This window comes from Streptopelia decaocto (assembly GCF_964273445.1).
Source record: "Streptopelia decaocto genome assembly, chromosome: 1".
Lineage (NCBI taxonomy): Eukaryota > Metazoa > Chordata > Aves > Columbiformes > Columbidae > Streptopelia > Streptopelia decaocto.
In genome coordinates, this window is record NC_138663.1 from 15,136,715 (window position 1) to 15,187,759 (window position 51,045).

Sequence of the window (51,045 nt, forward strand, 5' to 3'; positions counted from 1 at the left end):
TTGGGTGCCCTTCTGTAGAAGTAAATGTTTTTTAAACAGAAGTCTGAATATAGTGTTGACTAATTAACAGCTCATTTTGGTGAAAAACTTTATTAGAGTTTAAATTCAGAGGTTATCTGGACACTAAAAATCATATTGGAATTCCTCTTTCAACATTTTAAACCTCGTGTAGTAACTCCAAGGACTGCATGACTATCTGGTAGCAGAAATAAGAAATTAACATTGTAATTTATCGCTTGGTTCAGGGCTTTTTCATATTTCTTTCACCCCTACTATTCATCAGCAATATTGGCAAGTGTCTGACACAAGACCAGAATCAAGCAAACCACTGTATCCGATCACTATACAGCCTCCACCATGTCCCACAGCCAAGCATAGACTCAAAGCAGAATTCTCCCTAACATTGCACTTGTTTCATAATTATAAGGTAATTTTGTACACTGAAAAATACAATGAAGGTGAATTGCTCTTGGGACACGCTCCATGTTCCCAGCTGACCAGCAAGCAGGTACCTGGCCAGGTTCCCCAAAAGGTGCGTTCTAAGTTTGCCACTGAGCCAGGCTCCTGACCTCCTTACAGACCTTCCAGCTGCCTGTAAATAATTCCCCTGACAGAAAAATGTTGTCAGGCAGGTCACTAAGCTCAATGATTAAACATTGGCAAGTACCTCTCACTCCATATAACAGACAGACTTTGCTGGGATATTTTCAGGATTCTGGTCCTCAACCTCAGCTGCACAGGAGAGGTTATCTGTGTGCTCCCAGTACCTATGCACCAGCCCAGTGAATGTCCAGTTTATCGAGCTGGAGTGAAATTATGCTATGATATAATATGTTCCTATTACCTATTTCCTATTTGAAATTGTACCTGTTTAGACAGCCTGAAGTCAGTCGTGCTCCTTTTGTCAAGTAGGCAGGAGGACCCAGGGATTACTTTTGCCAATGCTATCCAGTTTGGACAAATCCATAAGTGAATGAAGGATCAATAGTATCTCCGGGCAGCAGGAAAGAGAAGGGTGACAGAAAGGTGGAGGATTTGCTGTATTCTGGATTTTAACATCCACAAATTACATGAAGAACTAGTCACCAAATTGTTTAGGTTGAAAAAGACAGAATCATAGAATCACAGAATGGCTGGGGTTGGAAGGGACCTCTGGAGATCATCTAGTCCAACCCACCTGCTAAAGCAGGTTCACCAGAGCAGATCACACAGGAATGTGTCCAGGCGGGTTTGAATGTCTCCAGGGAAGGAGACTCCACAGCCTCTCTGTGCAGCCTGTTCCAGGGCTCTGGCACCCTCAAAGTAAAGAAGTTTCTCCTCATGTTCAGATGGAACCTCCTGTGCTTCAGTCTGTGCCCATTGCCCCTCATCCTGTCATTGGGCACCACTGAAAGGAGTCTGGTCCCATCCTCTTGACACCCACCCTTGAGATATTTATAGACACTGATGAGATCTCCTCTCAGCCTTCTCTTCTCCAGGCTGAACAGACCCAGCTTTCTCAGTCTCTCCTCAATAAGAAAGATGCTCCAGCCCCTCATCATCTTTGTAGCCCACTGCTGGACTCCCTCCTGTAATTCTTGTCCTTCTTAACCTGGGGAGCCCAAAACTGGACACAGAACTCCAGATGTGGCCTCACCAGGGCAAAATAGAGGGGGAAGGAGAACCTCCCTCAACCTGCTGGTCACACTTTTCCTAATGCACCCCAGGTATCATTTGCCTTCTTGGCCACAAGGTCACATTGCTGGCTTATGGTCAACCTGTTGTCCTTTAAGATCATTCAGTCTAACCATTAACCTCCTTTTGTTGCTAATGTAGTTGTAGTTATAGAAACATTTTAACTTGTTTTTTACAGCAGTAACCAGACTAAGTTCTAGTTGCGCTTTGGCCCCTCTAATTTTTTCCTTGCATAACCTGACGACATCCTTGTAGTTCTCACGAGTTGCCTGCTCATAAAATCTGCTTTTTTTCTTGAGTTCCAGCCAAAGCTCTCTGTTCAGCCAGGCTGGTCTTCTTCCCCACCAGCTCGTCTTTGGGGACATGGGGACAGCCTGCTCCTGTGCTGTGAAGATTTCCTTCGTGAAGAACAACCAGCCTTCCTGGACTCCTTTGCCCTTCAGAGCTGCCCAACAAGGGACTCTGTCAACCCGGCTCCTAAAGAGGCCAAAGTCTGCCCTCTGGAACTCCAAGGAGGCAGTTCTGCTGACGTAGGCGTGTAAAGAGGGAACACTACAATGTGGCTACAGCCTAGAAGTTAGTCCAACACAGGTATTAGGATTTTCTCTATGGATTGTGAGATTTTAAAGTAACTCACAGCTGTGAGTAAAAAAACCCGCTATAGGTATTGCCATAATCTATTTTAGTTTAATGTCTTTCAATCTTTGACAAGAATGCTGGGACTTCTAAGGTGTTTTTCAGTGACCAGATCCAGTCATACTGAGGACAACAGGCATTTTACCAGAAGCTTAACAGGGCACAAAATTTCACATCAATAACAGTGATCTTCTCCTCTTCCCATGACCAAACACACAGAAAAGTCTTTCAGCCCTTGAAGGTGAAAGGCCTTCTGGGATAATTGCAGGTGGGGGCAGAAATATATATTATTCCCCCAGCTCAGATTCCTATTTCTTGTAATATTTGCTCTTTGCTGTCTTTGCAAAAATTCCACACTGCCACTCAAAGACACTTGATCTGTGGGCGATAACATCCTCTTTTGTCTACACGCTGCAAAGCTTTACAACATCCCCGAATCAAACTTCTAACAGTGAAACAAAGGTACAAAAAAGAACATGTATTTCACAGTTAACTCCCAATTCTATGGTTAAGATTTTATTTAATCTTCTACAGTCAGATACATTCTTAACTTAAAATTACTCCGTACAGCACAGTGACTGAGGATTTGTTTACAGCTACCTTTATATCATTAATTTTTTTAGAGAGGAACAAACTTGGTCAAAAAAAACCCCAGTCCTGTCTGCCTAAAATTCTCATTGTCTGTCTAGATAAGATGCTTTTCCACCTTTCTGCTATTGCAGACTAATTGACCAAGGGATTTGGAGAGATTAATTTGAAAAATAAGCAGCTTTTCATTTTAGAAAAGGGATGGGGGAAGGGAAAGCGGGAAGAATCAACTTAAAGGTTATGGCCTATTAGAGCACTATCAGCCTTGATAATTTGTGTTCTCTGAAAACCATATTTGTCATTATTTTGGAAACCTGTATGATTCTTTTTGGACTGTTTTCAACATACTTCAAAGAAGCTTCTCACTGAAATTACTTACCTTGTGCATCTGAAGAAAAATAATGTTTTTTCACAATACTGTACTTTTAGATTTTGCATGGTAATGAATTATCACCTCCACTTTTCACTTCATGCAAGGCTTCAAACTAAGCATTAGAAATGCAAACAACCTACATATGAAAAATACATTAGGCCTTTAATAGTTTTTCTTTTAATTCTCTGTGGTGCTGTTAGCGACAGGTAAAAATCAGACCAAGTTAAGTGCAGCTGGTGCAAAGAGGTGTAAAATTGCAACTTATCTCCCTGATTGTCTGTGCCCCTGGGAGGCATAAAACTGAAGACGAGTGAGTGCAGTTATTGCTGTTCTGTTTTATTAGTTTTTTCTGTGGAGTGGGAACAGTTCAACCTTGTACCTTTGGGTTTTCGAGGAGCATCTTTGGAGGAGACTGACTTAACATGCTTCTCCCTTGTGCTCTCTTCCTAGCCAGATTTATGTTCCCATCTGCCAATGTGTGTGATCCTGATTTCCCCTCCTGGGGAGTCTGAGAGCAGGAAGACATTATAAACTTTTACAGGCCATAACTATGCTCAGTCATAATTTTTTTTTTCCCACAAAACAAACTTCCTTTAGGTTGCATTAAATAAAGTTTCTGTGGGAACATACTGATATTCACATCTCTGTTGAGATTAAAATAATACTTTAATCATACCACCTGATGGGTATATTAGACCATTTATAATAGAGTATTTTCAATTGTTAAATCAACTAGAGGAGAAAGTCAAGCTGAAGTTGCAGCCATATCATTATTTTCTTATTGTAATTTACACTGTACTTCTGTACATACAAGAGTACTTGAGTAATAGAAAGTGATGATGACCATGTGCCTTTTGCCAGCCCGCACATGGAAACCATGTTAGGGATAGACTGTAACAGAAGGGGACTGAACATGCCATCTTCTAAGTACTGATGGTCTCTGCATGCCAGAACAGCTCAGTTTTATCTTAGAGGCAGAACTAGCAAATCCTTCCTTCCAGCCTCTGAACCATAGGACAGATGGTCTCTAGGATTTTGTCTGTAGATTCTCAGACACAAGCAAATAGTTCTTTAATTGCCAGAGATTGCTTACTGATATTGAGAAAGGAGTAATAAACTTTGCTGAATAATTAGAAAACTTGAGAACTGCATAGTAATGATATTATTAGCTATTTACCTTGTGGTAGCACCTGCAGGCCCTTCAAAATGCTGGTTCTTCGCTATATGAGGCACTTCATACCACTCCAAATTCTATCTGAGATGATGGTAATGGATGATAGATGAACATAGTCAACAGGGAGAACTAGCAGTAGGGTAATTATCATAGCAAGCACAGGTTATAACATACAAGCTACTTAATTACTGACAAGGATTTTGTAGACAGGGAGGTACTTAATGTACAATAGGAATTTGGAGGAAGAAAAACGAGAATGTTGCACAACATAAAAGAAGCAAAAAGTTACATGAGAAGAAGAGTTGGATCAATACATGGTAGAAGTCTTGCCAGATATTTTCAGCCAGATAATGCTGTCTTTGCCTGGGAGAGGTGAAGGAACTGCCTTTGAACATCTACATACCGCAGCTACAGCAATTGGTCAGATGACAGCAATATTCAAACGATGCATAGCTCTTACTGCATTTCCCTCCCACCGAGACAGCCTGGGAGCTGGACAGCAGCCGTCCCAGCTCTGCATTCCTCCGTGATGCTACAGTCTTCAGAAACACCATCCTCTGTCTTGTTGATTGCTGATGTCTGTCACTGTTCCCAGTCCGTGTTGTCCTGTTCACAGGAGCACATGAAACCCATTCCTCATAGCGCTACTGGTTTCTAGCAGGTTATTTAAATTCCAAGTGTGAAGGGTGGACAGGGGGTAAATTAAAGCTCTGTGATAAAGACACAGCTTTAATCCCCTCACACTTGATAAAATAAATCTGTATGGATCCCCTTCTACCTAGAACTAAGGATAGCCACAGATCTTTGCTCCTTCCCTTCTAACTGCAATGTGCATTTCCTTTTATAAGTTAGCCATAAAGCAAGGCACGCATACTTGTGATTTTAAATCCAAACCAAGGCAGTCCATTGTGTTACCTTCCCTCTTGGAGCAGAATGACAAAGCGAGTGCAAGGGATGAGAAAATGAGTCACCCATCTGTGCATAGCAGTTGTAAGTCTCCTCACATATGAGTGTGATGAGTAGAATACAACTAGAGAAGTAGGAGAAACTACAGTGGCATTAATAGCCTGTCAAAGAGGAAGTCTAAGGATTAAGATATGACACAAAGGGTCTTAAAAGTAAAGACAAATCATACGTGTTGAAGATAATGCAAAGACATTCTTCGCACCACTGCTTAAAATACAAAGGAGGGTAGAAGATGACATTCTAACAATGTCAGAAAAGACTTAAAGGACTGGTTTTATTTAGTTTTAAAATGGTAGCATGATTTGCATAGATATGGTGTAAATTGTGAAATGGTACTCGAACATGCCGGTGTCCTGGGACTAATATTCAATTAGCACAATCTGTTTCAAACATTAGGGGAGCTCAGGAAGGCCACTGCCTTGTAGCCATGACTCCCTGCTTTAGCGATGGCTGTATTTTGGAAATTAAACTTTTTCTGTAGAGTTGCTGTTCTTTTGTAAATTTTTGTCTCCTTCCCCTAGATGCTTCAAACTGTTTTCTACCGTCAAAGGAAGCTTCTGCACGCCAGACCTGACGGAAGCGAGCTCAGGACCAGCCCCTCGATGGGCACCCCCTCCTTGCCCCCCATTGCTGTCGCTGGGGGCAGCCGGGACGGCCGGTCCCCGCCCGCGGGGCTGCTGCGGCCTGGAAACTCTAAATTAGACGCGATCTCGCTGTTGCGAGGCGCCGTGTTACTGGCACCTCCCTCCCTCCCTCCGCGTTGGGACCCAACCCGGCGCCCAGTGCCGGGGGTTATTCGCCGCTGTCCCTGCGGGAGGCGCGACCAGCCCGGCACCGCAAAGCGGCAGCGTTGTGCTGGGCGCTGAGGCGCTGCCGGGAAATGGCTGCGGCGGGCGGGCAGGAGCGCTCCCCGCCGGTCGGGCCGGGCCGGGCCGTGCCGCTACGGCGCCAGGGCGGCCGGGGGCGGGCGCAGGCAGGAGGCCGCCTCCGCACACGCGGAGCCGGGGCGGGCCCGCGCCGCTCGCTCCCGCTGCCGCCGCCGCCCCCTCGCTCCCCGCGGCGCTGGCGGCCGGCCCGCCCGTCCTCCCGTGCCGCCGTGCGGTAAGTGGCACCCGCTCCCCGGCTCCTGCCCGGCGCGGGCGGAGGCGCGCCCGACCCCGGCAGCCGCCCAGGGCTCCTCGGCGGGCGGGAGCCGCGGCCTCTGCGGCGGGGCCGGCTCCTGGCTCCCAGCTCCCGCTCCCAGCCCAGGCGCGGGGCCGGTGGGAGCTCGGCCTCGGGGCAACTTTCCGCCCGCTTTGCCGGGCGCTCCCCGGCCCGCTCCAGGGCTCCCGCGGCGGGCGGCCGAGCGGCAGCCGCGCGGTGCCGGGATCCCAGCGGCAGCGCTTTTCTCCGGGCGCCGCCTCCCCGTCCTCCCGCCTGCCCCAGCCCCTCCGCTTGCCCTCGGGCCGCGGGACCTGCCGCTGCTGTTCCGGCCTGGCCCTCCCGGAGCGCTGCCCGCTGCGGCTGCACCCGCTCCCCTGCGCCGTGTCCCCGCCGGTGCCGGGCCGTGCTGGCTTCCCCCGCATGGCGGGCGGCAGGCGCTGCTCGCAGCCGGGCGGGTGTCCCTCTGCGCCGCCTGGAAGGGCTGCTGCGGGCGGGGCTGGGTCGTGCTCTCTCATCAGTCGGCTTTTAATCCGATCCGCCTCGTACCCAGCGCTGGCGCGCTCCTACTAGTATTTATTCTCTCAAGTGGGCAGTGCCCCGTGGCCCCCAGCAGCCTGTGTGTCTGCCTGGCAGGAGCCGCGCCACAAGTAAGCACTCGACGTTACTTGCTGGGGAGAATCAGGCGCATTATTCATAGTAGTAAATTCCGTCTCTGCTGAAACATGGTCTGTGTTGAAATTGCTGTGGATGTTTATGCAGATTCTGGCTTTTATGCAGACACCTGTTTGCTGGAAGGACCAAGACGGTTGAGCAGCTGTCAGAAAATAATAGGTGCTTCTCACTAGCAGTCTGCCCGAGTGAGACAGTTTGTGCCCCACTCACTTCAACTTGCTGCTTCAAATAATTAACCTCCAAAAATTTTCCCAGATGGCAGCCACCCATTGGCACAGGGCAGTACTTTGTTGTATGTGAGTCAGTCCTTTGCTGTGAGAAGAAGTTGTATCTGACAACTTTAGAGTATTTGTGGCCAATGTTGAATTCTTCTAGCAGTTTGTACCATTCAGTAAGTAGGAACTACAATTTTTACAAAATTTATCTTGTTACCACCTTTGGCAGGTGTCTCAGAGGATTTCACTGTGCCGAGTTGTGTTTTGTGTGCCACGCAAAGACCTTCACAAGCCATCTAGAAGCCTTTTCCACATCCGTGCTTTATAACCTGGGCTCTGTAAGTTTGGTACATAGGAGAAGAATCTGGAAATGATGGTGAATTGTTTATCTTGGCTATGAATTTCTTTTTTTTTTAATTTTTAAATAAGGTTTTCATGACTTTCACTTTTATTTCAGGACAAACTGAAATTGGTGCTTTCTGATTGAAGGTACAGTGATTTGCTAAGAGTTCTGCTTCTGTGTGTTTTGTCACTCTTCAGGCTGTACGTATACTTTTATAAGTTCTTATTTCCTTTTCGTCCATTCTTTTTTTCTAGCGTGCATTTTCAGTTCTTCATTCGAGCAAAATGTTTCTGGTGTTTCTAAAACAGTTGTTGCTGCCTCTTCACCCTAAGTTTGTGACCTCTGCAGCAAAAAGTCCAGGCAGTGAAACCAGCAGTGGCCAACAGCTAACTGGCAACAGTTAGTTACCAACCTACCACATGGTGGTTCTTAACTTAGTAATGAGTCTTCCTTTAAAATGAAATAGAATATGCTATTTGGTGGCTGGAGAATTAATATAGGATGATGTGTATAGCTCGAAAATACTGCTCTGTGCTTAGATTAGTTTCTTAGTAACTGTTACATCCTATGAATTTAGAAACTTGCCTGTTGTCGTGGGCAAAACTGTCTTGACTTGGAGACTTACTGACAGTTAACATAAACTTTTAATTACTGATTTGGCTGGTGAGATACAAAGAGGAAAAACAGTTAAACACTTGAGGAGAACTCCTTTCCTTCCCCTTCCTTAGCCTCAACTTCAGTTACCTCTCCTCCCCTGCTTTCCTCATCTTCCCTCCCCACAGGTTACACTCCATCCCTTGGGCGAGGTAGCGGGGATGCAGGAGGTTGGGATTATTGCATGGAGGTTTCTTTCTGCTGCTCCTTCTTTCTCATTTCTTCTGCTCCTATGTGGGCCCCTCAAGGATGTCCCTGTGCTGGCATGGACACCTCCACAGCTGCGGTCCCCTCAGGGGTGTCCCTGCTCTGGTGCAGAGAGCCTCTTTCCAGGAGTGCCCCTCCAGCCATGTCCTCAGCAATGTCCCCTTCCCCATGCCTCCCCCCCGTGTCTTCTTTAGTGCACTGTCACACTTCTCCTGCCACCAGCAGCTCCAGCCTTTCTTAAATAAGCTGGAACAGGGGCAGCATGCACTTATGTGATGAGCTGGAGTTTTGGCAGGCACTGGGTTTGGTCCGTTGTAGGCCCAGCTGGAGGTGGCCATGACCAGCACGGGACAGTTGATGGCCTCCTCCCATGCAGCCCCCTGGTACCAGAAGCTGTGGTTTATCCCCAGCACACCAATGTGCCAGCTGGGTGATGCTGAGAGACAGGAACTCCGGTCTCCTTTCAGAAACATAGAAATACAACCAAGCTTCTGTGCTGTATCTTGCTAAATAGCATTATTGTGTTATGTCACTATGTTGGTAACGCTTCTACAACTTTATTTGTTATTAACTTGTCCATCTGAGTAGCTGTGTCTGCTCGTACACAACTGTTTATACCTGGGTTCAGAGGTGGCTGACATGTTTTCATAGTTGGGTTTTTTGGCCTGTTTTCTCAAAGAGTTAATTTTCCTCTGGTTTTCAGATCCAAAGGTGCTAGTTCTGCTGACAGAAAGGTGGCAGCTCAAATTGCCCGGGAAGAGTCAGAACTCTGCTCCACCAGTGTCAGTAGTCATGTTCGTCTCGGAGATCATTTCACTTGCTTGTTGTTTTGTTCAGCCCACTCATTCAATGATTTTGTTACCTCATCCCTATTATCTTTTGGTCTGAATCCCTGCCACCTGGAGTTCTGTGTGGGACTGTGTGTGTTAGGGAGATGAACATAGAAAAGGAAGAGATGAGATTTCAGGTTTGGGGGAATGGGGCCATCCTCTCTCAATCCCTCAAGATGGAGTCTTGGTGGAACAAGGAATAATGGAGAGTAGTCATGTTTAACAGACGGCTTGGGAGCAGAACGTTTCCTACGCACTAAATTGCTGTCAACAGTAGAGTCTGTGTGCACAGGGCTGGATGCAGCTGTGGTAAGAGTTGGCAAGAGTGAGGATGGTGGTAAATGGTTTGTGTGGTCTTGAATCCTGCTCTTTAGCAGCTTAACGTGCATGGAGCCTTGGCTCAGTATTACATCCCCTTAACACCTCCCTTCTCTCTTCCCCAGTACATATTGTTTCTAGCTGTACAATGTCTTTACTTGATGTTTAACTTACAAAAGCAGAAAGTTATGTGGTTTTCCTGAACTGTTGCAGGGCCCAGAGTCCTTGGAGTGAAGAGACTATGTATCGATATTGCTCTTAAGCGGACGGGAAATAAGCCATTCTTCTTGCTCCTCAGGGCTTTCTACCCTACACTGTGCCTTAAACATGGAAACTGTAGAAATGAATAGTGTATCCTTGAAACGTCCTCACTCTGAGGATGATCTAGATGAGATTAAGAGGCAGAAGATCTCAGAGAATTCTAAGACAGGGAACGACTCTGGGCAGAGCATTGAGACTGGAACAGAACAACCTGACAAATCTCTGCTTGAGGACACGAAAAATGAAATAATCCCCAACGAGGAAGGTGAAGAGCAGGAAGATGAGGAACTAGAGGACAGTGATGAAGATGGAGATTCAGAGAGCTTTGCGGACATGATGAAGCATGGACTCACAGAAAGTGATGTTGGCATAACTAAATTTGTTAGCTCTCATAAAGGGTTTTCTGGAATCTTAAAAGAAAGGTAACTCTTTGTCTTATGTATGTTAAACAACTGTTGTTTTCAGTTTTCCTTTTCTGACTCGCAGGATGCAACTGGATTATGTGTGGCCACTCAGGAGGCTCATCATGTTGTTTTCCTAATGCTGAGACTGAAAGGTTTAATTTGGGATTTTTCTAGATCAGTGTGTGGGGTTATTGCTTTTTGGTTTTGTTTTATTTGTTTTTTTTTCCTTCTCTCTCCGGTCAAATGGAGCTCTGAAGAAAGAAGCTGTATATAGGCAGAAATACATGATTACACTGAGCTTTGCCGTTTGTCTTGCTCTCTGGCAGCAGCATAAAACCTTATGCAGTGCACTCACCTTTTGCACCACTCTTTAGCGCTGATTAAAGAGGCGCTGGAGAACAGGACTGAAAACATCCCTCTTTGGTGGTTCTTTGCTTTTCCCTGACTCTCTTATGCTAAAGTCTTTAACCATGTATATTGTCAGATGGTCCATTAGGCTTTAAATTATAGTCTGATCAGTTGTAATGTCACTTACAAAACGTAAAAGGGAATTCTATAACTAAAGTGTGGAATTTTACATAAGATATTTAATAAGATGTTTGGGGTTAAGTAGCTTTTTTTTAAATGAAATGTCTAGTTTTAAAAAATTAAATTATATCTTTAAATAAATCTCTTAAATATCTTTAAATAAAACAGAATGCAAATGCAAATATCACTGAAGTGAGAATTATCATTGCCCTGACTTAGCAAAGCAGTTAAGGATGCTTTATTTACACACCAAGAAGTCCCTGTTTTTAAATACTGGCTTCATAGCTACCTCATTTTACATCATAAAGTGATATGTACATATTATGTATGTATTTAATCTGTATATGCAGCAGTAAGCAGCTAGCATAATCCTTCACTGGGAAACACAGTCTGTGCTGAACCTCCTTCTGGGAAATCTGCCAGTTTTGAACAAAGGTGGCCAAACGTAACCAGGTGGTAGAAACTTCCGTGAGCTCATGGTTTTCCTTTGATCCTAGTTTATAACTTCTATCATTAATTTAATCCTGGCATTTTTATGGTAACAGTCACTAGCATGTCTAGACAGCTACAGATAATAAGAGAGGACACATAACACTCCTCAGGAAGGAATTCTACCAATATGATGTATGGCTACACAGGGGAATGGCAAACGGGCGCTCGGGGGAGATACAGTAGAAACATTCCCATGGTGAAGTTTTATTCATCCTTCAACATTCATAGACTGAGAATTTTTTTCTTTTTTTTTTTTTTTTTCCTGTACAAGCAGATGCTACTTAAAAATCATTTAGCAATTGCAACATACTCTCTGCTCTCTTCAGGTCAGAATGTCTTTATTATTGAACATAGTGACATGGTTGCAAATGTCACAGTCAAATTCTTTGTCGCTGTCATAGACTATCAAGATGAGCTGTTTATCTGAAAGATGTTGTCTATAATTGGATATATGTAACAGGCCTGGATTTGTCCTGCTTTCCTTAAAGAGTGGCTAGCAGGTACTTCATTCTGCAGGTTGTTTGAAGTGACAGAGTTAATGCATTTGTGTTCACATTGTAGCAATGCAATAGAATCTTAATTGTTGGTAATGAGTGGGATTGAGGATCTGCATTACTGATCTCTGCAAGCTAGTGAGAAGACGGCTCAGAATAACTACAGTAGGTGTTTGGTTATCTGCAAAGAAGTCTGCTGTGTTTAGATACGCCAGACTTCCGTCTGTGTTCTCATGGTATCCTTCTGAGGGGTGGGAATAGGTACAGCCGTCTCATGGTTGAAGTTTCTTTTACATGAATTGAATTATGTGAATTCAGAATTCTTGAATGAATTCTGCTAACTAACAGCTTCTTGGGAAAAGGACTTTGTGATATGGGATTTCTATGTTTGTTTAAATTACAATTTTAATGTGTTTCTTTTTATCAGATACTCGGACTTTGTTGTCCATGAAATAGGCAAAGATGGGCGCGTGAGCCATTTGGATGACTTTTCAGTTCCAGTGGATGATGAGGTAAATTGTGAGGTAAAGATGTGGTAATGGCTTTGCTGCTTAAGCAAAAACATTAGTAGGCTGAAAGTTGTTCCATGAGGGTTATTGGATGTTTGTTTTTTTCCTCCCCCAAATACATATTAGGATCCATCGGAAGAAACATTTACAGTTTTGTCAGATGACGACAAGCAGCGTTTAGAGGAGCTCCAGCTTCTTAAGAATAAGGAAACTAGTGTTGCCATAGAGGTAAAATTGATAAATGATACCATTTTTGGGAAGGGGAGGATGAGGGAGGGAGTGAGTGGAAGGTACGTGCCTTCTAGTGCATGTCACGTGTAAGAGCAGTTTGAAGATGATGCAGCAGATAATACTGAAATGTTTCCAGTTTAGCGAAATTTGGTAGGTTTTCTTTAAGCATGGAAAATTTAACTCAGAGCATGCACCCCCTTTTGTATTACTTTATTTGGTTTCTGCATGTGTGTATATTAACACAGGTAATTGAAGACACCAAAGAAAAAAGAACTGTTATCCATCAGGCTGTGAAGTCCTTGTTTCCTGGACTGGAGACTAAAACGGAAGATCGAGATGGAAAAAAATACATTATTGCTTATCATGCTGCTGGGAAAAAAGCACTGGCAAGTGAGTTTCTGTATCACAGCAGTTGGGTAAAGTAGATTTAAAATTACCCCCAAAATAAAAATTGTTAGTAAGTACTTTAAATGGAACGTACCTCCTAGTGTAGCCTGGCTTTGCTTTTTTCTCTTTGCAACTGATGTGGTGCATATAAAATGACTAGGAACACTAGGAGTGTCTCAAATTTAAATTTCTACTTGTTTTTCTTTCCAAGCCGTTCATCAAATACAACTGTGTTAGAAGAGTGAGGATCTTTTTGCCTGTTTGCACTGAAATAGCAAATAAAGGCTTTATTTTCAGTATTGTTTGAACTTAGCTTTCATGAACTCACCTGGATGTTTGAGTGTGCATTGTGGAAGTTAAGAGGTTGTAGTTGAAATGCTGACAGTCAGTGTAATCTTGACTGTTGAAAATCCATGGTAAAATTCTTATTGGCTCGAGTAGAGACAGGCACCTGTTTGTCTTCTCAGAGATATAGTTTGATATAAACATATTTACCATGATTTTTAAGGCTACTTCTGCTTCCAAGGCTGATTATATTTGCAGAAAATTGTCTTTGTTTATTATAAATCACAGTTACTATTCTGGAATAATCAAAGTAATGAAGGATTTTCAAAATGAAGTATTATCCACCTTAATCTTGCCAAATACTGTTTTGGTTACTGGGGATAAATTAATGTGTTCTACATCTTTTAATATTATTACAAATTTGTTGCTACTCTAAGTTGAGAGGATTGTCTACATGCAGAATGTTGCACATTTTTAAAAAAGGTCTTAAGGTTTGGTTTGGTTTGGTTTAAACTGATGGCTTTCCTATGTCATTTTCACCTACTACAAATGACAGTATGTAAATATGTAAACCTAGCCCTTTCATTTTAAAGATGGAGATGGAGAAAGGGTAAGAAGATAATTTAAAACTGGAAGTAACACTATCTCCACATTCAATTTAGTTATTATTTTCTAAGACTTGTTCTAAGCAGATATGGGAATGGTTTACTTTTATCGGTACAATTATAATGTGTTTATGTATCTTGTTTGACCATGTTTAGAAAACCTGTATGTCTGCACGCTTTATGCATGGAGTATGTATACTTGCCAGCACAAAATTCTCCTCAGCCACTTTTGTTCTCTGTTGGTTTGTAATGGTTTTACCACCACCTTTTCCTTCTGCTACTTCTATTCTTCAACCGTTGTTACAGTCGAGTGGTTGTTATTAAGCTGACCAGTCTGATTTAAGAGACACTATATAAAAGAGTTCAAGTATTTGAAATACACTGAAAAGAATTTAGTTATGTGTCTATAGGATTAAAACGCTGTCTGGAGCACCATCTTGTGATGCAGAGGAGCATCACCTATTTAAACCTGGATTTCTAAGTTGTGATGCTATAAACACCTGTGTGTGTTTGTAGAAACGTGTGCAGTTTCAGTGACTGTGTGTAAATGCTTATGAATGTAGGATTTAAGAGCACAAGTTTTTAGTCAGGATTATATTTATGTTTATACAGCCGCTAACACATCTTAGTCCTGAGCAGGTTCCCCAGGCAATAAACATTTCAGAAGTGTAGAATATTCAAATATTAGCTGAGACATCTGATTACTTTTGTTGATAATGAGAAAGGTTACCAAACATATTTTCCTAGAATTTAAAATTAGAAGCCGCTTTGTGTCTATAGTAAGTTTACACCCAAAATACTTAAAATACCACCTTACTAAATTGTCAGTAAAGTGCTGTTTCATCATTGTCCACAAATGAAGTTTGTTGCATTTCCAGTTGAAGCTTTCCATATGTTCACTGTTTGCCTCTGCACGATTCCATTGCATAACTGTCTAAATTGCTGTCATCCACCACCTAACTGTTGGATGCTCTCTAAAGCATAAACAATCCCATAACCATAAACCTGCATGTTCACCTCTAAAAACCCTTCAACAGTCTAAAAATTAAATGCTACTCTTTTGTGCTCTTTATGCTATGCATTGGGACAGAGGTCAGAACTGCAACAGGTAAGAGATGTTGACATTTCATGCTAACAAAATGAAATGCCAACTATTATGACCTAATTATCAACAAGACTGGCCAAACTAGTCAAAATTAATTCTTAAAAAAAGCCCAAACTTTAGTAATGCATAAAACTTCCTGAAACAGCCAAGAATTGGGCTTGTGCTACCTCTTTTCCTGGTGCATTATAGGCAGTAGTCATTCAGTGCAGAGAAAAATCTGTCAGTAAAAAGTGGTGTGAATTACCAGTTTTGAAGATACTGTTTGACATCTACGGTAAATTTTCATGGATTTCATTAAGCCCAGCCTTTGCCCTTTAGCCTTATATTTCAAACACTACCAACTGAGTTTATCCCGATATTATAAAAGAGCTTTCAACCCTTCACTTGCAGCAAAAGGTTTGGGAAAAGGGCTAGGAAAGAAAATTTTACTGTCAGAAATGTAACATGACTCTGAAACACAGCAATAAGGACTGCAGACTGTCTCTCTGGTCCATCCACCCAGTTGAATGCTGTGAAGCATTGGGTGTGGAATGGTTAAATACCAGGACTGTAGCTGCAGCCTCCCGGTGCTTAGCATGGCCACAGCAGGGGATAAGGGATGCCCAGAGCATGAGGAGCGCATTGGTATGTATAGTATCTATAGAGTCCTTTCAGTCTAGCCCAGGTTAGGGCTCACTTTTTGAAGACTGTTGAAATGACCATGTGCAAGATGGATTGGTTGAAGAACAGTTCCCGCTGGAGAAGGCTTTCCTTGTGAATCACGCTCTGTCTTCCTCTCTTCCTTTCTAATTACTGAGCTCTTCAAGCTGAATGCAGTGTTTCCCTGGCTGTGTTCAAGAACAGTGGTCGCTCAGAAGGGAGACCAGCAGGAGCACCATGTCTCTTAACAGGCTTTGGACCATACTGCTCAGTGTCAGTCCTAGGAAACTCCGTAGGGGGGGCTTTTCTTAGAAGCTGATGGTACAAGGCAAACATTGCAATAATTTTTAAGTGATTAAAAACAAAGTGCATAAAAATGTATACTGTAGCAAGCGAAAAGGTTTTTGCAGAAGTGTGTGTGTGGATGGCACTTTCTCAAAAAAGGCAAGAAGAATTATGTTTTGCCAGGAAGACAGTCACTGATCTGCATGGGATATAATGAAAACTAACATGAATACAAAGTGCAACATTTCCCAAGAACTTCCTTCCTGTGTTGGTGTTTGTACACTGGAATAGGACTGGCTTGTTCAGTTAGCTTTTGCTGTTATGAAAGATGCTTAAGTCCTTTTTGTACAAAATCAGGAATATCCCCTTGGTGGCTACCAAGAGGTAAGGGACTTATTATTTAAAACAGAACAAATCCTTAGGCTTTTTCTTATAAAACAAAGAATTGATAAACAAAGCACCTTAATTGTTTGCTAAACCAGTGTAGAATCAATTCCCCATCCCAGTAATAACATAAACAGTGGCTAATTGTAAAAGGAAAGTTTTCTCTCTGGAGGCTTTTATGTGCAACAAGAGCTTGACAAATACATTGACAGTTTTCTTCCCTCTGCAGAAAACACCAAATAACTGTACAGAATTGTAAATCAGTTGTTAGTCTGCAGGAGCTGAAGTTCTCTCTCCCTCTGGCGTTCTCTAAACGCTGCACAGTATCTGCCTTGAATTATTTGTTAATGCCTCTGTTGTGCCAGGTTTCTCTCTTCCATAGACTTTAAAAAAAATGCACCTTAAAGTAATTTTTTGTGAGTATACTTTTTTTTTAGGCTTTTCTAGAGATATGACCTGTGCTTTTGCATGACACACACAGAAAAAATCATACAGAAATAAAAATGTTAGTACTACAAATAAAAATTGTAGTGTCTGCACAAACAGGGCTCCAGTGATCCCCACCTATTATAGAAGGCACTAGATGAAATGTAGAGTGACTTTTGTGGCTGAAAGCCAGTGTAATGATAATGGTTTTGAGATTTTTAATCAGGCAATATGGCAGTTAAATGATTAGGGTATATATTTAGATAATTTCATTACAAAGGAACTGTCACCATTTCATTCAGGATTTTCTGGGTGACAGAATTGATCAATAGAAGTTTACAGCCCAGTGAAAGGAGAGAAGGTCTTTTTCAATGTGCTTTGCAGCTTTTGCTGTTAGTAACTCAGGTTGTTGTTTTTTTCAAAGCAGATGGAAATTAGTAGAAATTGACTTCTACATATTTGTTTCAAATGTAGCTGCAATGGCAAAAACAGTAATTTTTTTTTTTTTAAATGACACTTTAAAATTTTAACCTTTTATTTTTTAAGATCCAAGAAAACACTCTTGGCCAAAATCTAGGGGAAGCTACTGCCACTTTGTACTGTACAAGGAGAACAAAGATACTATGGATGCCATTAATGTCCTGTCCAAATTTTTAAGGTAAGGCTGTTTCTGCCAGCCTGACTGGCATGCATCCCTTCCTCTGTATGGTTCATGTTACTGTAAATGTTATGCATCAGAATTATGTAAAAGCAACACAAGTGGTTACTATTGCCTAATTTGTAGCTAGTGTAGTGTTAAAAAACCCCTAAAATTAGAATATCAAAGTTTTGGAAGGAGGTGAGGATGTAACAAAATGACCCCAGGAAATTTAGAAGACTACCCTACTGCTTCAATAGAAAAAGGTCCATAACTGAAGTTGGCTGATCTGAGAAAGGCTCCTGCAGCTCAAAGCCTCAAAGCGTGTAACCCGAATTAAAAGCCATTTTGTTTCCCAGTGTGTGAATATATGCAAGTATGTTATGAACCTGTCAGATATCGTTGTGGTAATATGCTGATCAGTTCCTAAGCAGTTACACTTGATAAACTGTTGTTCCATGTATTAATTTCTCCATGGCAACAGAGTCTTCATTCCTTTCACCCCATCAAGTGCAGCAACAAAAAGATTTGCCAAAGGCATGATGTGAACCCAGTGAATTGCAGAGGAAGGACTATTTTAAAATTGGGTCAATTCAGTGATTTACTCATAGGGAAACTTTCCCACTTCTCCCTTCCTTTTCCCTTTCCCCTTCCTGTCCAAAAATAAATGTTTTTAAGCTAGACTCTGACCAGTACACTACTGGTATTTGTATTTGAGAACAGAGCGGTAGGAGCATAGTTTGGTAGAAAAATGTATGTAATGGCAATCCTGCTACTCCCTGGTGCCTGTAGCTGAAATAACTGGAAATATGCCCTGTGTAACAGCTGTAAAGTACAAAGTGGAAAGGAAATTTTCTTCTCAAGGAAAGAAATAGATCGCATTTTAAATTAACTTTTCATATTCTCACATAACGTGCATGCATGATATTCAAGTATATTATTTGAAGTTTGAGGAAGAAATGGACATGATTTTTTTGTGTGTTTGTGTGAATTAGTGGTGGCTGCACATTTGTGCATTGAGTAGATACATATTAAGTACTTCAAAGATCATATTCTGAAAGAACCCTTGTGGTAAATCTGTCGACATATAACAGAAGTTTCTCTGTTTTTTATGTACTTACAGATGAGATCAGAAAATCTCACACATATTTAGGGGTGTCAAGTTGTAGCCTAGTTCTGGGGAATATATGTATATTTTCTATTTTTAATATATAAGATTAGTAATTGTAGTTAATTATGCTGAAAATTATGTTCTGTCTTTGGCTATTTTAATATATATAACATCTGTACCTGTTGCTTTTAAGAGTGAAGCCAAACATATTTTCCTACATGGGAACTAAAGATAAAAGGGCTATAACAGTTCAAGAGATCGCTGTTCTTAGGTAAGTGAAAATATCCTGGAGTATTTGCACTCCTGTGACAGCTTGAATGTCTCACTGAATACCTTGAAGGCTCAGTGTGCATGTGACACAAATGGTGGATTCAGGTCCTGATCGTGTAAAGCACGTGTATTAATGAAGATGCTCTAATCCCTTTTTATGCCATGGTGATTGCTGGGATTTTCAGTCAGTGCTGCTCTGAGTCATATGCTGGATACCCTTTTTTCCCCAAAAAAGACTTATCCCAAAAATAAGCCCTAGCATGATTTTTCAGGATTTTTGAGGTTGTTCAAAATATAAGCCCTACTCTAAAAATAAGCCCTAGTTACAGTTCATTGAAAAAGTCTACTTAAATAGTGTCCAGGCAGCTGTACCTGTAAAAAAGCAAAATTAATTGGCGATAGAGTCCAGCAGGACAGATAGACCCTTCACTAAGAAAAGCTGATGGATGTTCCAGAATATGATGACATGGCTATATTTGAATAAATGTTGATTTCTTTTTTGTTCAAGAATAAATGTAGATTGTTGTTCATAGGAAAATAAGCCATCCCCTGAAAATAAGCCCTAACGCATCTTTTGCAGCAAAAAATTAATATAAGACCCTGTCTTCTTTTTGGGGAAACAAGGTCCACGTCTTTGGCTGAAGCAATGGGCCAAATTGCCTCTGTGCTCTTATGCTGCATGGCTCCCATGCAACAGCAGAAAACCAGAATGACATGAGGGAAATGATGTCCCATTTCCTTCTGGACTTTGGTTTCCCCCTTCCTCCAGCTGGAATCTTATTTTCTTTCTCACTGAACTCTCTGAACAGCTCCAGAGAAGGCTAACCACTGCCTTCGCTTGTCTGTGAGTAGGCAGAAGGGGCAAAAACTGATGAGGAATTTTTCCTGCCTTAACCTACTTCTATAAATCACCTACTAAGATAAAATAAAATTAATTTTGTTGTATTTCAAGATAATTACATGGTTTCTGGGCAACTGAAATTAGTGTTTCATTCAGAACTGAGAATGATGGATGCCTTGCAGTCATATATTATGAGATCTGTTTAGCCAGCTTGGACACTGCCTGTGCTGCTGTTTACAACTCTTTGAAAACCACATCCTCAAGTGAGGAACTCCAAGGTTTGAGAGCTAGAAATGTTATCAAATCCTTGTTAAAAGTAGGGTATTCACGAATCAGTTGTTCATATTTTTCCTCTCAGTGGTTTGCATGTGCATATGTTTACACATATAAAAGGGATTATTAATTTGTGAATCTTGAGAGGCCCCAGATTCTCATTGCTGTAAGGCAAGTTTGCGAAGTGATGACCATTAACCAAACTTGTGGTGTAGCCATCTCAGGCACCGTTCCATTTACTTTTAATGTGATCACATTTAATGCTGTGTCCAAGAACTTCAGTGTGGTGTGAGCATTGACTTGGGGGGACGTCCTGATTTGTGGTGTCTGCTCAGCAGTGCCACAGAACTCGACTCCTGCACAGCCTTGGAGGAGGGTGATGTAGGAGAGGAGACCCGACTTTATCAGCCTATGCTGAGGCGAATAGGTTGGCCATGCTAGTTGATACACTTGTCTGCCCTGCTGTAAATTTTAGGGGAAGTGTCAAAGAGCAGCTCAGTGATGCAAAGAACAGCATATGGTTCCAAAAGTATGAGCAACAAAAACGAGAGATATCAGTGACAGATTGGATTTCATACTGCTTCATCGCACTAAGCTTTACACAGTAGCTAATTACTTATCTCTGTGTTTATGACTGTGCTCACTGGAGTGTATTCATGGTGTAGTTACCTGAATAAAGCAGCATGTGGGGTACACTATACATCAAAATTGCAACAGGGTTTTTTGAGTGCATACTGTAACATAGATGTGACAAGACAGTACTAACAGTCTTTGTCACAGTATACCTTTTCTCTTGTATAAGCAGCCTTAAGAATTAGCTGTTCTTTTCTTTTAGATATTTCATTAAAATACTTTGAAAGGCAACAACAGAAAATTGGGAAAGCTGGACTTGCTGCTTTTTGTTTTGAAATGCCGGCATTTCTATATTTATTTAACTATTTGCTTTTCTAACCATAGGTTGGTCACTGTCTGTTTTGTTTTAGAATCACCGCACAAAGGCTTGCTCATTTGAATAAATGTTTGATGAACTTCAAATTAGGAAATTTCAGTTACAAGAACCATCCATTGAAATTAGGAGAACTGCAAGGGAACCATTTCACTGTTGTCCTCAGGTAATATGTTAGCATGTATTTAGACAGTTCTGATCGATTTTTTTTTTTTCCTTTAAATAGGTACATCCTGTGTTACAAAAAAAGAAGAAAAGTCCTTCTGTTGGCAGGGGTCTGAATTTGATAAGTGCTGTATGATGTTGAGCATTAATATTATGTAGATCACAAAATAGTGTTAACCCTTAATAATCTGTCTATAACTTTTTTTTTTTAATGCTAGAAATATAACAGGAACAGATGACCAGATAGAGCAAGCAATGCACTCTCTCAGGGAAATTGGATTCATTAATTACTATGGAATGCAAAGATTTGGAACCACAGCTGTTCCTACATATCAAATTGGCAGGTATGTGTTGTTTTCATCCCTTTATAAAAACCAGCCCTATATAAGTTCTAATGTGTTTTGGGGAATGTTTTTCTAGCATATTGCATGTGCCAGTTTTAATTTCAGATTCAAGAAAGAACTTGTTTCTGAACTTGCTTCAGCAGGTATCTTGTATAATACCACTACTTTTAATATTGCGCAAATCTAAACACTGATATTTCTTTTTTTTTTTGTAAGATGGCTAAATCTCCTTAAAATATATCTAGTCAGTTCTTAATAAACTTTACTGTTTGAATTTTAGAGCTATTCTACAGAACAATTGGAATGAAGTAATGGATTTGATATTAAAACCACGGCCCGGAGGTAAGGACTGAAAAATCATATATCAAGTGTCTCGGTCTCTCCTCCTCCAACAATTGCATGTTCAGGAAAAACATTTTTAGATTTCAGTTCTTTTAATTTGAAAGGACTTTTGTGAGGACAGCTTTGCACATGCTAAACTTCAGCCAGCTTAGCAATGGAGAAGCAACCGTCAGACTCTCTGCCTTTCTGCTCCTCTCTCCTTGCTGCGCAGTTTCTTGCAGTGGGGGTGAGAAGGGACACGAATACTTGAGAGTCTGCTCAGACTCCACATGAAGCCTTCCAGCCTCAACTAGTGGGTGATTCTGTTTATCTGTGTAGTTACTGTGACTGAAACTTTAATTTTTATTCAACCGTTTTAACCAAAGGTGAGATGGATGCTTTTTAGTGTGTAGTTAAAATGTCTTTATTATACATCCTTTTTCTAGCTGAAAAGGGCTACTTAGTAAAATGCAGAGAAGAATGGGCAAAGACTAGAGATCCAGCAGCAGCCCTCAAGAAACTACCCGTAAAAAGGTGCGTGGAAGGACAGCTTCTACGCGGACTCTTAAAGTATGGAATGAAGAACATAATCTCTGCATTTGGCATAGTGAGTGTAAAAGTGCTGTGGGTTATTTACTTGAATAAACGCTCTTTTGATGGTTTCATGATGAATTTGAGATAGACTCATAGATGCTTGATGAGTAGAAGGTTAAGTGTAAGAACTTCACATTTATCTTGCCTTGTTGCTTGAATTACTGCTGTATGGTAACTGTAATTAATGTATGCATGATGAGCTTTGCAATTTATACAAGAATCTCTGGTATATTGGTAGCAATACAGTTATAATGTAACCATGTATAATACAGATCTGAGAACTGTGCAGAGTTTCAGTATCAGAGCTTTTCTGTTGCTTTAGAAGTACAAATCAAACTGACAGTGTGCTAATGAATCAGCTTGGCATAGAGGCGGTGGATTCACTGTCATTTTCAAGTATTGCAATCAAGATCAAGACTTTGGAGAAAATACTTAATCACCAGTAAATTGCTGGGCCCATTGTAGGAGCTGAGAGATAATTTCTTGTTTATGAAGAAGTTAGAATAACACTGTGCTTTCTCATCTGCAAAGGTTACTTAAGATTTCAAGAGGTTGAGGATGAATTCAGTGGTTTATAATAGCCTCGTGTTTGAGCAGTTGAATTAAAAAAAAAAGCTTTTTTTAAAAAATAATTAAGCACAGGGGCTTTTCATGTGGATTTCAAATGCGTAAAAACATTATTTCTTCACATGCTCCTTTCCTAAAGAATGAACAAAACCCAAATCTGTATACCAAGAAATTGTGTTAATCTTGTTGCTGGGGAAGCTGATGTTTCAAATACATGTCTTTTTGGTTATGATTGAGAGAAAAAACTAAAAGTACATATTTCTAATGTTTCTTTTGTTTTTCTTTACCTCTAGATACCAAGAAATAATCGTTTAATGTATATCCATAGCTACCAGAGTTATGTGTGGAATAATATGGTGAGCAAGAGAATAGAAGAATATGGGCTTAGAGCTGTACCAGGAGATCTCACACTTAAAGGAGGTAAAATCAGCCAAACGGAAAGCCAATGACGCTGTGTACTTCAAATTCCTGGGAAAACAAGGCACATATCTGTTTACGTGAATCTGTATATATGTTTTCTTTTCCCTCTCACCCATTTTGATCCAGTGATTTCTGAATCCATTGGCTGCTTTTAGTCAAATTTTGCAAGGAATTGGATGTTAGGTATTACACTTCCATGAGCTGTTGGTTTGCTTGTTTTTCCAAAGAGCTGGATAGGAAAGAGAGACTATGAATGGCTGATTGTTCTCAAGAACGAACTCAAACCTGGTGGTGCTATGGTGAATGATGGAAGTATGTTATGAATGTTTTAACCACAGAAGTTTTTGTCTGCACTAGTATCTTGTAAAGCAGAAACTCCACTCAGTGAAAACTTTATTCACTTGGATTTGCTCTGGCATTTCCCTGGGGTGAGAACATCCATAGTATTTCTTTTTCATGTGTGCCTAATGCCTGGTTCTGGACTGTTCATCTAGCAGTCCTTACTTCATTCAGCTTAAAAAAGTCACTGGAAACTAGTCTGTGATTCTGCCAGTAACTGTGACAGCATTAAAGACTCATTACTTCTTTTCTGGGAAATGTTGTCTGTTCAGCAGAGATAAAACACAGTAGTTATCTCTCTCAAAGTAGGTTTGTTTCAATCAAGTGGTTCATTTTAACTTTAGCTAATGTTAACTGTCACAGGCACCCATACTGGTAGCTCTTCATTTTTCTGTCCTGATTGTAGCCACAGCTGTTCATATCGAAGAAGGAGATGTTGATAACTACACTATCCATGATGTAGTAATGCCATTGCCTGGATTTGATGTTATTTATCCAAAGCATAAAAGTAAGTCTGACTGTTAACTTACGTACATTTTTCCCAGGGACCAAAGTGAGTGACTCATGTTTAATTCCCTAGATCATCCTTGCCATTTCTGAATCTGAGTTTTCCCTACTTAGCCAAGCAAGTGTCCCAATACATACACTTGTTTTCCTCAATGTTTGGTTGAACTGCTCTTGTACTTGAGTGTCCTCAAAAGACCAGTTGGGTCACTTGAGACTCGTTGCCTGTCAGATGTAAGTCACAGAGCAAGGATCCCATTTATCACCCATCTCTGAAACGCTTGCAAGATAAAGATCCGTTTGACATGAGGTGTGGCACCGAACCACATTGAGTTAAAAGATTGGAAAGAAAAGCTGCGGTTTTTTTTACATTCAACATATTTATATGAGGAGTTGCCCACAGTGAGCCTAACTTACTCCTGTTTAAAATTCCCAACTGCATGAAGTAATGCTGGCAATTGCACTGCAAATGGGAGGCACCAGACTGCATTTTAGCTGCAGTAGATTCTTGTATTTCCCTTGCCTTCCCTGTGTTCCCCAGGTGTGCATGCACATGCCCTTACTTAAAGACACACGACTGTAACAGAAGTGCTCCTCTCATTGGCAGTGTACTTAAAGGTCCCTACCAGCCAGTTTCTTCAGAGGGCTCTCAACTTCACTCAGCTGCTTTTTCAAAGATAGAGCAATGGGTAGTCTGGCCCATCTTTTTTTTTTATCCCTCCATAAACCTGGATTAGTCTTGTGAAACACAGATAATTGGAAAGCATGTATGAGATGTCAATGAAATGTCAATAAAATATTTTGTAAACTTTTCAGCTGAAATTTTGATTTGCTAAGATTCTTTCTTGGTTGCAGCTTCTACTAATCAGGTTTTAGAAGCTAACATTGTAGATAGTAAGATTTGCAATAAGTAATTTTTAACTTTTCTGTAGCATCTATCCCATATATGCTGAAAACTACTGAATATAAGGGAAGGAATGATCCATGTAAATAGGCTGTTTCAATCAGCCATGCTATGCTCTCTGCTATTAAATATTTTCTGCTCTTGCAGTTGGTGAGGCCTACAAGGAAATGCTAGTAGCTGACAATCTTGATATCAACAACATGAGGCATAAGATCAGAGATTATTCACTTTCTGGAGCATACAGAAAGATCATCATTCGACCTCAGAATGTCAATTGGTAAGATAGAAGATGAAGGAAATTACACTTGACAGTATAGGGTGTATGTGGGATGACTAAGTACATGAACCGTTAGATTGACCCAGGCAATGTCCATATAGACTGAAACACAGGTAGGAAGGAGTCTCTGTGCGTTTCCCTCATGTTTTTTATGCAGCTGAAGTTGAACCACAGCCTTACTTCTTGGTCCTCTGGTTCTGTAAAGCATGAGTGTCAAGACATCTGTCTAGTTGTTACACTCCTTGCAAGGGCCTGCCTGAATACTTCATAGATAATTATTTATGTTGAAACCATGATCGATAATATTAAAACCAAGTGTTTTTGTAGTCTTGCTATGAGAGAGTTGGTGTCTGATCTGTCAATCAGAAAGATCTGGATCACTTAAACCTGCTAAATCACTGATGTTAGAGATACAACCTAGTTGTCATATGGCAACTGAATAAATACCTTTTGAAAAGATGTGCAGAAAGACTTGATTGCTGATGTGTAGCAAAAAAATATAGATGGTTTAGGAGTGAGACAAAAAATACAAATGTTTACACTTTAATGTTGATGTTTAAAGGTTATCTGCTCCTAGTTGCTTTTTTAGCCTTGTCATTAAGTATGTAATTTCTGTTAAATGAATGGCAGAAAGAGCAAATATGTATTTAAGCCTTTTCAAAGAAATTTAGATGGCTTTCTTCAAAATGAAGACTTATCCCCCTCCCCCTAAGTATTTTTAAGAGTTGACACCATTCTTCCCATAATTTCATAAACTACTTCTAGCACAGCTGGAAATCCTGACAGCCCATGAGGTAAAACAGATGAATTATGCAAAGAAACTTCTCACTGCCTTTTTTTTTTCTTATGATCTTCATCAGGGGCAAAGCTTTACTACATATTGCACCATAAATGCTGCCTTAACTTATTTTATTAGAAAATCAATTCAATTTCAGTTGCAACTGCCAAATTGGAATAATAGTATTTTAATAAAATAATAAAATATGTAATGTTTAAATAATTAAAAATAATAATTTTAAAAATCTTATGTATTTCATAAAGGGAGGTCGTCGCATATGATGATCCCAAAATCCCATTATTTACTACAGATTTGGATAAGCTGGAAGGAAAACCATTACCAGTTCTTCCTACAGGTATGTTGATTTTTCTGCTGATGGCTGCAAACAGAAGTTTGATCTGGCTGTTGCTTTGAACTACAACATATTGAAAGCTCTTTTAAGGAAGAACTTTCATTTAACTAGACTGTTAAACAATGGTATTAAAGATATCCAAAGTTAGGTGTCTGAATAAGGACCCTTATTTCCCAAGAGTGCACACAATTCTTCCCATAGTCTGTATTGACTGTTACATTTTTTATAGACTTAGGTAAAACTGAGTTAATGCTTGGCAATAAATATCTATGAAATGCATCAAGGAGGAATTAAGCCACAAACTACCAATATTCTTGAGTATGTATTATTTGTGCTGAACGTAAGAGACTATTCAAATACTTAACGTAATTTAATCAAAATTATTTTATATAACTCTGGTCATAAAGTCTTTTTATAACACGCTACTTTCCAGAGAACGTGAAGAGAGGCTAGGAATTCAGTTTTGAAAGAATGAAAGTTAATTTTGCTTTTAGAAGAATAAAACCCCCCAAACACCATTTCTAGCTGAGATAAAAGAAGTTGTTTTATGAGATGCTAGTATGGATGGTAAATGGGAATGTGGTGGTGGTTTCATTTTATGGGTTGGGGAAGCTGGTCATGGAAACTTTTAGTCCGGTTTATATAGGATCCAGAACAAGCATTATATATGTCCTTAATGTTTTCTTGCTTTGTGTCTCCTCTTATGCCTTATGATAGATGGTAAATTCAGAGCACTAAAGATGGAGTTCTCCCTTCCCCCATCCACTTATGCTACCATGGCAATTCGAGAAGTTCTGAAAATGGACACCAGCATAAAAAAACAGACACAACTGAATACTACCTGGTTACGCTGAATGAACTGCAAAAGTGACTTAGATTTTAACATATATAAAGGGTTTTCCTATTTACATGTTCTGTACAAATCTTTAAAGATTGGTAGTAAGAGATTTGTATTTTTTTAAGTTTTTATTAGTGCTAGCATTTTACTTCAGTAGTTATTTGCAAGATGGTGGCTGTAATATAATATAGATCTTAGTGACTGGTGCTTTTTAATGAGTAAGTTGCTTGAGCGGTAACATGGGCGCATCGTTAAGAAGGGGGCTTATAATAGTTTCAGACCTGGAAGAATGTTTAGCTTGCCTATTTTTTGGCAAGCACTGAATGTTTTCATGAGTTCAGCTCACCTCTAAGTCTCTTCAAATACACTAAATAAATTACAGCTTAGGAAGATAATTACAACAGAATTAAGATATCAATGAACATTTATATCACAGGGGGTTTTGCTGTACAATTGTGCTGATGTGGTAACAGGTTCTGTTAGCAAGGCTTTTTATGTGCTGTAAAGATGTACAGCTGTTTTAATTAGTTGGTCTTTTAATTGAGAAAATACTTGTGTATTTTCCAGCTTTACTCACACCTGTACCAAAGAACAGGTGCTGAAAATAAATTAACCTAAAAGTCTGTGTATCAGTAATTACTGCCTTCACACATCTGGGCCTGTGCGTTGCTGCCAGGGGATGAGGCAAGCCTCTGGTAGAAAAAATATTATTAAGCTGGTCTAGAAAGACACTGCATTTTCAGCCTCTTTCTAAACCGAACAGCCTGTGTTGCTCAGATCCACGCACGCTGCAGGCGGTCACCGCTGCGCAGGCCCCTGGCGCCCGGTCGGTACCTCAGGAGAGGACGCGTCTCGAGGGGCACGAAGCGGCGAAGGCTCCTGAACCAGCGAGGCTGCGCTTTCCACGCAGGGGCAAAATCAGATGCTCGAAGAGCGGGACCACCACCCTGAGCGGCTGCCGGTGGCGGTGTGAGGGGCGCCGGGCCGCGGCCGGCTGCCGGCTTTGCGCATGCGCACCGCAGGCTACTCACGCCAGTTCGGCCAGGCGAGGGTGGGCACTGCGCATGCGCTCTTCCGGCCCCGCCCGCGGGCAGCACTGCGCGCCCGTGACCTGTGCGCTGCTGACGCGGCAGGGGCGGGGCCGGCCTGTCGTTCCCGGGAGGGCGCTGGGGGACCGGACCCCGCCGCATTGCCTCCGGCGGCCGGGGAGCCCTGGGCTGCCTCGGCGGGCCCGTGTCACAACGAGCTGCGCTGCCTGCGCCCGCTCGCAGGGCCCTGCTGGCGCCGTCCAGCCAGCGGCGCGACGCGGGGAGAGGCGCTCAGCGGGGCGTTCGCGGCTGGCGGGGAGAGGGGCTGCTCGGCCGCCTGGCCTGGGCTGCGGGGGCCTCGCCCGGAGCCTCCCCGGGGCCCGCTGAAGCTCCAGCGCTCCTCGAGCCGTCCTGGCCCTCTGGCGAAGGTGGGTGCTGAGCTGCGGGCTGGGGCGCCACTGGAGGATGCTCTTCAGAGCCTTGGTCCTCTCTCCTGTATCCTTATCCTTTGGTGAAGAGCACCGCTTGGTTAGCAGTCTTATGCGTTGTAACTTGTTTTCATTGCTGCAAACAGCATGGTGCTTTTCACTCCTCTGTTTATGCACTTCTCCCTTAGCAACACACTCGGTCTCCCAGTTTGTCCTTCCTGGTGCTCCCTATTGCTTCTCCAGCTTTGGCTCATCGGTTGCACCATTTTCTCACTCCTGTTGTCAGTTTAGTGGGGTTTTTCACCTAATTAAAGCTTGTAGCAGATAAAGGGCAAGTATATAAATTAAAATTTTAAATACTGTTTTGCAAGTGATATTAAAAAGTTGAGAATTGAAGTTGCCAAACATTCATCATTGTTGCCTTTTGTAGTTTCACTATACATTATCATCCTCTCAATTTCAAGTCTGCTGCATTTTCTGTTATACCACGTGGATTTTCTTATAAATAATCCAGTGATGCTTTAACTTTACAAATAATTGCAAGATGTGAGTGGATACTTTACTAGAAGTATGTCAGTCATCAATTGATATCTCTGGAACATCCTGAAAGGATATGAAATGATAAAGCAGATCACTGTTATCTTCCTTTGTATTTTACAAATATATATTTTTAGTATTTTTCAGTATGTTTTCTATATTATATATGTAGAAACTACACACATATTAAACTTTTAAAACTAAAGTTCACAGTTTTGGGGAAGGAAGAAGTTATCAGGTATATTTCTCCTCAATAATTAGTGTATGATGCATTGACAGATGGATGTGTAATCAAGGTTTTAGCATATCTCAGTTAAGACTTATGCCAGCAAATTGTCTCACTTAAATTAAGACATCCAGTAAATATACTGCTCTAAGTTTAAATTGCAGTTGAACTGCCTAGCTTGTCATGGAGTTTTGTGTTCTCACTAGATCAATAGTTGTTTGTGCTGTCTTAGTGGTGACTAATTAGAAATTGTATAATCAGTATTGCAGGGAAAGAAAACATGGCAACTGATGTTGTTGGAAAGAAAGAAGTCACAAGAGATCTAGATCATTGTGATATCCCATACTATGTTTCTGAATTTGTGGAAAGAGAGGTTGGAAGTGACTATGATTCTCTGAGGAAGCTTGATGACCTTATTGATAAGCTATCTGAAAATAAAAAGCAATTAGAAGAACAGGTAAGCATATTTCCTTTTTTTATTTTCCCTTTGAATATGTTATATGACTAATTAAGTATACTTAAAGCAATATATTAATATCTGAAATAGTACTCCTCTACATAGCACAGTGGTTTTGTGTCAGACTTAATACTTCTCTATCAATGCAGGTGCTTACAGTTTCATCAGAAGTCCCTAAGAGAATTCAAAATGCCTTAAAGAATGCAGAAGATTCTAAAGAGTCTCTGAATCGGCTTCTAGAGGAAGAAGCTCTTCTGTCTGATTCAATCGATAGCCACTTACTGAAAGCTCAGCCATGGATGGAGGATCTTGATGTACTGATTAGTCAAATAGAAGAGATTGAACGACATCTGTGCTATCTTAAATGGATTTCACGAATAGAAGAATTAAGGTAAAGTTTGGGTACTGCATTTGTGTTCTGTGACTGGTAACGTAGTTTGTCTTGTCATTAAAATATTTTAGATTTGAGAAAGTTTTATCTTTGTTTTTCAATATACAAATTATTATTTTATCTTTAATGAATTTTTGGCCTTAACTCTTGTGTTTTGTAGTGATAGCATTCAGCAATATCTGATGACCAACAATGTTCCAGAGGCAGCCAGTACTCTGGAATGCATGGCAGAACTGGATATTAAACTTAAGGAGTCATCTTGTTCTCATCTTCTTGCTTTTGTGAGATCCACTGTTAAATTCTGGCATAAAATTCTTAAGGACAAATTGTCGAGGTAAGGGATGTACTGGCACTGCCTCGTCTTTGTGTTGTTCTGTAAGTTCGTGTTAAAATGCTTGTTTTGTGTTGCAGTGACTTTGAAGAGGTACTAACCCAGCTCCGCTGGCCGTTTGTGGGGCCGCCTCAGTCTCAGGCGTTTGGCCTTTCTGCACCAGCAAATGCTCCTGATGTATACAATAATTTGGAGATGTTGTTTTGTCAGCTTCTGAAATTGCAAACCTCGTATCCTTTTAAAGAGCTGTGGTATACTTTAGTAGGAATAATGAATGTCAGAGATGCACATTCTCAAGGAGAATTATTTAAAATTGTGTTCTTCCTAAAGACAGAAGATAATTTTAATTTACGGTACTTTGTATTAACATTAGAATGTTTTGTTGTTGTTGTTGTTGTTCAGAAAATGCCAGATGCCAAAGTTGCCTTTATTGGCAGCAGCATCACTGTAACACCAAGTCATCAGATCTGCTTATCTCATGGTAGCTGACAGTTTCATGAGGATCAGGCCTTTGACGCTTTGATAATATTACCCATGTTAATAAAAAATGGTGGTGTGTATTTTATTTTACACGGTTAATGCTTTTCCTTTCATAGCCTTATTTGAAATAAGCCTTAATCACTTTAATATGTCCCATTCCAGAAGGAAAAGAAGGAAAGCTAAAGATGCGTGTCTCAGAAGGAGACTTTGCAAAATGGGGTGACTGCAGAAGGATTTTAATTGTGCAGCCATTGTAGTCTGCCTTTGTGGTTAATCAGAAGGCACTGCTGCTTATCCTGTTACTTTGTTTTTTTGTGGATCAAATAAAGCACAGCTAAAGCAAGCAGGAAGATACAAGGCCATTCTACACTACCCTGAGTTGGTAACAATTTTGGTCTGTCAGACTGGGTCACTTGAATCAATTATGTGAAAATGGGAAATAACGTCTTGCATGTATTATTCTCATGAGTCTTTTATCCTCCTTTAATAAATATAAATAAGTATGTCTCTTGGACAGCCCCTGTTTTTGGTACTGATAATGGTGATTTTCTGTGGGGTTTTTTTTTGGATAGGAGTTTCCTAAATCAAACTGACTTAAGTGACTTGTGTTGTTATTGAATAAATAATTCTTAGCAGCCTGAGTTGTACTAAATATTCTATAAACTGAAACATTTAGAGTATCCTTCATATTTGAGGAATTGTATCGATTGCATAATAGTGTCTTCAGGCAGTGAGGTAGAATTAAGAAATGTTCATTCTTATAAACCTGTTCTATTGAAATGATGATGTTGGGAGAATTCAACACTTAAATTCATCCTTGACTGTCAAACTTAGAGATGAACTTTTGACCAAACCTAAACAATTGCCAGAAAAGTACTCATTACCCTCATCGCCACCCATTATCCTTCCGATACAGATCATGCTGAATCCTCTTCAGAAGAGATTCAAGTATCATTTCACTGGCAATAAACAAACCAATGTTTTAAACAAGGTATGAGAAAAAGCACTTTGTTTTTTTTGTTTTGTTTTGTTTTTTAAGCAACAGATAGTTTGCTGTATTTAAATTGTATAGCTTTAATGCTTTCCTTTCTGGAATTAAGATTCTTCAAAACTGTGCAGTTCTTGTGTCTACCTAAGTGTGGACAGACATCAAGATAGCACTTGGAGACCTTTCAGAGGCACAAGCATTTTCTCTGAGCCAGGCAACATTTCTCTCTTGCCCAGGTGCTTTAGGAAGTGTGATTGCAATCTTAGACTGACTCATAATTTCAGAAGCTTTGCTGGATTTCCTCTGTGTCCTCGCAAATGGTTGTGCCCAGTTCCTTATTGCTTGAGCTCAAAGGCTGTACAGAGCTGTGGCTTTGATTTTTGGCATGGTGTTTTGCTACCTTAGTGTAACTGAAACTGTTGGATTCTGCTGTAAAAATATAAAATGTGATTAGTCTAAAGGCACTGTTAGTTTTCTGGGTTAAAATACAACAAGAGATTTGCAGTTTACCAGTTGGAGACTGACTTACTTTTGTAGGAATTATCTTCAAAGACTGAGGGGTTTTGTCTGAGAATTATCATTGGAACAGGTTTCAGTGCATTAATGCTACTGTAGCGCATCTGCAGCAGAGTTGGAGAGCTGTTTTCTAACAATTTAGTTGCACAAGTCTATGTACTTGTGTTGACAATCTTGGGTAAATTTGCAATCTTGATAGTTGTTACTACAGTGCTTTTTAAAATAATGTAATGAATGTTAGTGGGGAAGAGGTTTTTTAGACATGAACTAAATTATTTCATAAGCAAATGGGAAGATTATGTTCAAGAGTTGGAATTTGTGATCGACAATATATGAGCATCTATTTTTTCTAAAAAAACTTGTGATCAGAAAGATATTCCAACAGGGATTTGCTTGAATTTGGGTTGGGGTTTTTGTTTTGTTGTTTAATAATAATTTGGATAATGGAATAAAGAAGATACCTGTGTAAAATGTTTGAGAGACATCAACCTGGAAGGGATTACAAATACTTCAGAGAGCAGGCTCGGAGCTCACAGTGATCTTGGCTTGTTGACCAAGGAATGTCAAACAAACAAAGAAAAACTGTGATGAAATTCAGTTGACAGTTGAAAATTAATACAGAAATAAGAAACAGACAGACAAAATGTGGAGAATGTGAGTGCAGCTCAGTAGAAGGTTCTTTGGCTACTGGGAGTGAGGAGGACAGGAACTGCTTCTGCTTACACTAACATTGAAAAAAACATTCATCGAAAACTACAGGGCATATATTTAGGTGTGGAAACTGAGGAAGCTTAAGGGCATTATGGTGTGAAACAAGGAGGTGAAGGATTCCTCTCTTCTGGGGGAAGATGGGCTGGAGTTTGGATACAATGACAGTAAGAACTGAGCCACGGCAGAGAGTTTTCTCAGGAGTGCATCCTTCTTGCTGTACCAAGAAATAAAGACCACACAGAAGAACAGGAGGAAGTATATGAAACAGAAAAGAGGACCTCATGAGTGAGAATGCAGTAGAGAAGAGGGAGATTTAAAAATGGAGCTTTTGCTTGAGAAGAAACAGAATAATTGGTGCATTTAAGACTGTTCAAATCCAGAAGTATTTATCTGATGCTGCTTTTATGAAAATCAAAGCTAAGTAAAACACTGTGAAAGACTTGTGTGATCTGAGGTCAAAAGGCAGGAAAAGAGCCTGAGATGTTTGGAAGTTTGTCTTAAAATAGTAGCACCTGAATTAATGTTATTTTCTTTTTTTAAATAAGCCTGAGTGGTATTTAACACAAGTACTTATGTGGATTGGAAATCATGCAAAGTTCCTTGATGACAAAATCCAGCCAATACTGGACAAAGCAGGATCTTCAGTGAATGCTGGGGTAAGCACTTTCTTGGTTTTACACATACGAATATGTAAGTCAACTTCTAACAGATATTTGTGCAAGCCCACTGATTTCACCAAGTGTGTGATGAGACTTTTAACTCAGCCTGGTAGCAGTTTGCTATGTACATGTTTGCACATGTTAATACTTTCTATCTGTGACATTTTATTCACTTTTTTTTCTTTCAAAAGCTTGAATTCTCTCGTGGCCTAGTAATGCTGATTTTGGAGAAGCTGGCTGCTGATATTCCATGCCTGTTGTATGATGATACCCTCTTTTGTCACCTTGTGGATGAGGTGCTTCTATTTGAGAGAGAGTTGTACAGCGTTCACGGATATCTGAGCAGTTTTCCCAGTTGCATGCATATTCTGTCAGAAGAGTCCTGCTTCCAAAGGTGGCTAACGGTGGAAAGAAAATGTAAGACTTCAAATGGATGTTATTGGCCTTTACACTGCACAATCGGAAAGTATATGTATACTTCCATGCGTAGCCTTCTCAAATAGGATAAGTCACTTGGACAGGGCTACTACATACAACATACATATTTTCATATTCTGTGATTGTTTTGACTAATAATTGGTTAGACTCAGAGTGCTTCTGTGGTTTGTAGGATTCTTGCCCCTAAGCTACATGGAATCCAGTAGGCTTGTTTTTAGGCAAGTGTTGCATTCACGTGTGTGCAGACAAGGGTGGACTCTAAATTGAAATAGGGCAGAGGTATTAACCTTTGAGAAATTAAGAAGAAATACATTGGAAAGGAGCAAGCCAACTGTTAAAACAAAACTAAACCCCCAGTCAACTCTGACATAGTTGTGAGCAGCCTTGCAAATGCAAATACATTGAAGCTGGTTTTGTGTGAATCCAATCATCAGTAGTTTTTATAACCTGAAGATGTAAAATTAGTAGAGATCAGGCTTTTATGTTTATATATTTTAGAAGGTGCTTTGTTTAAGTTTTTAATTAAAAAATACTTCTACAATTCACAACTTTTGTGCATCTCAGTTGCTCTTCAGAAAATGGACTCCATGCTTTCATCTGAGGCTGCGTGGATATCGCAATACAAAGATATCACTGATGTAGATGACATGAAAGTTCCAGACTGTGCTGAAACTTTTATGACTCTGTTGTTAGTTATAACAGGTAATTATTAATCTGTAGGCATTGCTCTTGTTTGTAAGAAATGTTAAGAAAACTTCAGCTAACCAGGTTTCTTTACTAAGTGTCCATTGTCAGCTGTAGTTGCCAAGTAACGTTGCAAAGTTTGGATGTTTCCTGTTAGTTTTGTATTTTGGACACCAACTCAAGTATGAATAATCTTGAGCGAGTGACATGTTTACAAAATAATAATCAAAAATATATATTTAGCATATTAAAACTTGTTCATACTTGAGATAATATAATTTGTTACAATGCACTAATTAAAAAAATCCCATTATTCCTTTTGATTCCACGACAATGTAGAAGCTATTAGGTAACCTCTGCTTTCTTGGAGGAGAATATAAGAACAAGTAATTTTGCAGGAGACACTTAATTGCATATTCAATGGTTTTATCTTACTCTGTGAGTAAGCTTTAGCGGCCACACTGGGTGGTGTGGTATAATCCCATCTTGCTTCAAGCATTAAAATACAAGTGCTAGTGGAATCAGGAGGGGGAAGAATATAGTTTCTTTACATGTTTAGCTTTTGCATTGACTAGTTTCCCTAAAATTGTTAAAATGTCAGCTGTTTTAAATACTATATATGATGTTCTCAGAGGCATAAGGTTGTGTAGTAAGATGACTGTAATGTTTCTTTTTGAAAAGCTTTTTTTCAGTGTTGGAAAACCTAAAAACATTTTGTTAATGTCTTTCCAGAAAGGTATAAGAATCTTCCAACAGCTTCCAGAAAACTACAGTTCCTGGGCCTACAGAAGGAGTTAGTTGATGATTTCAGGATACGATTAACTCAAGTAATGAAGGAAGAGACTAGAGCTCCCTTAGGCTTCCGATACTGTGCAATACTTAATGCTGTTAACTATATAGCAACAGTGTTGGCAGACTGGGCTGACAATGTAGTAAGTAATTATTTTACTTAAAAAAAAAAAAAGGACTTTATTTTCATACTGTTTATCTAAGTGTATTCAACAGAATTATTACTGAAAAAATAGAATGACAAGTAAATTCATATTTAATAAAAGTTGTATAAGGAGAGATTCTTGTTTGAGATCTAAGTCTTATTGATTATAAACTTTCTAGGGAAATGCAAAGAGAGCCTGGGGAATGGAATAATGTGAACAGACAAAAAAGCAGTCTCCTTTACATGCTTTGCATTGTAAAAAAGTAGTGAGTTGATTTTGGAGATCTCTGAGCCAGTATTAACAGCACTGATTTGTGTGCAAGATGGGCAGTCTCCAAATTATTTTTGTCTTCACAAGAAACTGTGGCTCTAGCAGAGGGTAGTCTTGACTTGATAGGACAGCAGCCTTCGTGGTATACAGCTGCATCCGTCTGAACATCTTGCTCTGCTTAAAAGCAAAACCAACAAGTTGTTACCACTATGTCACGTCAGACTTGATCCCTTTTCTTGCTGTTGTCAGCCCAGTAAATTTGTGATTTAGTGAACAATTATTTCTAAAATTAATTACAAGTAAAGATTCTAGTTTTATTTTGCAAACATTAAAAAGGTCGAAAATGGAGTTTTTTTGAGCATTCTACTGTCAATCTTAAAATATCTTTTCAGTATTTCTCTAGATCTATTCCTATTACCTATCTGCTGTTCATCTGAAACCTGTGTTAGTTCCATCACTAGGCTTAAAACACCTTGTTTTCTTTTTCACTAAGTCAGGACCACAGGGAAAGATAAGCAAGTGTTTATAAAATCTTAAGATTTTAAGTTTATAAATGTGTCAGGAGAGTTTTTTCTAGAACTGTGCCTCTAAAGTAACAATGAAAAGTTCAAATGGTAAGATTATTTTTTGTGTTATTCATATCTGGTTTTGTTTCTCTAGTTTTTCCTGCAGCTACAGCAGGCGGAACTGGAGGTTCATGCAGAAAGTGATGCTGTCAGTCAGCTACAGCTGGGGCAGCTGGCTTCGATGGAGAGCTCTGTCTTTGATGACATGATTAACCTCCTGGAACGCCTGAAACATGACATGCTGACTCGTCAGGTAGATCATGTCTTCAGAGAGGTCAAAGATGCTGCAAAGCTGTACAAAAAAGAGAGGTGATTCTGTCTCTTTAGTCTCTTCCCATGTTACAATATTATTTCCTGTTAAAAATATTGAGGTAAATAAAGGCAGGAGTAGCTAAGAGTCAAAATTATTTTCCTGAATAGGAATGGGGCAGGCTAGTAAGTTTTGGAAAATGCTCTTAACACTTACTTCAAGACTATTTTAATGCTATACTTTCTAAAGTAGTTCCACAATTAGTGGGTGTAAAAAGAAGAATTCAGGTTCACTCTAGTTTGGAAAAGAATTATTTTCGTTATAGTAGTATGAAAGAGTTAATACGATATGGCCTGTAATGTCCATTCTGTCTTCACAGACTTGTAGGGCTTCTTGAATGTTTGCTCCTGAGTAAAATTGCTGAAGTACTTGATAAAAAGAATGCAATTTAATTATTTTCTAGATTAGATGGTGTTTCTTTGAATAGCATGTTCAGAGATTTATAACTAATGCATGAGTTTAGTATTAAATAGAATTTAAACATAGCATTAGACTGTGATTACCTTTAGATTTTAAATGGGAAAGCAGAACTCGCTCCAAACCATTGTAAATGGTTAAGATTTTTTTTTTAAAGGATAATTTTAACTTCAGTTGTTGTAATATGAATAATTTCATAATAATGACTTCAGTGCAATAATTTCTTTCAGGTGGTTATCTTTACCATCTCAAGCAGAGCAAGCAGTAATGTCTCTGTCAAGCACAGCTTGCCCGATGTTGTTGACACTACGAGACCGCTTGCTACAACTAGAACAGCAGCTCTGTCTCTCACTGTTCAAAATTTTCTGGCAAATACTCGCAGAGAAAGTGGATGTATACATATATCAGGAAGTAGGTATCAGCAACATGTGGCCTATGCAACACAGCATAGGTGTGAGTGGCTTAAACAGTAGATGCACCTCTTTGTGTTTCTAGGTAATTATGGCAAATCATTTCAATGAAGGAGGAGCAGCACAACTCCAGTTTGACATGAGTAGAAATCTGTTCCCTTTATTTTCACACTACTGCAAGAGGCCAGAAAACTACTTCAAGCAGTAAGTAGGCAAATTTCTGATCTGTCGGTATTTCAGAAGTGAATGTCCAGATGAATATATGTAGTTTATGTATCACCATGATTTTTTCAGTTTTTTTTCACACTTAAAATATGTGGATCATTTATGATTCCAGTGTTTACGACTAGTGACGTTTTGATTCTGCAGCATATACTCGGACAGCAACGGACTGTAGCATGTGTTCCGGAGTATTTTGAGCAGTCAGGATGTCCAGATTAATTTATGAAAGGAATATAAGTAGCAGAGACTTCCAAAACTGAAGCCAAAGAAACTACTCAAAGACATAGTTAGAACACAATAAACTTTCTTTGTTGTTAGAAGAAATGCTACTTTAAACTGTGTTCCAACTCAGAATTGCCTTGCATAGGAGTCTAGCGGCATTCATTGGTGAGAGGAAGCTACTTTGTGGTTAGTCTTTTTTAAATAGCCCACAGTCTTCTAAAGAGTCTAGCGCTGAACTCCTAGGCTAGTTTGGGCACAAATCTTACTCAATATTTTTAAATCAATATTCAGTCTTGAACACTTGAAGAAAAGATTATTATTGGCATTTTTTAATTGCATATTCACGTAGCATCCTCAGGTTTATCCTAAGCATAAGAGGACAAAGACGCACAAAGAACTTCAATGGATATATGGCTAGGTATCATAATTAGACTATAAACAATGTGACAAAGACAGGGTATCTGCTTGATCCCTAATGATATTAATTAGGGAAAATGTTCAGATTCTAGCACAGATTCTAGCACTTTAAGAGCACAGTATCCTGAATAAGAAGTTTCTAATAATCTTAGGGGGAAAATGTAGTTAGAGAAAACTAGACCAATAAAGTGGTAAATTCTGTTCTGTATTTTAGTACTGGCAGAGAAACTTTAGAAGGAAAAGGCAGGCCGAGCACTGGGAGGCAAAATACTGATGCTTATGAAATACACATATGTAACAGAAAAGACTTAGACAGTAAGAACAAGTACGCTATTTGCCTCGATCTGAGCAGTTGTTCCAGCTCAATACTTCTGATCCTTTTCAGAAGTCTGTGGAGGTTGTTTTTCTTTTCTAATTACTGCGTGCACAAAATTAAGCATATCACATGGTTGCTTCTCATGTTAATCCATATAACTTTTCCCTCTAGCATAAAAGAAGCCTGTATCATCCTGAACCTGAATATTGGCTCAGCCTTGCTTCTGAAGGATGTGCTACAGTCAGCTTCAGAAAATGAAACATTAAACCCAAACCAGCCACCTGCCACAGCAGCACTGAATGAACTTGGAGTTTATAAATTATCTCAAAAGGATGTTGAGATTCTTCTCAATTTGAGAGCTAGTTGGCCAAATACAGGAAAATAAAGACTTTTTCAGAAATGGTTAATAACTTTGTCTAGATTACTTATTATTTTGAACAAATGCAAAGCAAATATAGTTACATACTTGAGTTATTTTTTTCAATAGTGTATGCTGAACGCCTGGTTTCATCTAATCTTATGCATTATATACAGTTTGAATAAAAACGTCAATGCTACTGACTTAGTTTTGAACTGCACAGATATTGTGTTCAACAGCCCGCTTGCCATTGCATTTAGAAACTAGAACTGTCTTCATCTCTAATGAATACATCTGCCTTGTCAATGTCATTCTAAGGAATACCGAGTAGTCACAGTGTAAATATACTTGTGTAAGACATGGACAGATCTCTCCTGTGAACTAAACAGATGTTTTACATCTCTAAACCCCAGGTAATGGATGTTCTATACTAAAGTGTGTATATAAAGAACAAAGAAGGAATGTCAGTTTTATTTGTACTAGTTCAGTTTATTTTTTCTTTGCTGTAACAGAGTCTTTTTTTTTTTTTTTTTAGTTTCTACTTAAAAATTGCATTTATGCTGTGTTGTAAGTTTGAAAATAGCATTTTACTTGGAAGTGCTACCATTAATTGTGGACATTTGTCATAACTTGCTGAAGTTGGTCTTTCCTTTAAAAACAAACAAACAAAACCCACAAAACACAAGGCTAAAAACCCCCAAAACCAGCTCAGCTCTTAAAGATATTTTTATTCAATGGTAATGAGCCAATAAGCAATACCCTCTTACTGTAAGCTACAAACTGAAGAAACTCTAAACTACTTTTTTTTAGTTGTGAAAAAGAGATCTCTACTTTTTTTTAACCATCTAATTGCACTAAGGAAAGCAATTCTCAAAAGATACCTGTCCAGTGCCTGGTAAACATGAACAAGTTCTTGTCATTTTTCCATTTCAAAGTGGGGGGATGGAAAACAAAGAAAAGACAGTACTGCTTAAAATCAGCTATCCACAGCTAATAAAGCAGAAGAAGAATTGAGAAGAAGCCTGTTTTTAACATATATAGCAGACCACTGCTCAAACTAATATACAGCCCAGCTTGCCAGCATCTTTTTCTTCCTAAGACAGAAAATAAAGAATTCTAGTTAGGTAACAATGAGGATAATTAGTTCCATTACCTTTCAGTGATTACAACAGTTACCAAAACAGGTACCACGGTACCTTGACCGTGAGAAATTATTGTAACAGAGCTTATCTACAGCTGTGTTGCAACCTCTGGCAAAGATGACAGCACTGCTTCACCATTTCACATTCCTAGGTGGTGTTCAAACCCCTGGGCTGCCGGATGCCAGCCTGGCTGACCCGAGGGACAGCAATCCCAGAGGGCTGCCCTGAGGGGATCCCGCAACCCAGATGGTGGAGGAAAATGCTGGGTTTGGTTCAGGCTGCAGCAAGCCAAGCAAGGTCAGGCAGTAAGCGACCTTTTTAAAGCTTGCAGTGCAAAGTAAAGGGGTTAAGCTTACACGAGCAAGTCCGTTAATTCTACGGTTTTGTAAATAAAAAATAAATCTCAGTAAAATATCTCCTGTTCATACCTTTCCCCACCCCCTAAAAGCCCCCTTTCATTTAAACTTACACTTCCTCCTTGAATACATCCAGTGTAATATTCACATCATCTCCAAACTGCAGATCTTCAGTACTTAGTCCCAAAGTTTTAAGAGCTAAAGGAAAGAGAATTTCCTATGCAAGTCCTTGAAAGATTATTTTAACATGTTATAGTGGCCTAGATATGATAAAAGCTAAACATATGTAACTTAAACACATGTAGCTTTCTTAACTTTCTAAGTTCTAGGTGGTGTATTGGCAGAAGTGTAGATACTTTTAAAGTACATGTAGGCATAGCTTTTCAATGATTTTAATACTTCAGTGTGAACACAGGCACTCCAGTCTGCCCTGCTGCTCAGGTGAGACGCACCTTCTCTGTACTGTGCCGCTGTTATGTGCCCTTGGCCGACGACATCCAGCAAGCTGAACATGGCGGCCAGGTTGTCTTCGTCCATGAGGTACGGGTACTCCCCCTCGGCTCGTTTTCCGGCCTTCACCCTTTCCAGCACCTGGATCAGGAACTCGCGTGGCCTTTCTGCAACGAAGTAAAACCGCCCGCAGACACAGGCCCCTCAGCCGGGCACCGCGGGCCGCGCAGCCCCTCTGCCCGCCCCGTCCCGACCCGCTGTTCCCGGCGGGCCCGGGCCTGCCCTGCCCCGGGGCGCGGCGCCGCACCGGGGCGGTGGTAGAGCAGCAGCTCGCCGAGGCGGTGGAGCAGCTCGGGGATGCGGTGCCGCTGCAGGTAGTCGCGTCCCTCCCGCTCGCCCGCCGCCATTCCGCGTTGCTGGGACACCGCGCGCCGCCCCGCCCCCGCGCGCCGGCCGTTAACCGCCCCAACCGCCCCGCCCCGGCCGTTAACCGCCCCCGCCCCGCCGAGGGGCCGCGCGAGGTGAGAGCGGGCGGCACGGGGCGGAGGAGAAGCCGCTCGTACACGGAGGAGGAGAAAAGCCCTCAGGGAAGGCAACGCAAGGAGTAAATTTGGGAGGTGTGGCTGACACGCCAGAGGCTGTGCTGCCATCCAGCGAAACATGGACAGGCTGGAGAGTTGGGCGGGGAAAATTTAATGAAATATAACAAAGACAAGTGTAGAGTCTTGCATCTGGGCAGGAACAACCCCAGGCTGCAGTATAAGTTGAGGAACGACCTGCTAGGGAACCGTGTAGGGGAAAGGGACCTGGGGGTCCCGGTGGACAGCAGGATGACCATGAGCCAGCACTGGGCCCTTGTGGCCAGGAAGGCCAATGGCATCCTGGGGTGTACCAGAAGGGGGGTGGTTAGTAGGTCAGAGAGGTTCTCCTTCCCCTCTACTCTGCCCTGGTGAGACCACACCTGGAATATTGTGTCCAGTTCTGGGCCCCTCAGTTCCAGAAGGACAGGGAACTGCTGGAGAGAGTCCAGCGCAGGGCAACAAAGATGCTGAAGGGAGTGGAACATCTCCCTGATGAGGAAAGGCTGAGGGAGCTGGGTCTGTTTAGTTTGGAGAAGAGGAGGCTGAGGGGTGACTTCGTTAATGTTTATAAATATGTAAAGGGTGAGTGTCATGAGGATGGAGCCAGGCTCTTCTCAGTGACAACCAATGATAGGACAAGGGGCAATGGGTACACACTGGAACACAGGAGGTTCCACTTAACTATGAGAAGGAACATCTTCACGGTGAGGGTAACAGAGCACTGGAACAGGGAGGTTATGAAGTCTCCTACTCTGGAGACATTCAAAACCCACCTGGACACCTTCCTGTGTAGCCTCATCTGGGTGTTCCTGCTCTGGCAGGGGATTGGACTAGATGATCTTTCAAGGTCCCTTCCAGTCCCTAACAGTCTGTGATTCTGTGATTCTCTGAAAGGGCCGTAAGGGCTTGGCAGGAGGGAGAGTGGCTGCTTGGCAGAGCAGGCAGGGTGCGTCTTCAGTCAGCTCGGGGCATGAGGTGGAGTAAAGCAGAAGACTGAGACTTGAGTGACTCTGCAGCCACTGCTCCAATGGGTAGAAAATGGGAAGCGAAAGTTAATTTGCCTGTATGTCACCATGTTATCACTGGAACAGAAAATCATTGCTTCCAGCTGAGTTACTAGTTCATACCACAGTTGCATTAATTCACCGAGCGGTATTTCTATGATGGCAACTATATAAGTTTTCCTGCTCCGTAATGACTTCCAGCTCCTCCTGCTTGTTGCCCAGGCTATGTGCATTGGTGTAGATGCACTTTATCTGGGCTATTGATCCCACCAACTCTTTGGGGCAGAAGTCCCAATTCCTACGTGACCATTCTGAGGCACTTCCGTGGTTTCTAACACATCAATAACCTTTGTGTCTTTGCTGCCGCATGGATCTTTATCCCTTACCTCCACTGAGTCAGCAGACCTAAGGATGTCATGAACACACTGTCCCTCAAACATTGTTGTGCCACCCGCAGGCTTATCTCTACTGAGTCTGGTTTTACACCTTTCCCCTTTCACATCTAGTTTAAAGCTCTTTCAGTGAGTCCTGCTAACACCTGTGCAAAGATTCTTTTCCCACTTTGAGACAGGTGTACACCATCTGTCACCAGCAGGCCCAGTGTCATGTAAACCAACCTATGATAAAAAAAAAACCAAACCAAAACATAACACAAAATTCTGATGGTGACACCAGGCTCAGAGCCAAGTGTTGAGCTGCTAGCTCTTCCTGTTTGTTCCCTCATTGTTCCCTGGGACTGGAAGGACAGAGGAGAACACTACTTGTGCTGCTGATCCCTTGGCCAGCCCTTGGACTTCTTGTTGCAACTTTATCACTGCCTACCTGGAAAAAGACTATTGGATCACAATCTGAGTCTGTACCAGGGCAGGAAGCTTTCTCCTCACATCTTTAAACTGGGCCCCAGGGAGGCAGCAGACTTCCCTAAGAGTGGGTCCAGATGCCACCTAGTGGAACGTTGTCATGTGTGCTCAATGCTGATACAATATGCAAAATCAATTATTAGCAACTATGAGTAATAAGGGTTACATTTTTAAATAATTATTGAGGCTTGCAGCATAGCTTGTACAGAGAGGAGCCATCAAAGAACCTTTTTATTGTAGTACCCACTGTGAGTAGGACAGAGACAATCAAATAAAGTGTCCCACTTAAAAAAAAAAATCAAGCAAATCTACAAAGGCATAACTGTCAGCCATCAAAAAACAGACAATGATAAATGACCATATAGTAAAGAAAAAAAAATCACATTCCTGCAGAAAGTCCAGGACTATATATTTTAGCTCTTTGCCAAAACTAACATATCATGAGACATTAAGGAAAAAAAAGGGAAAAAAAAAAAAAAAAGTGATTTCTATTAGAGGAAGAGTGGGAGAAAGGCAGCATCCAAAACTGCAGAGATAATACAACCATGCTCTATCTGTATTCCTTAGTATTTTAAACTGGTTATGCTACCTGCTCCAAGAGGAACTGCAGGTTTACAACAGTTACCTCCCTTCACAGCTACCTGGCAGGGGTAGAAACCTCCTTTTCCTAAGGAATACATTTCATAGCTGCTGAACCCATTCCTGCAGTTGACTTTTCTGTGCCTTTCAATAGAGTTTGCAAAGCACTAGCGAAGTTTTTTTCCTAAGGAAGAGTGATGTGAGAAAGTGCAGACTGAAGTACAAAGAACCACAAACAAGAGACTGAGCTGGCCAGCAGAGGAGAAATAAAGACATGGAAAATATTTTTGTGCAAATGAGAACCTAAGGACAGAAAAACTAACTGGAAAGGAAGGAGCATATGAAAGACTGGAGAGAAAGGTAGGTAAGTCAATGTTTGGGACTGGGAAAACAGCATTTGACAAAGGAAGCTTTTCCTTTAGTGGTCGGCAAAGATAATCAGTATGAAATAAGTATGTTGAAGGCTGAAATTTTTAGAATAAACACAGAAATTACAAACTGAAGTGTATTTCTCCGAGGAATAGTTCAAAAGTCACTAAGCAGAGCAAACCCGATTTTATTTACAACTAGGAGTTTTCTAAAAATTTGATTTTACTATTAAGAAATCACTGTTTATTTACTTGAAAAAAAATGTTCTGACAATGTGTTGTGTCAGGAATTTATTATGATCAGTTCATACAATGATAGTATCAGCTACATATCCTAAAAGTCTGACAGTTTAGGACAATTTGTGAGAAACTCACTTCTGGTGACTAATTAAAAAAGAGGATTTGACAAACATCTGAAAAAATTCTCTTTCCATTTTAGAGATGCTGCTGAGTTTTAATCAAGAACTCAAGGATCAAATCTATTTTAATGTGTTTAAAGTGTCCTGGTTACTTAAAATTGAGTTTGTTTGAAAGACTTAATATCTGTTGTGACAGAAGCTGAGACTTCTGCAGAATATTGTTAATAACTTAAGCCTTTTATCAAATTACATAGAACTAAAGAGACTATCAGGAGTCTTAAGTGTTGTAACGAATAAGAACAGGGACTGCAGGTCAGCCATGAAGCTGGATGCAGAACAAACATTTGTCTTGCTGAGCAGAACAGGCAGATGGACACATTTTTCTAAATGGGAGTGTTAGAAGACTGAAGTCTAGGACTGTGGGAAGAGACAGGAGCAGTGAGGGCTGGGAAAGATGCCTACGTCTGACATATGCTTGATGTGAACCTGCTGAGTAGCAGCTCCTTTAATGATTTACCTCAACGTGGACATTAGAAAGCACTCAGTGTTAGGGAGCATGGGGTGGAGCTGTAGTGATTGGGTCCTGCCATTTCGGTAGCTGCTTTGGAAGAGCTCCACTGCTCCCTTCTGTTGTGTATATCCTCAATGACTTCCAATATACAGGCAAGTTCCTTGTCAGGGGATTTTACACTATATATTTATAAGGGAAAGTGATTAACAGCAGAAATATTGAGGCTTGGGGTACTAATTATCTCAACAGACAGAACCTTTCCCTTTTTCTGTTTTGTTTTGTTTTGTTTCATCTTGTTTTGGTTGGTTTTGTTGAGAGCAGGTTGTTCACAGCTTTGTCCAGTCAAGGTTTTAATATCTCCAAGATGGAAATTCCACAACATCACTTGGTCTCTGTTCCAGTGCTCAAATAGACTTGCAAAGAATTTTTTACTTGTGTCTGATCAGAAGTCCCCTTGCTTTTCCTTATATCTGTTGCTTCTTGCTGTTTTGTTGTGCACCACCAGGAAAACTCTGGTTCCATCCTTTCTCCAATCACCTACCTTGTAGCTAAAGGTAGCACTCAGACCCCTCTCCTCCGTTAAACTTGTCTTAAAACTGAACAAAACTTTTTAAAAATCACATCCTTATATATCATATGCTTCAGCTACTAAGACTTCATCTTGGTAGCACTCCACTGGAGTCACTTCAGTATCCCATGCTGTGTCTTGTATGGTGCAGGCCCAAACTGGACACGGTTCTGCAGATGCAGTCTCACAAGTGCCAAAACAGAGAGGGACAGTCAGTTCCCTCTGACTGCCGCCTACATTCCTCCTGCTGCGGCTCAGGCTGTGGTTAGCTTTCAGCACCCCAGGAGCCCCTTGCTGACTCACGTTCAGCTTGTCAACCAGGCCCTTTTGCTGCAAAGCTCCTTTCTTGGCAGTCGGCATCCAGCTTGTGCAACAACACAGCATTGTGTCTCCCTCCCAGGTATAAGACTTTGCATTTGTCTTTGTTGGACATAACGAGGTTCCTGCCAGCCCAATTTTCTAGCCTACTGAGGTTTCTCTGAAGGACAGCTCTGCCTCTACTGTATTAATCACATTCCTACCTCCAATTTGTTTTTATCTATGAATTTGCAACCTGTCCCAAAATCCAGGATGGTAACGAAACCCTTCAGCACTATTTGGTCCAGTGTTAACCCCTGAGGCATGTTACTAGTAACCACCAACCAACCAACCAGGTGTCAAGCTGCTGACCTCAGCCTTCTCAAGCCCTGCTGTCAAGACAGTTTTCCTCCCATCTCACAGTCCATGCTTTGAATCCATATCTCTCTAAATTATTGTAAGAATACAAAAGCAGATGTTGTCAAAAGCCTTGCTAAGGTCGAAGTGAACAGCATTCGCTGCTCTGTGGTCAGCACCTGAAGGCAGTCATTTCATCACAGAAGGCAAGCAGGTTGGTCAGGCATGGTTTCCCCTTGGTAAATCCATGGTGTTTGGACATGGCTTCCAGGAGCATTTGTTCCATAATCTGCCTGGGATTGAGGTTGGTTTGAGCAGTCTGTAGTTCCCTGGGAAAATGGGCATTGCATTTGCTTTTTTCCAGTCCTTAGAAACTCTGTACCCTGTTGACCATGATTTTTTTCAAGGATGTCAGCAGCCCTGTAATGGTATCAGCTTCCATCCCTGAATCCTGCCTGGCTTTCTTCAGAGACTGGTATAGATCCAGGCTAAGTAGTCCTTAACTCAGTCTTCCTCTTACATGGGTCATACCTCACTCCCCAGACTCTGCCCAGTGATCTGAGCACAGCCTTCTCTAGTTAAAACCTGAAGCAAAGCAGCACCGAGTGTATCTCAGGTGTTTCCATGTCCTTCGTCACTAGTGGGGTGCGCAATTTCCTTAGCCTTCTTTCCACATTACTGTACAGAAAGGGCTGGTCACATACTTCACTAATTCCAACTTCAGTTGAGCTTTGGCTTTCCTAGTTCTGCTTCAGTGTGCCTAGGCAGTATTTCTGTATTCCTTGAGGATAGCCCACCGCTGCTTCCACAGCTTGTATGCTCGCCTTTTGGATTTGATTTCAGTCTGGAGTTTCCCATTTAGGCACCCTGGCCTTCTCCCACGTCTGCTCAACTTCCTGCATGTCAGAAAGGACCATTCTTGTGCTTCAGCTAGCTCCCCTGGGCCCTGCAGGGCAGTCTTCTGCAGGATTCTGCCAACAAAACATCTGCAATGAGACAACGTCTGCTCTCCTAAATTCCAGGGTTGAACTTTCACTATTTATCTTCCTCACTTTGCTCAGAATCTTAAGTTTTGCTATCATCTCGTAGTCCTTGCTGCCAAAGCTGCCACCAATGTCAATGTTCCCAGCCAGCCCTTCCTTATGTGTAAGTAGCATGTCTGGCATAGCCAGACTCAGCTTGGTGAGCACTCCCGTCAAGAATTGTCATTGATGTAGTACAGAAGTAGCCTGGATCACTGTGCCTTCACCATGTTGCCATCCCAGTCCCCACTACGAGAACAAGAACCTTCAGTTTTAAGGCTAAGCTGCAAATGTTTATTGTTCATTTGTTTGGGTTTTTTTTTTTCAGTTAACTGCAAAATAAAGACTAAACCTGCCATCAAAAAATCATATACTGAGAAAAAATAAAATATCAGGAATCAGAAAAATACTTCCAGTTACTGCTTCCGAGTCAAGAAGTAAAAATAGGTCACAAAAAAGAGGCTAGTTGAATATCAGGAAACACAGCTCTCTTACCGAACTGGTCACTTCCCAGTTGACTGAAAACCCAGTAAATTTATTTCCTGCAACTACAGTGGGACTTTTGCTGAAGGCAAAGGGGGAAAATAAGATATTTAGCAGGAGCCTTCATTCTTTGAGATATATGATTGTTAATTGTGGCTCTGAGCCCACAGCTCTTAAGATCACAGATTATTTTATTCTAGCACTATCTGTAGAGCGAGTTCACACTACATCGGGTGGTGAGATCAGAGATCCATCTCCATTGCCTTAGTTTCTCTTACTCCCTACAGTCCAATTTTTTTCTGGATTCATCAGCATTTGGTGGAGGTCAATGTCAATGTAGATGGTTTCCCACAGGTCTCAAGGACAGACATACTCTTCATATGAACTGCAACAGTGCATGTGTTGTAATAGAGAATATACTGGTAACTGGGACAGTAGATTTAGAAAAAAATGCCATGTAGCCTGTTACGCAGTTAGTCAAAAGACTGACATTCTGGAAGAACAGCTGAAGTGCTTGGTTCCATGAACATAAAAAGACAAGACTTGTTAGAGTGTACAGTAGTTTCCTTGCTTTGTCCTATGCTGCCTTAGAAACAAAGCAGGTAAAGTGACTCAAAGGAAACTCTGTGGTATATACCAGGGACATCTGGAAAAAAAAAATCAGTGAAATACATATCTAGGAAAGATGCAGCGGAGTGAGAAAGGCCAATACTAAGGTCTTGGGCATCACCAGCTCTGACTGGGAAATACAGCTACCAAAAAAAAGCTGGTTAATGAATAACAAAGATCAAGCAATGGAGAAGGTTTGGTATTAGGAAAAAACTCGAAGGAGGCATGAGGGAGTGTTTCTAAGAAAATGACTCTATGAGATGAATACTTGAGAAAGGAGTTAGATCATCGTTATTGCTTCCTTCACATCTGGACCATAGGACAGAAGGTCTGCAGTCTAGCTTCCTGCTCAAACCTGGATCAGCTCTGAGGTCAGAGCAGCTTGCTCAGAACTTTGTCTGGTTTGGGTTTGAAAATCTCAGAAGCTGGAGATGGCACCTACCTCCCTAAGCAACTTGTTCTAATGCTTGACTATCCCTGTGGCAGTATGGCTTTTCCTTGTATCCAGTCTTAACCTCCCTTGTGTCAACTTATGTTCACTGTTTCTTGCTCTCCCACTGTGCAGCACTGAAGGGTGGCTCTGATCTCCTGGTGACCTCCTCATGAGTATTAGCAGGCTGCTATTACATCCCCTTAAGTCAGGGCAAGTGGTGAGTTGGAACCAGAGGCTTATTACAGCATTCACCCACTCACTTTGTGCTCTGATTTATTTTCCTCTTTTCCTTTCTTGGTAATCTCATAATGGATTTTGAAGGCAGTCTGGGCCCAAAGGCCCTGGACAGAAGCTCGAGATGGAGAAGCTGGTGTCTTCCAGGCATCATTGGCATTTAACTGCAGGTGAAAGAAGTTTGGGATTGGAAGAGAGTGGAGGTCATGGGAGTGAGTGGTCCAGTAATATGCTAGGGGTAAGGAAAAGAGGCATTAGAGAATTGTCTTTGAGGAATGAAGGGCCCAACACTCAGTCTGTTACGTACTCCAGAAGCAAACGTGCACTTGGCTTATTAGTTTAGGTTAAGGAGCACAAATGGAGCATTTCCCTTGGAAAGTTTTCTTTATTGGGAAGCATCCACGCTCAGGGTGTGAAGCTGTAGCCCTTTGGTGCAGTCTGCAAAATAACACGAATGAAAACCAGCTTTTTGCACCTTCTTGGGGTCTCCTTGATAATGAAGCAGCAAGCCCTGTATTGGTATTACTGTTGGTATTACTGTTCAGGCTATGGGCTTCAAACACAAATCCTAAAGAGAATTGACAAGGAAGAAGTAACTCAAGGCAAGATTAAAATAAACAAACAAACCCAACCGCCTCAAATCTCCAGCTGATTATAGGTCAAAATAAGAGAAAACTAAAGAAAAAGGAAGGCAAAGAGTGGAGATGACCAGAAGGGAAAGTTTCTTGCATAGGCTCTTGCGAGTATCTTCAGAACTAAAGCGACAGGTCTATACATTCTGCATCTGTGGTGGGAAAGCCTGAAGGACTGAGCTTGAGAAGTCCCTTCCCAGTGACCCGTCTGCTCACCTGTGACACAGTTCTGCACTCAGCACTGAGTAAATTTGCCACGAGGAAGGGATGATGATTTCTCTTCTGTGGTGATGCTCACTCTGTCACCAGTCCCTCCTCTGCCTCAGTAGGGGCCAGGCTGGAAACAGCTGACACAGAGAGGGGATTCACAGGGCTGCAGTCAGGAGTTCATCAGGCCATTCACTGTATTTACACCAACAGGCCTTTATACTTACAGCATTCTGTAAATACACTTCGTTCATGCTTTGCTGAAAAACTAGTTTCGTGTGGTGTCACATCAACCGCGTTAGTAACTGCTGCAAGTTAATCAAACCCAGATTCAGTTTCAGAGCTAAATCTTTCAGGTTTGGGAAAG

The 51,045-nt window shown here is 41.0% G+C and overlaps 3 protein-coding genes across 8 annotated transcripts; 2 read left to right on the forward strand and 1 right to left on the reverse strand.

Annotated features, from left to right (window-relative positions):
• The first annotated feature begins 6,387 nt into the window (after positions 1-6,387).
• PUS7 (pseudouridine synthase 7) lies at positions 6,388-27,932 on the forward strand. 6 transcript variants are annotated; one of them, XM_082047956.1, is made up of 19 exons: positions 6,388-6,512; positions 7,671-7,817; positions 7,899-7,930; positions 9,349-9,427; positions 10,007-10,476; positions 12,400-12,496; positions 12,608-12,709; positions 12,958-13,102; positions 17,375-17,486; positions 18,770-18,847; positions 20,944-21,072; positions 21,290-21,415; positions 21,696-21,757; positions 22,183-22,343; positions 23,191-23,317; positions 24,063-24,164; positions 25,212-25,341; positions 26,383-26,474; positions 27,189-27,932. In XM_082047956.1, exons 5-19 carry the CDS (start codon positions 10,121-10,123, stop codon positions 27,323-27,325), a joined length of 1,956 nt encoding a protein of 651 aa, XP_081904082.1. In that variant the 5' UTR covers positions 6,388-6,512; positions 7,671-7,817; positions 7,899-7,930; positions 9,349-9,427; positions 10,007-10,120; the 3' UTR covers positions 27,326-27,932. The 6 variants fall into 6 exon arrangements, with proteins under 6 accessions (XP_081904082.1, XP_081904085.1, XP_081904081.1 ...); XM_082047959.1 differs by having other exon boundaries at positions 10,092-10,476; XM_082047955.1 differs by having other exon boundaries at positions 7,671-7,779.
• Positions 27,933-28,449: 517 nt separating this feature from the next.
• RINT1 (RAD50 interactor 1) lies at positions 28,450-40,109 on the forward strand. Its single transcript, XM_082046808.1, has 14 exons — positions 28,450-28,765; positions 29,790-29,985; positions 30,135-30,376; positions 30,537-30,710; positions 30,788-30,937; positions 32,022-32,178; positions 33,948-34,058; positions 34,253-34,478; positions 35,064-35,201; positions 35,916-36,115; positions 37,049-37,263; positions 37,912-38,092; positions 38,177-38,295; positions 39,440-40,109. The coding sequence occupies exons 2-14, from the start codon at positions 29,809-29,811 to the stop codon at positions 39,651-39,653; spliced, it is 2,304 nt and encodes a 767-aa protein (XP_081902934.1). The 5' UTR covers positions 28,450-28,765; positions 29,790-29,808; the 3' UTR covers positions 39,654-40,109.
• Positions 40,110-40,557: 448 nt separating this feature from the next.
• Positions 40,558-42,035, reverse strand: EFCAB10 (EF-hand calcium binding domain 10). The gene is made up of 4 exons (XM_082047515.1): positions 41,882-42,035; positions 41,577-41,741; positions 41,238-41,322; positions 40,558-40,720 (listed from the first exon to the last, which is right to left on the reverse strand). The coding sequence occupies exons 1-4, from the start codon at positions 41,979-41,981 to the stop codon at positions 40,684-40,686; spliced, it is 387 nt and encodes a 128-aa protein (XP_081903641.1). The 5' UTR covers positions 41,982-42,035; the 3' UTR covers positions 40,558-40,683.
• Positions 42,036-51,045: the final 9,010 nt, after the last annotated feature.

What these genes read in the sequence shown, in the direction of transcription:
- PUS7 (XM_082047956.1), top strand. Translation starts at nt 10,121, where the DNA reads ATGGAAACTGTAGAAATGAATAGTGTATCCTTGAAACGTCCTCACTCT. An exon ending in TGGGAAAAAAGCACTGGCAA is followed by an intron (nt 13,103 to 17,374) that starts GTGAGTTTCTGT and finishes TTATTTTTTAAG; the next exon opens with ATCCAAGAAAACACTCTTGG. An exon ending in TAATCTCTGCATTTGGCATA is followed by an intron (nt 22,344 to 23,190) that starts GTGAGTGTAAAA and finishes CTTTACCTCTAG; the next exon opens with ATACCAAGAAATAATCGTTT.
- RINT1 (XM_082046808.1), top strand. Translation starts at nt 29,809, where the DNA reads ATGGCAACTGATGTTGTTGGAAAGAAAGAAGTCACAAGAGATCTAGAT. An exon ending in AAGCTGTACAAAAAAGAGAG is followed by an intron (nt 37,264 to 37,911) that starts GTGATTCTGTCT and finishes AATTTCTTTCAG; the next exon opens with GTGGTTATCTTTACCATCTC. An exon ending in CCAGAAAACTACTTCAAGCA is followed by an intron (nt 38,296 to 39,439) that starts GTAAGTAGGCAA and finishes TTTTCCCTCTAG; the next exon opens with CATAAAAGAAGCCTGTATCA.
- EFCAB10 (XM_082047515.1), bottom strand. Translation starts at nt 41,981, where the DNA reads ATGGCGGCGGGCGAGCGGGAGGGACGCGACTACCTGCAGCGGCACCGC. An exon ending in AGCGGCACAGTACAGAGAAG is followed by an intron (nt 41,323 to 41,576) that starts GTGCGTCTCACC and finishes TCTTTCCTTTAG; the next exon opens with CTCTTAAAACTTTGGGACTA. An exon ending in GATGTATTCAAGGAGGAAGT is followed by an intron (nt 40,721 to 41,237) that starts GTAAGTTTAAAT and finishes TTTCTGTCTTAG; the next exon opens with GAAGAAAAAGATGCTGGCAA.